This window comes from Desmodus rotundus, chromosome 3 (genome assembly GCF_022682495.2).
Source record: "Desmodus rotundus isolate HL8 chromosome 3, HLdesRot8A.1, whole genome shotgun sequence".
Taxonomy (NCBI): Eukaryota; Metazoa; Chordata; class Mammalia; order Chiroptera; family Phyllostomidae; genus Desmodus; species Desmodus rotundus.
In genome coordinates this window covers 138,891,236-138,963,324 of record NC_071389.1, presented here as the reverse complement: position 1 = coordinate 138,963,324, position 72,089 = coordinate 138,891,236, and the positions used below count along the sequence as shown (strand labels likewise).

The window sequence follows — 72,089 nt, the reverse complement described above, 5'->3', positions numbered from 1 at the left end:
ATGAAAATATCTTCTCACTCTAATGAATACATATTTTTCCCACAATATTTTTAGAAGCATTAAGAACTCAGGTCATTTTTATATGACTCTAGTCCATTCTTAGTTTTGAATGCCTGTGTTTTATTAGCTAAGCTGTTCAAGCAGAAAGATAGTTATTGAGAACTCTCCTAGTCAATAAAATTTCATTAGATCATCTCTATGCATATGTTGAACTTTAATTATTGTGGTTTCATGATGATGTGTAAATACATTAAAATGAGTAAGTTATTCTGGTCTTAATCAATGGGAGTAACAAGAAATTTATATTCATGAGCAAATAATACTCTTAATGAAATATCCACATGCCTAACTTGGATTTAATGCTGATACAAATGTTTTAACTTAATAACATGCTACAAATATATGTACATGAATGTTTCCTATGCTTGCTGCTTCTTCATTCAAACCATATTTGAGTTAAATGAATTTCCTCTGCCTGAAATAAATTGTGTTGCATTGAAATCATTTAATTAATAGACATGTAGCCAGAGTTTTGGGGCCTAAAATAGCAATTTCCATTTCATAGGTACACATAAAATCTATTCTGACAGATACTGTGGCTGGACAATTAACACATGTAACATACATTCCAACATGCTAGAAGAGGTTGTAAAGGCAAAAACTGATTCCTTAGATTCTCTTAAGTGTTAAGGGTGTATTGAGGATCTGCCAACCAGAGGCAACCATGTGGGAACTGGTTTCAGAATGGAGTTAAGTATGCAAGGAAGAGCATGAGGCATCATTTCGGTGTGGATCAAGCTGGATCTGATTGAGGCTGCAGCAGTGTGACTCTGGAGCCAGGACCTCAAACAAGATTCTTGATGTAACAGATGGTGTTTGCTCATGGCAGGAGTGGAAGTACAATTCTGCAGGGCTTTGGGGGTTGTCCATGAAAGCTCAGCCTAGGGGCTGTTTCTTTAGCTACCCATCCCCAATGATCCTGTAAGCCACTTTAAATCTTGCAATACATCCCATTCTGCTTCTGCTAGCTAAAGTTAATTCTGTTTGCTCAACAGTGACCAAGACTTCCATTTAAGACATTGTTCGAGGACTCCCATTCAAGATGGCAGCATAGGTAAACATGGTTCACCTCCTCTCACAAGCACATGAAAGTTGCAAATAAAATTTAGAACAAGCATCACTCAGAACCATCAGAAAATTGAGTTGAAAGGAAGTCTGACAACTACAGAATTAAAGAAACCACAACCATCCATACTGGTAGGAGAGGCAGAGATGCAGAACAGGCTGGTACCACATCCATGTGTAGTAGATAAAAATTCAGGAGGGCTATCTCGGGAGCAAGGAGTCCCAGCCCCACACCAGGCCCACCAGCCCACGGTTCTGGTGCCAGGAATGTAAGTCCCCATAACTTCTGACTGCAAAACCCAGCAGGGATTGAATCAGTGGAAGAAACTTCTGGGGTCCCAGCAGTTCCCCTTAAAGAACCCCCACATGGACTTACTCAGACTCACTCCCTCTGAGCTCCAGCACTTGGGTAGCAGCTGGAAAGACAACAGTAAAGTATCTGGCATCAAGGCGGGAGCTGGAGGACAGTTTTCTCTCAGACAGAAAGGTGGGCAGAGGTCATTGTCCCTTTTCTGAGCCCTCCCCACACACAGCCACAGAGCCAGCAGACAAGTGTCATATCTGAGACTCCATCAACCTGGCTAACACTATTTGCCCTGCCCTAGAGATCCCCTGAGACTCCATTGCACCCAACTTATGGGCCCACCCAAACTATTAACCATGACTTTTCCATATGATTGGCTGGTTGTGGCTCATGCTTCACAACTTCCTAAATCCTATCAAACAAGCAAAGGCCTGCCTCAGTGAGCCCCCAGCCACCACACCTCTTGCTAAGTGGCCCCAGGACCAGTACTAGCAGCAGTGAGCTTAGATACACAGCTTGACTTCACCTAGGAATCTCCAAGCCAAGAACAAGTAACAGCCATCTCAGATTGCTTTCTACTTCAGTCAGGGTGGCCCCAGGCAGAACATAGATGGGGGTTGACCTTGGCCTGCACCACCTGGGAAACCCTGGAGGCTGCACTCACAGTGGACAGCTACATACCACAGCAGAATACCACCAACCATGTCCCTGCACAGCTGATTCTCCACAGAGGGCGGAGCTTGGTGGTCAGTGGTCACAGCCAGTCTTTGCAGTTGACTGGCCTGGGTAAATCCTCCTATTGACCTGATGACAGCAATCAGGGCTCAACTACAAGAATAGGGTGTACTCAGCCCACATAAAGGGCACACCTCAAATACCCAGATTAGCTGATAAGGGAGGCTGTACCACTGGACTCTCTAGGACACCTACTACATTAGGAAACACTATCAAGACATGGAGTCTAAGTAGCTCTACCTCACACATAGAAACAAACACAAGGAGACTGCCAAAACGAGGAGACAAAGACACATGGCCCAAACGAGAGAACAGATCAAAATTCCAGAAAAAGAGCTAAACAAAATGGAGATAAGTGATCTATCAGATGCAGAGCTCAAAACATTTGTTGTAAGAATGCTCAAAAAACTCAGTGAAGACCTCAATAGCATAGAAAATCTCCAGTCAGAAACAAAGGATGCACTAATTGAAATAAAACAACAGTAGAGTGGATGAAACCAAGATATATATCAATGATTTTGAATATAAGGAAGCAAAAAGAGTCAGAGCAACAAGAAAAAACAGAATGCAAAAAAATGAGTATAGTATATGCAGCCTCTGGAACAACTTCAACAGGTCCAACATGTGCATCATAGTGGTGCCAGAAGGCAAAGAGAAAGAGCAAGAAACTGGAAATCTATCTGAAAAAATAGTGAAAGACATGCAAGTCCAGGAAGCAGAGAATCCCAAACAAGATAGATACAAAGAGGCCCACTCCAAGACAATCATAATTAAAATGTCTAAGGTGAAAGATAGAGAAAGAATATTAAATGCAGCAAGAGAAAAGAAGTTAGTTACCTGCAGGGGAGTTCCCATAAGTCTGTGCTGATTTCTCAAAAGAAAGTTTGCAGGGTAGAAGGGGCTGGCAAGAAATATTCAAAGTCATGGAAAGCAGAGACCTACAGCCAAGATGGCTCTACCCAAACAAGCTACCATTTAGAATCAAAAGACAGATAAAGAGCTTCCCAGACAAGAAAAAACTAAAGGAGTTCATCATCACCAAACCATTATTATATGAAATGTTAAAGGGACTTATTTAAGAAAAATAAGATCAAAACTATGAACAATAAAATGGCAAAAATACATATCTATCAACAATTGAATATAAAAAACAAACTAAGCAAACAAGAATAACAGAGAAAGAATCATGGATACAGAGAGTGTTTTGATGGTTGCCAGATGGGAAGAGGTGTGAAGGAATGGGTGAAGAGATGAGGGGATTAAGAAGTACAAATAGGTAGTTACAGAATAGCCGTGGGGATTTAAGTACAGTATAGGAAATGGAGTAGCCAAAGAGCTTATGTGCATGACCCATGGACATGAACAATGGTGGGGGTATCGCCTGAGGGAGGGGGGCACTGTGTGGATCGGGGAAGGGGGAGGGAAATTAGGACAACTGTAATATAATAAACAATAACATATTTTTTTAATCTAAAAAAAAAGCTCCTGGCTGGTGTAGCTCAGTGGATTGAGCACTGGCCTGTGAAACAAAAGGTCACCAGTTCGATACCCAGTCTAGGACACATGCCTGGATTGCAGGCCAGGTCCCCGGTAGGAGGAGTGTGAGAGGCAACCACACACTGATATTTCTCTCCCTCTCTTTTTCCCTCCCTTTCTCTCTCTACAAATAAATAAATAAAATCTTTAAAAAGAAAAAGAGATAGAAACTACATTTTTTTAAAATCTTTAAAAAGACATTGTTCATCAGATATGATATTGTACTATCCTTGAAAATTACTTTTTTAACCCATATCACAATTATAGTACATGTAGCTGGCTTCATTGAGTGGCCTGATATCAAAATAGTTTAATTACCACATAAACCTAGAAAATGTACTATCAGAAGTCAAGTCAACATAGAGATGGGATTGTTTCTTGGTTTTTAGGTGTGATTAGTTTACTGGTAGGTTTGCTGAGCCTACTCATCTATGATTCTAGCTCTCAGGCATCCTGAAGGTGCCACATACTTTGAATTTATGCAATGCCTTTATAGTTGTAAAAGTGTTTCCACATGCACTGCCTCAGATAAAATTCACAACAACCGAAAAGCAGAAAGGCAAAGAATGGTCACATCCACATTAAAAATGAAAAAACTAAACCTTCAAGGAACTCAAGTAATTTGCTTAAGGTGTTCTAGATAAAAGATACAGGCAGAACAAGGATCCAGCGCATCTGTCTGCCAGTCCAGTGCTCTTTCCTGCATACCTTCCCAAAACATGCACAGACTTCAGTCCCATTGTACATACTGTCACAGGGACCATAGCTACTGATTAATAGCCATTCCCGTTTCTCCTTCGGAAAGAGCCCCAGTTTGACTGGACACAAAAATTCACCTAATTATGAGACTACATTTCCCATTCTCCCTTAACCTAGGTAGAGCTGTGTGACCAAGTCTGGTCAATAAAACATTAGCAAAAGTGTAAATGGCTTACTTACAGAAATGACTGCTAAAAAGAAGCTAACTCAATTGGGAAAAGAACTTTTTTAGCCTTCTTTTTGGGGAAAAAGACACCTTAATTTTGTAAATGTGTCCAGCGTTCTTTCCTGGGCCCTCTTTGAATGGTACTCACTCTCTCTGCGTCATCTCGTGCATACCCCCGGTTTTAGTTTAGTGCTTGTCACTTTATACACAGGCAGTTCTTGGTCTTGCACCTCTCACCAGGCAATTAATTCCTCTGAACTCTGAACAAGCCTTTCCAATCATTTCCCTGGCACTTACCCTTGGATGCCTTCAGGCACCTCAAATCCAGTGTATCCTAAATTGAACATCTTTCTTCTCAAATTTGTCCTGCTACTTGAATCCAGGTGTGATGGCAAGGATTTGATCAGCCATATTGAATCATAAGACTAAATGTCACTTTCTAAGGATGGAGTAGCAGAAAGTTAGAGGGAATCTGGGTCAATGACTTTACAGAGATGTGCTGCTCCTGGACTATTAGCTTTGGACTGTTTTTCTTTTTAGCAAAAAATAGATAAATATCTATCTTGTTTAAGCTACTGTGATTTGGGGTTTCCAATTATATGCAGCAGATCTTAATCCTAACTGATACACATAATTTTCCCCAGTTATTTCTATTTTAAGGTAATGTTCTTTTAAATAAAAGCTTTCACCAATGAGTAATAAGAGAAAGGAGTGATTATCTTGAAATAATAGTTGTCCCAAGTTACAGAGTCAACCTCTGGAGACACTGTTAGATCCATATTAAATTTTCAAGTATGAAAGCTAGATTCCCCTGTGTGTATCTTTAAGAATAAGGACTTGAATTGAGTTGATGTGTTTTACATACTATGCATGCCCCTCAAGCTGGGCGTAGGAGTACGTATGTAACCTTGCATACATGGCTAGTCACTTAGCACGGTGCATAGAAACATCACAGTGTACTTGGGTCACACCTAATACACTGTGGATAGAGCACCCTTGGCCATTGGCACCTAGCATCCACTCTCGGATCTGTTAGCAGAGGATCAGGGATCCTTGCTGAAAGCTGGAAAAGTAAATGAAGCTGTCTTCCTCTTCCATAAGATTCTCTGGACATCTCACAGAAGGTTTGGCTTGGAGGCTACATTTGACCACAGTACCCTCAGTTCACACACCTTTGTACCAACTCTCTAGGGGTTCTTAACCTATTTTGTGCCATGTACCCCGACTAGGATTGCAAGCCAATTATATTTAAATACGGCCAGCACCATATATTTTGAATTTGATATTGTGATATATGTGCTTCTTTATGAAAGCATTAAATTTCAAGATGTTGCAGTATGTCTAATTATTACCATGACTTTAAAGCAGAGAGGAGGCTAAATGATCTTTTGTGTTATCAGTAACAACTGTAATATAAAAGAAAAATCTCTATAATTTCCATTAGAGTCAGAATCATGGCATTATCAATAAATAATATGATTGTGGTTTGTGGCCAACATTTATAGAGGGAGAAAATAACTAAATTACAGCTACAGATTAGTAAAAATAAATATGTGGATTTTTTTTTTCCCATCAGATTAATGGACCCCTTAATTCCAAACACAGGTGCCTAGGGAGCCTATGATTCCCAGGTTAAGAACACTACTTTAAATCATGAGAGAATTCTTGCAATTTCTGCATTCTGCAGCAGAGACCATGTAAGAGTTCTGGTTTGTGATGTGATTAATGCATGATGGGGTTGGTTCGGGATTTTAGCACCTTTCACAGTTCAAGAAACTTATAAAAGCTGTAATGCATGGATGTCCAATTCTAGTGCCTGTCATCCAGAAAGGCCTAGGTTGTAAAATGGTAACTCCACTGCGAATGACAAATGACATTGGATTGCAGTTATAGGCCAATGCATGGATTAAAGGAAAAGTGAATTAGCAGCTAGTCCCAGAAGATCTCTGTAGTGGAGGGTGGAGACCCAGGAAAGACGCTTTGCATCTGCCCTGGACAGATTATGTTAGAGAGCTGCCCATAGAAGACCTCAGTCTCAAAGTCCTTATTTGGGATGTCCTTTGAACACTAAAATCAAATATGGAACTAAAAAAATAATAATAAAAATCAAATTCCTTTGAAAATTCCCCGTAAACGTTAAGCTCTAAGCTCCCTCCCAAATCCAATGCAGTAAAAGAAATTTCTACAACTAAGTGGTGCCTGTGAGAACAATTTAGGGGAATTGTCTTTGTCTGCTATAAAGAGATGTAACACAAGTAAATATGATGAAGTGCTCATCGCAAAGAATATGTTTTGAAATATTATCAAAACCATAGGAGATTTTAAAAGACGGCCTCAGTATTACCCATCAAAGCAGACTATAACCCAGCCTTGGAATAGTTTTTGAAGCTTATATTCAAATCAGTTCAGTCAAATTAAGAAAAATCAAGAGAAAATATTTCTGATTTAGAAGATAGTTTCAAGTGGCAAAAATTTGAGGGTAAAATTAACTTTTAACGAGAAGAAAAGAACCCTCATGTACTGTTAATGGGAATGCAGATTGGTACAACCACTGTGGAAAGCAGCATGGAGTTACCTCAGAAAATTAAAAATGGAACTGCCTTATGAGCCAGCAATTCCACTTCTGGGAATTTACCTGAAGAAATCCAAAACATTAATTCGAAAGAATATATGTACCCCTGTATTTCTTGCAGCATTGTTTACAGTCACTAAGATCTGGAAGCAGCCCAGTGTCCATGAGGAGATGAGTAGATAAAAACCTGTGGTACAGCCTTGGCTGGTGTGACTCAGTGGACCAGCCCGAGAGTCAAAAAGTCATCGGTTTAATTCCCAATCAGGGCACAGACCTGGGTTGCAGGCCAGGTCCCGGGTTAGGGGCGTGCGAGAGGCAACTGACCTATGTTTCTCTCACACACCCCCTCTCTTCCCTCTCTTACCCTCTCTCTAAAAGTAAATAAATAAAATCTTTTTTAAAAAAACTGTGGTACATTTACAAAATGGAATATTACTCAATCATAAGAAAGAAGGAAATCTTACCTTTTGCAACAGCATGGATGGAACTGGAAAGTCTTATGTTAAGTATTATGTTAAGGGAAATAAGCGAGTCAGAGAAAGACAAATACCAAATGATTTCACTTATATGTGGAATCTAGTAAACAAAATAGAAATAGACTCATAGCTGTCAGAGGGGAGGTGGTAGGGGGGCTGGGTGAAAAAGGTTAAGGGATTAAGAAAAAAAAAGTCATAGACAGACAACAGTATTGTCATTACCAGAGGGAAATGGAGGTGAGGAGGTAGGAGAGGGCAAAGGGGGATAAGTGGTGTTGGGAGGAGACACGCCTTGGTGTGGTGAACACTCAATACAATACAGATGATGTGTAATAGAGTTGTGCACCTTAAACTGATATAATTTTATTTACCAACATAAATTCCAATAGATTCAATTTTAAAAAGCTACATTCTGCTGAGAAAATGTGTCACAAATTTCATTAATAGATGCAGAAATCATACAGAAAATTTATAAATGCGTCCTGGCAATTCTAAACTCATGCATGCACCACACAAAACCAGACTTAGAGTCAGAGAAATCTGTTGTAGACGTTTGCTCTGACACGTATTTTGTTGTGTGAGCCCGGGGAAGTTACTGAGCTTCTCTGATCCTCAGTCTTCTCGTCCACAAGAATAATTGCACCTGTCTTTTAGACTTCTGGTGAGAATTGAGTAAATAAATAACTGCAAGTCATCTAGAACAGTGCCTGGTATATCTAAGCACTATATACTTTTATAATCAAAAAATTCTTGTGAGAATTAAATGTGACATTACCTACAAAGTTCTTGGCATAGTGGCTAGCATATACATAACACTCAATAAATGGTAGTAGAAATGTTGTTAGTATTGGGATTTAATAATATTGGAACTAGTGTTGATATTAGAATTAATATAGTATTCCTGTTAGTATGGGCATTGGTATTGGTTTGTTATTCCAGGATAACAATACCATGTTATCCTGGATTGCATCCCACAACAAGGAGCTCCTCCTCAAGATGCTGTTGCTCTGAGGAGCTCCTTTCCTGCTTCGCCTCAAAAAAGACAAGGGCTGGGACCCACCATCTTTCCTTAAGCATATCTTAGAAATGGACTTCAAATCAGCAATTACAAATCTGTGTACAGGCATGGCCACAGACCTAGTCCCACCATCTTTGGGTTCAGACAATAGGACCATGCAGTCCTAATAATACAGTTCTTTCTCAGTAATATCAATACCTTACTGGAAAGGAACAAAATATACCTGAGACAGTAATATAGCCACCATCCTGGTTCTGAAAAGGCCAGCTATTTCTGTGCTTAAGTTGGATTCATTAGGAAAAAATTCAATAGCCCAATGATTTAGTAATATGTTACTTATGGAAAATATTTCCCATAAAACCCCATTACCCAGAATATCTAGAAATAATATCTTGAAGTTAGCTACATTCCCTGGGAACAGAAATTGCCCTGGAAACCATCCATAAATCACCAATCAACTATAACAAGGTCATGAGGGGTGTCCTAGTTTCCATGCCCACCTCAGGAATTCTGAGCTATCTCCTGCTGACCAAAAGAAATGTACCCATTTAAATAATGATCTCAGTCACCATTAATTATGTGCCTACTTAGAAACCTGAACAGGCACTTCTCCAAGGAGGACACACATACAGAGGGCCCAGAGACAGATGAAAGGATAATCAGCATCACTAGCCATCAGAGAGATGCAAATTAAAACTACAGTGAGATACCACTTCACACCAGTCAGAATGGCCATCATAACCAAATCAACAAGTGCTGGAGAGGTTGTAGAGAAAAGGGAACCTTCGTGCACTGCTGGTGGGAATGCAGACTGGTGCAACCACTGTAGAAAATAGTATGGAATTTCCTCAAAAACCTAAAAATGGAAATGCCTTTTGACCTGGCAATTCCACTTCTGGGATTATACCCTAAGAATCCTGAAACACCAATTCAAAAGAACATATGCACCCCAATGTTCATAGCAGCACAATTTACAATAGCCAAGTGCTGGAAGCAACCTAAGTGCCCATCAGTAAATGAGTGGATCCAAAAACTATGGTACATTTACACAATGGAATACTACACAGAAGAAAGAAAAAAGGAGCTCCTACCCTTTGCGACAGCATGGATGGAACTAGAGAGCATTATGCTAAGTGAAATAAGTGAGGCAGTGAAAGACAAATACCATATGATCTCACCTGTAAATGGAACCTAATCAACAAAACAAACAAGCAAGCAAAATAGAACCAGAGACATGGAAATAAAGAACAAACTGACAGTAACCAGAGGGGAGGAGGAAGGGGGGTAATGGGAGAAAGAAGGGGAAGGGTCATCAAGGAACACGTATAGAAGACCCATGGACAAAGACAACGATGGTGGGGAGGGGGAGGATTGAATGTGGGAAGTTGGGGTGGGTAGTGCAGGGGGAGAGTAAAGGGGGGGGGAAATTGGGACACCTATAATTGAAGAACAGTAAAAGAAAGGAAGGAAGGGAGTGAGGGAGGAAGGGAGGAAGAAAGGAAGGAGAAAGAAAGAAAATAAAAATTAAGTGTCTACTATATGCCAGGTATCATTCATAAAATACCCCTATTTCTCATAACAATACTGTGAAAAGGCATTATCGTCTCCAATTAATGAGTATAGTAACAAGTCCCAAATCTTAAATAATTTTCCCAAGGTCACTGGGTTACTAGGTGGAAGACCTGAGGTCTTCTCAACTCTAATACCCACTCCATCCTCCACTTAAAGTTGGACAAGGTCGATAGGAAGAGCCCTCACTATTCAGGAGCAAATCTCTCTTCCAACTCCAGGGTCAGTTGAGCAAGAACAGCAACAATGAGCTAGCACATTAGAGCTGACAGCATTGCTGGTGGTGGCAGGAAAACAGGGATTGGAGCAAGAACAATAGAAATGGTGACTTGAGTGACAAAAGCAACAGCAAGGTGGCCAGGACTGGAACAGTAGCTGTGGGAAAACTACAGCTGTCAGCAGGCCTAGGTAATGCAGCTCAGAGAAGGCTCAGAGTACAAAGCTGTAGTGAATGCCAACCCCGGCCCTCCTGGTGCCCCAGTTAAATACACACACACTGACCTGAATAAAGAATGAGCGTAAGTGCCAATTAGGCCCAAGTAGCAAGGTGCTGAGGAAATGTCACTAGGTGACAGAGCCAGCTGTACAGCACCCACGCAGAGGCAGAGCATATCCTCATACTTTTGAAGAAACATACTCACCCACTGCCCAAAGGTCACCCTGGGCCTGTCCCTGCAAAGATCTTTGTACAAATCATCCCCGAGTGAGCAATTCGTTCCTTCTCACCCCTCACTCCTCCAGGAATGGTGTATGTCAGGGACTTATTCAGATTTAAATACCAGTAGGAAGAGATGTGAGGGAAAGAGAGGTTCCAGGAAGATGTTGTAGTGCACATGACATTTGTCTTTAGAATCTCACCTTCTTCTCCGCGCATTTGAGCCTTTCTCTGGGAATACTTTCTCTTTATCCCTGCTATTTGGCTGACCAAAGTTCCCCTCCAGGGCCCCCAATAAAGGTTTCTTGTCCCCTAAAACTCCCACCACTCAAAACTGTACCTGTCTATATATCTCTTCCCTCACTTTCCCACCTCCCTCAGAAGTCCCTTTGCCTCCATTTAGCACAGTATTAGAAAAGCAATCTGATTAAACTCACCTATTCCAGGTGTAAATGAAAGGTATCCTACTTCAGGGAACCCTCTAGATAGATGTCTGACAGAAACCAAGTGAGCACTGTGGAGAAAATACCTTCAAGCCGAGAGCCTTTCCTGCAAGCACATCTTTGAGACTCCAGATAGGTCTCATCCTCTCCCGTTGGGAGTGAGAGAAGGAATTGGAAATCCTAGAGTTTCTCCAAGGACTGCAGGGGCAATTATGGAGCCAAATCTTCTCAGCTGGCTGAGGTGGGAGCATTCCATGACCCAGGTGTTCTTTGAGGCCCTCAGTGCAATGACTACCAAGTGTTAGGAACCAGAGCACAGTGATAATAGAAAGCAGGTGATAGTTTTGCTAAAAGCAGTGATTGCATCACTGTGCTCTGGATGTTGACTTCAGCATTGTCTACTAAGGGTTGGATTCTGATAGCTAAAACTTCCAGATCCAAACTAGAAGCTGATGCAGAAAAAGAAGGGAAATACTGGTTGGTTCTTCCATCAATAGGAAAGGAAGTGAGCTTTTGTCCCTCCTCCCAAGGAAAGAGGACTTCGGGGGAAAATCTTGTCACGCCTCCTTCCAAAACCACTTCTCAGACTCCGACCCCTTTCCAGAAAAACACAGCTTCCAAAGCCCTTGAGTAACAGATTCAAGACCCTTTAAAGAGGCCCTCAGGGCAGTTTCCTGCTCTTCTTCATTTTATTTTTCCCTTTTGTGGCTTGGTTGTACAAAATAATTACAATGACCCTTAATATGTGCTACTTACTATTTATGCCTTGTTATCATGATGCACAACAATAATTATGTCTATCGTTAAATACATGTCTAACTTCATTATAGGTGTGATTTCATTGGAATTCTAAACTCAGTTCACACTCATTTCATAATTTATTGCTCAAGTGGTGTAATCATTCACTCACAAATTTAAAAATATTAGGGGAACCATTAATTAACAGGCCAGGTTCTAGTCCCAACTCTAATCATAATTAGCTGTGTGATTTTGGTCAATTCCCTTTGTCTCTTTGGGCCTCAATTTCTTCAAACTTAAAATGAAGTTATTGAACTAAAAAGCTCTCTAATTCACCATCCATCTCTAAAATTCTGCAATGTTGTGATTATACTAACATTGAACATTCTTTAACATTATTAAGGAGACTTACACAACCTCAAAAATTATTCTAAAAACTACCTATGTAATGATAGCCTGCCATTCACTGGGCCTCGTATCTGTCCTAGGTGCTATTTCAGGCATTTCACAAACATGGTCTCATTTAATCTTCTTAACAAATATACTATTGCTCTGATTTTAGAGATAAGAAAATAAGCTCAGGCTCTCAAGGTCAGCAGAGCTGGGATTCGAATAACTGAACTCTGACTCCAAAGCCTGTGTTCTTCAAGTCACATTGTGATGCCTCCAAAATAATTTTGCATGATGTAAATAGGGTAAGAGATTGGTTCAAATCTGTCCCATATTGGAAATACACCTTGAGATTTGTGCGTGTTTGTATGTGTGTATTTTTCCTTGTCCCCCTTCTTCTTTCTCTTCCTCATTCTTATTCAGCTAAAATTTCCTATAAATTAACTCTTTTTAAAAAGAGTATGTATGTATGTATTTATTTATTTTTAGAGAGAGGGGAAGAGAGGAAGAAAGAGGAGGAGAGAACATTGATCGGCTGCCTCTCACACCCCCAACTGGGGACTTGGCCCACAACTCAGGTATATGCCCTGACCAGAAATTGAACCTGCGACCTTCCAGTTTGTAGGCCAGCGCTCAATCCACTAAGCCACACTAGCTAGGGCTAAATTAACCTTATTTAATTATCTGTCTCTTTCTCATAAAATAAAAACTTGAGCATCGACAAATATTCCTTTTACTGGAATTGATTGGTTGTTGAATGTATGATATATTTAAATTTATTGATTTATCCTAAAAGTCAACAATTATACAGAAAATGTCCCACGATAATTTATATGCAGAGAAAGAAGTCAGTGCAGTGTGATGCATAAGGTTTGGAATTAGAAAGATGAAGCTTAAATACCAGCTCTGCTGGTGAAAAGTTCTATGAGTTGGGATGGGTTACTAAACTTCACTGGTTATGAGTTTACTCACCTATTAAAAAGATGCAATAATGCCTAGCTCATAAGGTAATAATAAGGACTGAAGGTGTCACTGAACGCAGGTCCAGCTGCCTGCTGCTACAAAAGCCAATACTCGAGAGGCAGGTGCTGATGTAAAGGAAAGTGGTTTATTTGAAGGTGCCAGCCGTCTAGAAGATGGGGGGCTCACATCTCAAAAGCCCATCTCTACCATCTCAGTGCAGGCAGAGGTTTTTATAAGGAAGCAGAGGGGAACAGAACAAAGAGATCAAGGGAGAGGGTTGACAAGTTCTCTACGTGTAGATGAGCCCAGTCCATTCTGATAAGCAAGTGATGGTCCGGTGTGCATCATTGTAGAGAGCAAGACCAATAAAGTGGCATTGGTCTGGTCAAGACAGCATAAAGTATATAAAACAAAGTGGAGTCACTCATGTCAACCAAGATGGCTCCCAGGCAGCCATGACACTTTTGTTCAAGAAGGAAACTACCTACGTCAAGGTAGACACATCTGGCAAGGAGACACACCTAAGATATCTGCACACGCAATATCATGTGTGGCAGCGTCCATATTTTAATATATCTTCAGGGCCTAGACTCAAAGTAAGGTGCCTGAAATAGAAGAGGAACTTGATAAAGGTATATTTCTTTCACCCCCATAAATGTTTAGAGAGATTTACAACAAGAAACTGGTCAATACATTATTTGATAAAATGAATTTAATTTCTAGCCTTAAAAGTCCTAGATTTTGTAGAGAATAGTGTATTGGAATGTTGGAAAATATAGAATGACCTACTTTAAGCAAAGAAGCTTTAAATAAGGTCTGTTTTAAATAGCACACCCTAGAGTACTCACCACAAAAATTGCCAACCATTTATCAAGTGAGCTAGCAGTGTGTGTGTGTAAGAGACAGGGAGATTGAGAGAGAGAGAAAGGGTGTCTCACCTACTGATTCGTTCTTCTGACATTTGGTAAATAGACTTTTGTTATTGCTTTTGTCTTTGATACCAAATAATTTAGTCTGAACTTGATCCTTGAGCTTGAACACAGTATGAATCAAGGTTAGCCACATTTTAGGAAATAATATTTAGGCATCTAAGACCCTTATTAAATTTCTAATTTTGTAACTTGATTTTTATCAAGTGATACAATCCCACAAAAGAAAGAAAAGAAGGGAGGGAGAGAAGGGGGGAGGGAGGGAGGGAGGAGGGGGACAGAGAAAAAAGAAGAAGAAAACAAAAGAGCTTAAAACTAAGGCAAAAGAGTATAGCCACAAACACCCAGGTTCCAATAGGAGAATATTTCAAAAATAAATTAAACAGATAAATGCATAAAGATGTTCATCAAATACTTTAAAGATAAAAATAAATGAAATACTTTACTGAGACAAAAACACACAGTTCATATATTTATCATATATATATTAAAATTCAGGTATATATTCTTCAGATCTGATGATGAGAGAACAAGTCTAGTCCTGCAAATGAGAACAGGAAGTGGTTTCATTGGCAATAAAGTGCATCACTTAGTAGGAACTCGGAAGATTCCGAGTCTGCAGGCTTGTGGATGTGAACAATTAGACAAGCAATGTAATGTGACATCATATGTAGAAAGTCAGAGGTGTCCCTTCTAGTTAGAAATCACCAGTTCTGGGCTCTGTTTCAGCCCTGCTACTTAGGTTCCAATGTGGTTTATAGTAAATTATTTTAAAAATTTTAATGCATCAGAAATGATTACATAACCACAATTAAGCTATATAGTCCATTTGAAACTCAATTTAGAAAAGCAGTTTAACTGAAATAGTGCCATGATTTTCCATTTCATTTGACTAAGGTTGTTTTCAAAGTACTTAAGGTAAGTTGAGGCTGAATATTTATCTTTCAGATATGGTGGCTTGCTCCCTATTTGAGATGAATAAGAAGAGATGTAGATAGAGAATTCTTGCAAATGGGTTCTTCTCTTGGGGTTATTCTTCATATTCTAGGAAAAAACTGTGAGAAAATATGAAGACCACTGGACAGAGTTGGGGGTGTTAATCAAGAACAAAATTACTGGTCCTGGTCGGGTAGCTCAGTTGGTTAGAGCGTCATCCAGATGCACCAAGGTTGCAGTTTCATACTGGGTCAGGGCACCAAGGAGCAACGAATGAATGCATCAATAAGTGGAACAAGGAACTGATGTTTCTCACTCTCTTCTTCTCTCTCTCTAAAATCAATAATTTTTTTTAATTTAAAAGAACAAAATTAAAGCTCTAGGAAATTGCCTACATCCTCAATTTTGTTTCCTTTTTTAAATTTATTTTTAGATTTTTTTTTAAAGATTGTATTTATTTTTAGGGAGGAGGAAGGGAGGGAAAAAGAGGGGGAGAGAAACATTGATGTGCAAGAGATACATTGATTGATTGCCTCCCACCCACAACCCAGGTACTGCCCTGACTGAGAATCAAACCAGCAACCTTTTGGTTCCCAGGCTGGCACTCAGTCCACTAAGCCACACGAGCCAGGGCTCAATTTTGTTTTCTTGACTGAAGTTAGATATTAAAAAACAAAAATACTCTGATTACTGTAGAATTCAACAGCAGGAAGGAAAAAGCAACCAAACTGATCACAATTTTTTTTTCATTTAAATCAGTTTGTCGATTGGATTAGAATCCTACTGCTAAAAGGACTGTAGAAGATTAGTTTATTTTTAGACAGTTGCTATAAATTTCTCCTGTGCTTCTTTCAGATTGGAGTCAAAAGAAGAGTAAATGCTTTTTAAAGTAACAAAAGGTTAAAGCTTCTTTCACACTGGCAGCTTTGTTCTAACGAACAGAGAGTTTGATTTGAAGACACCAGGTGTGTTTTCTTCCTTGTTGTAAGAGTTCCCAAGCCTCTGGCTTCTCTCAGGGGAAGCGTTACCTTTCCCAGTGTTAATAATGTGTTGTGGCCGAGCTCTTTACAATTTTAAAACATATACCGCAACCCCACGTGAAGTAATTTCAACTCACTATTTACCAACTCACTATTTTTTCTTTCATGAATAATGCATAAGAGAATAAAATAAATGGTATCAGCTTCTTATTTCTCCACCACCAAAAACAAAAATGAAAATGAAAAAACCTTATAACAGCCCTTGCGGAACACCTTTCAACCAGAATAAGTCAAATGACTGGGATGAGTCACCAGTGGTCTATCCTCCAACATTTCAATTCTTCCATTTCTCTTAAGACCCATCTCTTTGCCTTGTGTTGTTAGTGTTCGACTTGTCTGTATTCTCCTTTGTTAAGACTTACATTCCTTGAGAGGACTGTCTATGCTTTCTCCAGCTTTGATTACCCCCCAGGGCTAACCTCAGTGTTCTGCGGACAGTGTACACTCAGTACATTTTGCTATCATCTTTCTTTTTACAAAAGGGATTATCCTACTTAATAGATAAGAACACTGACAAATAACAAGACTTGCCCAAGGTCACACAGTTAGTAAAGGAGAAACTGGCAATTTGCAAGATTGCTTCACCGTTTTAGTCATTCTATTAAATAGGCCAATAGCCCTGGCTGGGATAGCTCGGTGGATTGAGCACCAGCCTGGGAAAAAAAGGGTTGCCCATTCAATTCCCAGTCAGGGCACATGCCTGTGTTGTGGGCCAGGTCCCCAGTAGGGGGTACGTGAGAGGCAACCACACACTGATGTTTCTCTCCCTTTCTCTCTCCCTTCCCTTCTCTCTAAAAATAAATAAAAATAAAGTCTTAAAAATCCCCATCATTAGTTTACTTTATCAGTGAGGTTCCCAGATTGGGCTGCACTGGCATGACTTCGGGCCATTCATTGTAAAGCCACAAACCTCTGAGGTCAGAAAAGCTTTACTTCCAGTTTCCTCAGATTTGCCTCAAAACACGCTGTTGTCAATTGTCACAAGGTGGATGTGGCTGGGGTTCTATCCCAAGTTGGAATAGTGTTCTATCCAGTGTTCTATCCAGTATTTGGTGAGAGACTTCCCAAAAAGACCAGGTAATGCAGGAAGTGGCTAGTGACTCACTGTTAGTAGCCTTCATTCTGAGTCATTCCCCACCAAACTCCTCAGGACGGTGCTAAGAAAAAGACTGAGCCAGAACATCATGACCCCAGGGAATTTTTAAATAAACCACTTTGACTTTTCTCTCATTCCCACCCTGTTCTCTGTGCTGCCTCCCTGGCCCTGCCTCCCCTCAGGTTGCCAGACCTGCTCACTACCATCCTTGTCTTCCTCTTACTCCAACTGTCTCTGCTGAATTCTTTAGGATCAGGTATTAAACTCCAAAGAGAGAAGCTCTTACTCTTGGTCAAGGCAATCACTTCCTAGCCAAGAAACATGTTTTCGTGTAACTATAGCCTTTTAAAAGTTAATGCCTGTTTTCATTCTCTAATCCAAGGGTGACAAGTAGGTTTCATCTCCTGTGTTAATTGCAACGGACTGGTGGTGGGGCCCAGGACACTGAGCTGATAGGGATGCTAAGGCCATACCTGGGCTCACTGGTGAAGACAGTTTAATAGATAGTTGGTGGTCTGGGAATGGGCTTGTCTGCCATGTAGTCATCATCTCTGACCTCACAGGAAGTGCTTTCAGTGGTAGGAATCTACAGAGAGGCAGGAGGAGAGGAACTATCATAGCTGTCCAGTATGACTGGTGTACGTAAGTAGATCAGACTCTGTGGCATTCTGCAAATTATTTGACTCAAGAAACTTCAGGCTCCACCACATTCAGGGTCAGTTTAAGCCAGAAATGCTATCCAGCAGACATAGTGTTCTTACAAGGTTTTAACTCACTTATGTTATCTAAAGTACTGGGGGGGAGGGGGTGTTTGTTTATTTTTGTTTCAAATATTTTTACTGTCTCATTTGAAAGTAAAGTTTGGAACTCTATCTCTTGGTCCCAGTTATAAATTGGCTAATTCTCACTGTCATTTTTTTCTCGGTTGAGTCCCCGCTGGACATACTATTTTTAATTTCCCTTTCTAAAATCAATGTTATCTGATGTCATTGCCCAGCTACCACGTACGACTGAGGTGAAAATACTGCAAGAGTTGAAATCAAGCAAACTCAATTTACTATGTTTTCACAGAAACATAAAATACTTGAGAAACGAATGAATTTTTCTTCTCTGCCTTACAGATCTGATGTGCTTCCAAACAAGCATAGTGGGCAAGTTTTCACAAAAAAGACTCATAACTTGCATGTTTCTTCTGTCTAATTTGCAGAGGTGCTAGAGTCACCTCTGACAAAGGCAGAGCCATAGCTACCACTGCCGAAGTTCTTGCAGCCACCTGTAAAACTTCGGTGCTCGTCATTAAAAAGGAGGCTGCTTTCAAAGTCTGTCCCTTTGGAGATTGCCGAAATGACCATTGCCAGTGGATCCAAACCATAGCCAGCAGCTGAGAGCCCCTTGCGCCAGTATCAGAGCTACCATGTAGTCACCGGGTCACCTGCAATGCCACCAGTGTGGCCTCTAGAGGAGCCAAAGCCAGCCTTAGAAACCCCTGGAAAGTGGAAAAATGGGTCTTCAGTGCTAGCCTTTTGCTGTCATCCAAAAAAGACTCTAAGCCCTGTGAGGGGGGAGACCACATCTTTCTTGCTCATCTTTGCATCCTTAATATCTAGCAGAGCATATGGTAAAAATCTGGTACTCAAGATATCACTGCTGTCCTGGCTGGGTAGCTCAGTGGGTTAAAGTGTCATCCTGATACAGCAAGGTTGCGGGTTTGATCCCTGGTCAGGGCACATACAAGAATCAACCAATGAGTACATAAATAAGTGAAACAACAAATCTCTCTCTCCCCCCTCTCTCTAAAAATCAATCAATAAATTTTTTTAAAAATTTTTAAAGAAATTACTGTTGAATTTTTAGATGATGGATGGATGGGCAGGTAGACAAATAAATGGATGAATAATGTTCCCTCCAAGTGCTTTATGTTAACATGTAGGCATGAAATGAATAAGAAACCCACAGATGGCTGCAGTCAGGGAAAACATTAGATAGTTTGACACAGAAAGTAACTATCAAGCACGTGGTTTTTTTGATTGATTGATTGATTGATTGCTTTTAAAGGAGAAAGCTTTTCGATGTAGCACTCAACTTGAAAGTTGTTTTCTTCCTGTGAAGTTAGGGCAGTATAACACATTGAAGAGAGAAAAAGAAATTCCTGGGCATCAGCAGGCAGCTAGAGAAATCAGCACAGAAGAATTTTCTCTAGAGAGTGATTTCTTGTACACCAGTAATGCATGAATCCGTACAATAGCAAATAGGCGTGGAAATAGCTAGAGTTATATAAGTACAGTTCATAAAAGCTCCTACTCAGAACCTCGGTGCAGAGTACTCTCATACTCCATTGTCTATACGTAATTTATCAACCCTGAAAATAGGAAGTCTCTACTCTGGGGTGGATCACTGGGGAATATAGGGCAGGACTGGGTGTAAAACATTGTGAATCAAAAGAGGTTCAGCAAATAGTGTTGGACTGAGAGAGATTTACTCTTAATTATTTTTAGCTGTAGTTTTATACTGGTAACTCAGTTGAAATGCATATAGGACAGAAACAGCTGATTGATGTATAATTTGCATACCATAGAATTTACCTGTTAACAAGTATACCTTTTAATTTCATAGTAAATTCATTGAACTGTACATCCATCACTACAATCTAGTTTTGGGACATTTCTATCACTCCCAAGATGTCGCGTTATTCCCATTTGCAGTCAATCCCCATTCCCATGTCTAGCCCAGGCAATTACTGTTCTGCTTTTCTGTTTCTGTAGATTTGTATTTTCAGAAATTTAATATAAATAGGATCATGCCAGCTATAGTCTTTTGTGTCTGTCTTCCTTCACATTGCATGATGTTTTTGAGGTTCACTTATATTGGGCATATATCAATAATTTGTTTCTTTTTATTTCTGAATAGTATTCCCTTGCATAATACCCATTTTGTTTAACCCATCAATGGCATACGGACTGTGTCCATTTTTTTAGCTATTATAAATAACAAGTCTAAGAGCATTTTTATACAAGTCTTTTTGTGAACATTTATTGTTTTATTTCTCTTGGGTCTATACCTAAGAAAGGAATTTCTGGGTTATATGCTAAATTTATGTTTTACTTTTTAAGGCTTTGCCAAACTATTTGCAAAAGTGGGTGCACCATTTTACACTCTCACCAGTAGTGTGTGTGCATTCCAGTTTTTCCACGTCTCCGACACTTGACAAAGTCAGTCTTTTGGAGCACAGTAACTCTAATGAGTTTATAGTGATATCTCCCTGTGATTTTTAATTTGCATTTCCCAAACCAAGGATGGTTGAGCATCTTTTCATGTGTTTACTAGCCATTCACATGGCTTTTTGGTAAGCTGTCTTTAGATCTTTTGTCCATTTTTAAATTAGGCAGTTTGTCATCTTAATGAATTGTAACTGTTCTTTTTTTCTGGACACAAGTCCTTCATCAGATATATGATTTATAAATATTTTCTCCTAGTCTGTGGCTTGTCTGTTCATTCTCTTAAAAGCACATTTTGAAGAGTAAAAGTTTTTAATTGTGATAAAGCCCAATTTATCAATTATTTTTCTTTTAGGAACTGTGCTTCTGGTATTGTATCAATACTTTTTCCTTTTTTTGGCTTGGTTTTTATTTTCTTTATATTTTACTTTTGCTTTTTTCTTTATATTTTATATCCATATATTTTTTAAGTTGTTGTATCTATATTTGTCTAAATTAAACTTAATAGATATTTCATAACAAAGTGTTTATGTGATTATGCTCATCTTTCATAAAATTACATGTTAAAAGAGCCCCACTGGGAATTTTTAAAGTGAGGTGAACTCATTTGACAATTTCAATACATATTATGATGCCTCAAAGGCCAAGTAATAATAGTGCTTTTTCAAGGACTTACTGTGTGCCAGGTACTGTTTTAAGTTCTTTATGGTATTAACCCATTCAGTCCTAATGCTCTCATGTAGTAAGTACTAGTATTATCACAACCCTGAGGTGAGCAAATAGACACACTGAATATTTCAGTAAGTTGCCCAGAAACTGGCAGAGCTGGGATTTAAGCTCAGGCAATCCAGCTCCTGACCCTGCACTCACTGCCTCTAAGCAACTTCCCCTACAGAATATGACTCCCCAAATAAGATCCAGTTCTGTGGGGGTATGTGGTGGGTGTCTAACATAGTATCACCCCAGCCCCTCTTCTCTGAAAACTGCCTGATCTGTCCGTGGGGAGGGTTCCTGTTTCAACTGTGTGAACTTCCCACTGCACCCATCCCTTCCTCTCCCCACACACAGCCATTGCTGATTCAGCCAACTGTGAACAATAACCCAAGCTGAGCATATCATATTGTCACTCTCACTTGAGGCTTAAGAAATACTGGAATTGGGAGCCAAGTTAAGTCACTGGATTGCTAGAGGCTGGGACATCTACCAACTGCCACTGCAGTCCCAGGACTTTCCTTGGCTTCTCCTTTGCTAAGGCCTAGTTGTTCTGTAATCCCATGGTTCCCTGAGATACCTCTGTATTCTTCTAATATGACCTCAGGTTGGTGTCTGTTATTTTTGGAGTGTATAACATTCCAAACCATCACTACTAGGGGCAGCCATGGCAAGGCTCACTCTGCCTGCCCAGGGTCGGCAGGCTGCCCCATCACAACATGGGTTCCAGAGCCCTCCACAGACCTGCAGGCCTTACCTCACTGAGCGCTGGTGCCACTTGCTTGTCATCTAAGTCTTCACTGAGATACTCTTTCTAGGCTTTCTGAGAGACAGCTTATCTGATAAACTAAACTGTGCTAATGAGAGAGAGAGCTAGAAGAGACGTCAGTCCCCCCTTCTTACTCCCAGGTAGCCTGTGTATACTGTGACAAGGGATTTCTGAAGACAATGACACAATTGTTTTCTAAACCAAGTGGTTTTAATAGTGGCTATTTTAGCTCAGAAAAGAGAGTGTTTCTGGGCAATAAGGGCTTTCTTGTGCTCCTCCACTCTCTTCCTCTGAGCAGCAACTTCTTTCCTTTTAGCCAAAGGTGAGCTGGTGAGCAAAGAGCCATCGCTAAATTCCACTAGTGACAGCCATAGTTCCAGAGAGTGACTTCAGAACCTGCAGCAGCTCCAAAAGTGACACTAACAAGTGACAAGAAGTTCTGTTTCGGGCATGTGATTTGAGAGTATAGGCATTGAAGCCCAATCAATCTATATTCAAATTCCAGCCCACTGCACACACAGGCAACTTCTGGGCCTATTTCCTCATCTTTAAAATACAGTTGACTGGAACATAATCAACAAAAGAAAAAAGCAAACAAAATATAACCAGGGACATTGAAATTAAGAACAATCTAACAATAGCCAGAGGGGAGGGGGGAGGGGACACGGGGGGAAGAAAGGTTTTCAGGAACTACTATAAAGGACACATGGACAAAACCAAGGAGGAGGGTGGAAGCAGGGGAGGGAGGTGGGTTTGGCTGGGGTTGGGGGGAGTGGGGGGGGCGAAAATGCAGACAACTGTAATTGAACAACAATAAGGTAATAAAAATAAATTTTAAAAAATTTAAAAAGCAATAAAATACAGTTGAAGAGTTGAGGATTCATTTGTAAAAAGCCTGGTACACTGTCTCCAGTATATTATTCAGGTTTACCCTTTCCAAAAAGCAGCAACTCCACAGCTCCTTCTATTGTTTCTCTCTCTCACACACACACAAGCACAACTCACAAAAGAACCATAATTCTTAGTGTAAAATTGAGACATTTCACAAGCAGGTTTGTGTAATTATTCAAGTCAGCCAATACATACTCAGTGCCACCTTCCTAAAAGACCCTAATCTAGGCTAAAGGAAATTTCCCTGTAGTTGCAACTTGGTGAGTATCTGTTGTATTATTCAGCAAATGTTACCAAACAACTGAAAAGCTATCTAAAGTTTCAGAATATTCAAAAATCAGTATTATTTTACCTGCTACTTATTTGCCAACAGTTGCAAGAAAGTGGCTAAAAATTTCATTTTCCAAACATAAAAGGATATTTTTTAAGTTTTTTCAATACCTTCCTCCCACTCTCACTCTCTGTCTCTCTGTCTCTCTCTCTCTGTCTGTCTCTCTCTCTCTCTCTATCTATCTATCTATCTATATATATATATATATATATATACACCAAACTTCACAAACTCACCAGAACTTAATGCCATTCACCAGTATTTCTAGATCAGCTACCTTTGTAGCTGATGTGAATACTGAAATCATCTAAAACCACAAAATAAAAAGATATAAATCTGGAGTGAATGCCTAAAATCCCACAGAAAAATCTACCAATTTAACTTTTAAAAGTGTGTCCAGGTATAAATAAATGATAATAAAAGCATAGTGGCTAACATTTCAGTGCTGACTATGTACAAGGCAATGTGCAAAGGATTTTAAATGGATTTTTAAAATTAATTATCATAAGTCTATAAGGTACATACTATTTATATTCCAACTTTTTTAGGTGAATAAACTCAAATTTAGGATGTGGAAGTAATGTGGGTTCTCACAGCTAATAAGTTATGGAGTCAGAGTTTGAACTTGTGCTTTCTGACCCAGAACCCAAGTTCTTAACAAAGACATTATTTCATATTTTTATTGTATTTTTTCCATTAACATTTACTCCCCTTATACTTCCCTCCCCACCTCAATCACCACACTGTTGACCATTGTAGTAAAATATGCAAAACCTAAAATGTACCAATTTAACCATCTTTAAGTGTAAAGTTTTGTGGCATTAAGTACATTTACATTGCTCTATAACCATTCCCATCATCTACCTCTAGAACATTTTCACCTTCCCAAAAACAAATCTCTGTCCCCATTAAACACTAAATCCCCTATTACCCCCCATCCTTCACAACCACCATTCTCCTGTCTGCATGAATTTGACTGTTCTAGGTACCTCATATAAGTGAAATGATATAATATTTTTCCTTTCTGTGGCTGCCTTATTTCACTTAGCATAATGACTTCAAGATTCATCCATGTTGTAGCATATACCAGAATTTCCTTCCTTTCTAAGGTTAATAGTCCATTGTATGTATATACCACATTTTGTTTATTCATTTATTCATAGATAAACACTTTGGCTGCTTCCACCTTTTGGCCTTGTGAATAATGGGGCTATGAGTATGAATGTAAAGAATCCCTGCTTTCAATTCTTTTGGACACATACCCATTAACCAAGACATTTTCAATACATTCCTTCTCTTTGCTATTGGCCAGTTATTCTTTGTGTTTTGTTTGCTTTTTATAAATATCTCCACGTGCCCTGGATGGTAGGACTCAGTGGTAGGGCTCAGTGGATTGAGCACTGGCCTACAAACCAAAGGATAGCCAGTTCGATTCCCAGTCAGGGCACATGACTGAGTTATGGGCCAGATCCCGGGGCAGGGGGCGGGGGGGGGGGGCGGATTAAAGGCAACCACACATTGCTGTTTCTCTCCCTCACTTTCTCCCTCCCTTACCCTCTGTCTAAAAATAAATAAATAAAATATTTTTTAAAAATGTCTCCATGTATGAAGCAATTACAAATGTATAATATCTAGGGAGATTCTAGTGTCCTCTTAAGCCAGTAGCATGGAGAACAGCAGGAGGAGGCTGGGCTGGCTCATAGCTGGGATAAATGTAGGCACCTGCAGGCCCCTGGTGAAGCAGACAGAATTTTTCAGGCCAAATATATTTTAAGTATAATTTCTCCCCCTTGGCTAACATGGCATTTTAACATGCTTTTTTAGGCATTAAGGACATGACAAGTCACTGAAAAATTTAGATAGAGACAGTTTGAAGGGGAAAGGGATCCTCGTAAAAAAAATAGTTGTGGTTCTGAGGTCTACTGAAAAGCAGGAAGGAAATGTATAAGCACATTAGTGGTGTCAAAGGCATCTTTAAAAAGGCAAAAAGATGTAACTTAAAAAGAAAAAAATAGAATCAGCTACAGCAGGGCACTAAGAGATAAATGCCCTTAGGAGGCTGCTTCTGCCACTGTTAAACTTTTATCAAACTTTTACCAATTTTAATCAGAATCACACCAAGTATTCTTTTCTCAAATATATCTACTTTAAGCCAAAATAACCTACTCCCCCTGACATACACCCGGGTAGGACTCTTTTCTTTCTTTTTTATCTGAGTCAAGCATACACCAGAAATGTCCTTTGGTAGTTTTTCCCCTATTTAAACAATCCTTCATTACTTCATCACTATTACTACAGCTGCATGTCGGGAGAGACAGACCAGGTGCCCTTGGAAAAGAGGCACCCGGGCTTCTGTCCTGGCCCTGCCTCAGACTGACATTATAGCCTCATATTTTGTACTTAGACTCCCTGAATCTGTTTCCCACTTTGAAAACTGGGATAAAACTACCCAACTCTAAGAATTTTTTAAAATATCATAAATGATAAGACCCTAGGACATAGTATATCCTTAATAGCTGCTCTTGCCCTGACCGAGTGGCTCAGTTGGTTGGAGCGTTGCCCCATACACCAAAAGGCTGCAGGTTTGATCCCAGGTCAGGGTGCATACCTAGATCGCGGGTTCAAACTCTGGTTGTGTGCACACGGGAGGAAACTGATCGATGTTTGTCTCTCACATCAATGTTCTCTCTCTCTCTCTCCCCCTTTCTCTCTCCCTAAAATCAATAAACACATCCTCAGGTGAGGGTTGAAAAAATAATAACTTCTCTTCTTATCTGAATTTTGGGATGAATTAATAGTTCTCAATCCATCTTCCATATTTTCTTCACATAATGTAAATATCTGAAAGAGAGGTCCTTACTTTCCTAGCCTTGTATTTATACAGACAAGCAACGCAAAAGCTATAGGATTTTTGCCACAGAATGCTTATGAAGGCATTGACCAAAAGTGATGTCATTTATACAGAGGCTGAAAGATAAGGAAAGGCACACTGCCAAAGAAAATATACAAATAATCATTCACTCAGCAAAAGGAGGAACTGTCAGAAACTGAAAAAGATTTAAGAGATATAATAGTTAAATATGATTTTGGACTTATTTGAACAATGAACTGAACAAACCAACAATTAAAAGCCATCTTTGATACAGAAATTTAAAATATGAACTGGGTATTATATTTTGTTAAGTAATCATTTTAAATTTTCTTAGGTATGATAATAGCATTGTGGTTAAACTTTTTAAAATGTTCTCATCTGTGGGAGATGTATACTGAAATAGTTATAGGATTTTCCTTAAACTACTCCAGCTGGGGGCAGGGGAGTAGAGGGAAGGAAAGACAGATGAAACAAGAGAAGCAAAAGTTAGGAGACATATTGCAATTGAATTATGGGTACATGGGCGGCTCATTAAATTCTTCTATGTACATTTAAAATTTTCCACTATAAAAAGTTCTTTCAAAAAAAAAATTAAGATCAGTATTTAAAGAATGGGTGGGAGGGGAGACAAAAGTACAGGTACATAAACAAACCAGACAAAGGAAATGAAGAAGTGGTCATAGTTTAGTGAATTTGGAAGTAGAATCAATAGAATTTGGTAAAGAATTTGATATGTAGAATAAGGTAAAGGGAAGTGTTAGATTTCTGTTTTAAAGAGCTGGTACTGTTCATTGAGATGAAAGTTCCTGGAGGAAGAGAAGTTTTGGGGGAGGTTAAACAAGGAAGAGGCAATTGGCTCTAAACATCTGGAGCTCAGCAGAAAAGTCTAAACTGCAGATAGAGATCTGTGACCCATTGGCATTTAAATGGCACATAAAGCCATGGGGAAAACTAGAATTGCCCAGAAGAAACTGTACTACAAGGAAAGGGCCCCGGACCAAGCCCTGAGGCACTCCGATCCTTAAGGGTCGGCAGGAAGAAGAGAAAGCCCCGAGGAGAGTAGAAATAAACAGCCAGAGAGAAAAGAAGAAAACCATAAGAATAAGGTGCTGTGAAAACTGAGGGAACAGTTTTATAAATACTGATTAGTAGTAGTTGAAATAATACTTTCTAGTATCAATGGATTAAGGTAGGCTTTTTTTTAGCGTCCCTAAAAATCAAGCCATGTTTTAAGCTACCCATGCTATAAACTTTATAGCATAGTTTCCATTGCATATTTTCAAGTTACAAGCTTTAGAACACAACCAAACTTTAGTTGAAGACTGCCACAAGCAAAGCAAAAGGAAAGTTTAACAAACATTCGTTGAATGTTTACTGTGTTTGCACAAAGTTTTATTGAGCCAGAGGATGTAACAAGAACCAATATTTATCAAAAACCTTTTACATGATGATAGCTAACATTTATAGAGTGCTTACTTTGTGGTGGGCACTCTTCTATCCCAATATTTGCATCGTTAACTCTTTTAATCCTCACAATAATGCCATAATGTAGGTTCTATTATTGTACTCATTTTACAAATGAGGAAACGGAGGGGCCAGAAGTAAATTCCCTAAAATGAATGGACCCTGTATTTGAACACTTGCAATCTGATTCCTGTGCCAATCCACTTACTAGCTACTCTGATTACTTCCATTTTTATACTTGGTCTCTTATTTAAAAAAAAAATTAAAGCCCTACACTATAGATATTGTTATGTTCATTCATTTTAAATATCACTAAAAAGAAACTTGGAAAGGTTAAAAAAAGAAAACTGCCAGAGGTCACAAATCCACTATAATCAGCTTGGAGAATATAACCAATATTAGCAAGACCCCCTAAACTACATGTTATTTCTAATATTCAAGGCAGTAAGATAGGTACAAAGAAGTGTAAGATATAGTTTTTGTTCTCAAGGATCTCAGGATGGAGGGAAGGCAAAAACAGTTTAAGTAAGACAAGTCCGGCAAGTGCCAAATGAGTAGTACAAACAATTATTATTAGGGAAATTTTGAGAAGCAAGAAACCACTGGGTCTTGAACAATTACTAAGATTTAAATAAATACAAAAGAGACAGGAGAGATTTTATGGCTACCAGATAAAATTTATAAAGGAGTAACAGGGCAGCATGGTACCAAAAGAAGGCAGACAGATTAAAGTACACATTTCAAGTTTGCCCACTTTTATTGATTTTTATATATATATATATATTTATTTATTTATTTATTTATTTATTTATTTATTTACAGCCTTTGTTACTTAGCCTTTCTAAGTTTTGGTGTTCTCCTTAAAACCTACCTCTTGAAATCTGGTCATTATTTATGTTTGAGGTATATGATTCACACAGGACTTGGCACAGGTAACTGGAACTAGAAGCTAAATACGATCATAATGATACAGTCTCAGGGGATGCCAAACCTGGAGTAACTTTGGCCAAATTATAGTGCCTGTTGATTAAGGGACAGGCCAGATTCTGAAAAGTATGTTTACGGGGTTTTTGAAGATTCTTCTTGATTTAAATTTCCTTCGACAATTTCATGACAAGGGGTGTTTTCATCAGGTTGGTTCTTCCAGTGGTTTTCTGCTTTAACATTCATTTACGTGATGGCACTGGGAACGTCATTTTCATTTGTATGGTTTTTCTCAGCTGCAGCTTAAGAAAGGAGAAAATTTTAAGTGTAATCTGTTCCTTACATCACAGACATTAGCAATAACAAAACTATAGAACTGCAAGATTTATTTAATGCAGTGTAGGCAGGTTGGGTGGTCAAGCCTGCAACTGCTAAAACAGAATTTGATATATATTTTGAGACAAGTTAGCAGTTATTACACTGAGTAGAAAACATACCACATTGCCTCATTTTTCTTATATGTAAGTACTTGGTTTCCCCAAGACAGAAATCTTAAAGGAATACAAACTACCCTAGGAGAGTAAGAGTTCTGAGTTGTTTTCCTATAATAGCAATGGTCTAATATGCTCTTACCTGGTCTTTCGAATGATTTAGAGCTAGAATTTATAAAATAACTACATAGAGTTTGAACACAGTCTCTGACCAAGAAAAAAGAATGAATCTAACTGGGGATTTAAGCCATGGCTTTTCCTTTTTTTGCATCAACAAGCAGCCTTCTTATCCTTCTCAACTTTCCAATTCCAACGCTGCATGGTGCTGCAAATGAATAGAACTATATTTATGTACTATATATGATTTATTTACACATATACATATATATCACAATGATAAATCCAGATAATGTATATACACACATACATATATGCATACACACATATGCACACACACAACAGAGAGAAAACCAGTAGGAAGGTGGCTTGAAAGGATCAATTTTCAATATTGTTTTGTGAATGAAATAATATATTTAAGGTTAAAGACTATCGATGCTACTAATAACCATGCTCAGTTGGAAGCTAAACACCATGATTTTTGTTAATGCTAATTACCAACTGTTAATTAGAAAAATTGTAAATTTGGGGTTTTTAAATCTAATTTTGGATTTGCAGTAAGACCTTTACCTACCTGGACTTTTGAAATGAAACTAACGAGGTATAGATGTTATTTGAAGTAAAACTCTTAAGGAGGCAAATAACAGTAAAACTCAGAAACACTGTATCAGATTAAATATTGTATCAGATATGGGTGAACACACTATTAATTCACTTCCCCTAAAAGGGAAAAAATAATGTTGAGCTTATTCTAGTCCCAGGGGCTAATACATAGCTATTTTCTATATTTTATGTTAAAACAGTTCTGTACGGCAGAGGTCATTATCCCCATGTTATAGATGAGAAAACTAAGTCTCAACATGGTTAAGGAATTTGATCAAGAGCACACAGCTAGTAAGTGGTGGAGCTGAACACTGACTCTAGTACTCTCCACTATTTTGCAGTACTTCAGGAATAGAAAATTCAACAAGCATGTCTTGAACGCCTGTTATGTGAAAAGCACCATGCCAAACATAAGAAATATACATTTTAACCTTAGAGGTTTCATCTTCTAGTAGAGGCAGGCCTAGCAACATAATTTGAGGGATCCAGTGCAAAATGAAAAAGCAGGCCTCTTTTCAAAAATCATTAAAAATTTCAAGACAGTGACATCAAATTAACTGATCACGGGCCCTTTTTAAGCACAGGGCCTTGTCACAAGCCCATGAAGTAGCCCTGAGTATAGGAGGGCAAACAAAGGCATTGGCCAAAGCCAGCCCACTGCCTGATTTTGTTCAGCCATAAGCTAAGAATATTTTTCACATTTCTAAATAGTTAACAAAAAGAAAAAGAATATTTGTGACATATGAAAAGTATACAATATTCAAATTTTAGTGTCTATAAATAAAGTTTTATTAGAATAACAGCTATACTCATTTTTTAAAATGTATCCTACGGCTGTTTTTGCACAAGAAAAGCAGAGTTGAATATTTGCAACAAAGACCATCTGGCTAGCCCACAAAGTCTTAAATACTTACTATCTGGTTCTTCACAGAAAAAGTTTACAAATCTCTGTTCTAGCAGGAAGGCAGAAAACAAGTAACAAAAGAAAGTAGCACTGAAGTGGTATGGGGATTCAAAAGAGAAGAAACTACAGTAGATTGGAAATATCAGAAAAGATGCTCCTTCTTACAGCAAGTAAGGTGGCTTTGCATAATGAGCAGGGGTGAGAAGAGGCATTAGCGGCAGAGGAATCACCTCTGCATACCAGGGAGCGGGAAAGCACTTCATTTGGGCAAGATGAAAAGTCCACTCTGATTGTGAGATAGTTTTGAGTGAAAGGGAAAAGTAAGACACAAGAATTTTAACTTTATTTTGGTAGGCTCTTTGAGGAAGAGTGTGTCTTGTTCAGTAAGTTTTAAGATAATTCATCTGGCAACAGTGTGTAGAATTGAGCATAGCAGGAACAGACCAGAGACTGCAAAGTAAGGTAGGAAGGTGTGGCTTAAGTCTAGTTGGTGAGAAGTAGTGCCAACCTAAACGACTGTGGTCTTCGTAGAAATGAATTACTATCCAACAGAAAGGCCAACTGACTGGTGGTTTGAAAAAAGGCAGCGAACAGCATCAAGCTTGAAGACTAGGTATTTTAAAAAATGGTGATACAAAAGGAAGGAGAGGAAACTGGTTTCTTCACAAAGACGATGAGTTCAGTTTGCCCACATGACCAGTTCAGGTTGCAAATAGAACATTCTGGTGAAGATTTCAAGAAGATAGGAACAAGGGGCTCCACCCCAAAAGTGATTAAATGCTAAGTAATGCAGATTCTGGCATTCTCTACAAAAATAATTTAATACAAGTGTAATGATTTCCAGTACAACAGAAGGAAACAAATGTATTTTAAATTAAACTATTCTACACATTTTCTCAAATTCTAAATAATCTTACTTCCAATCTTCTAAAACTGACTTTCTGAAAGGAAAAGAAAAACAAAAAAAACCTGTTGTCGAAAGGTCATGGAGTTCAAAAAGAAAAGAAACAAAAAAAACAGTGTGCCCAGGTAACATTTGTTTCCATGAACTAAGAGTTTCAAGCTTTCAGACTTCTCAAAGTTTCATGCAAAATTAAAAAGTCAGTAAGGTGGAATTTATTTGCAATTCATTCATTCAGAATGTATAATAACTCCTACCAGCTGCTCTGGAATTTGCCTTTGAAAGTTCCACTAAAAAACAGTTTTCTAAGGAAACAGAAATTATTGAAATATGTAACATGTTCAATTAACCTAAATTGTAGAACACCTAGAAAGAGCTTACATACAGAAATTTTGGGATAATTATAATTCATTCTTATCTATTCCTTTAACTTAGGTTAGTTTTCATTACTAGTATTCTCAAGAGGAGTGAAATCAATCATACTTTTCATTAATCTTCCAAATTCACCAAAGTTCATAAAAAATTATTTCAAGAATAACACGAGGCCCAGTTAAACTATGAACCAATCAAGTTTGTCTTCAATGACACCCCAACCCCTACTTCTCCCTGCACTTTGCTCTTTGCATCTCTTTGCCCATCAAAACCTCATTTCATAAAAAAGCCAATGTCTTATATATGAGTAGTTGTACTTTTAGGCTTTTCTCTAATAAAGTTTATGTTCCCTTGCTAAGTTCCCACCCTTTTTGGAACAAGGCATTTTTGAAACAGAAAGCGCTTTCTGTTGCCCAGTAGTCACATCATAAATCTTCCTATGGGTAATCCTTTCAAAGTGCCCGAGTAATGCATTTAAATATGCAATTTATTTTATTCATGTAAACAGTGATTTAGGTACAGAGTAGAAAGTTGTTTGGGATCATCGATTTCTTAACTGAGTTTAGCCAAGTAATTTGGAAAGAGTTCACCCAGGTTAAGACACCAGTGGATAAAATACTTGTCAATTCAGAGGAAAAACATTTCAAGAATGAAAAAGACTACCGTGGCCTAGACTCCTTCACTGATCTTTAGGTTTGGAAACTGTGCGCTCTAGTTTCTTCTCCAGCCACTCTCCCCAGAATAAAGGAATACGCGAACACCAACTGGTGGCGTTGGTGAATGAACTACAGTTTGCATTAACGACACCTTTTGAGTTCTGGAGGGCTGCTAAGCCCTTAGCACTCCGGTGAACACCTGGCGTCCAGAAGCCGGGATGCAAACACTCCTCAACCCGGAGGACAGAAGCAAGGTAAAGGGGGTGGTAAGGGCGGTAGAGAAACGTCGAGGAGGAAACGCCGCGAGGGGCGCCGCGCGTGTCCCGCCCGCGCTGGGGCCACGCGGAAGGCCCCGCCCCCCGGCCCCCTCGTTCCGCCCCTGGACCCCGCCCCTTCCCTGTTCGCGTACCCGCGCGCCCCGCCTGCGGACGGAAGCGAGAGCGAGGCTGAACGCCTGACGTCAAGGCGACACCGCCAAACCTCGCCCAGAGTCAGGCGTGTAAACCAGCCGGAGCGGCGGCAGCCCAGGACCGCCGTGGCGCCGGGAGCAGCTACCTAGAGGGAGCGCGAGGCGCAGGGCGACGCTGGCTACGGGGACCCGGTGACAGCGTGAGAGGTTCGCAGAGTGCGTTCGTGGCCGGCGAAGGGAGCGGCGGCGGCGGCGGCAGCTGCACGGGGCGGGGGCCCAGGCGCCGGCTGAGGGGAGCGGGTGGGGTGCGGCGCGGGCCGGGCGGGGCGCGCGCAGCGGTCAGGGGCCCCGGCAGCGGCGACGACGGCAGTGTCGCGGGGCGCGGCAGGTGGTGCAAGGGCTCGGCGCCCAGCCGGCGATCGCGCTGCCTCTCGCCGGCGGGGGCGAGCTGCTGCCGCTGCTGCTGCCGCCGCCGCCGCGGGGGAACAGCGCGCTTTGCGGAAGGGGTCAAATGTCTGAAATATGGCGGAGGAAGTGAGAGCCCGAGGACCCCCCCCCCCACCCTGTGCTCCCTCTCCCTCTTCCCTGCGGCCGCCGCAGCCTCTCTTCTTGCTCGTCATCCCCCCGGCTTCCTGGAGGACTCGTCCCCGCCCCGGAGCCCCCTCGCTGTCCGCCTCGGTTCCCTCCCGGTTGTGGGTGGAAGTTAGAACGGAAATCAAAAAGTTGTCTTTTACGAAGACCCGGCTTCCCCCAGCCTTGATCCGGGGCGAGGAACGTTTGGGGCAAACCACTCCCCGGCGCCCTGAAGGCTCGAGCCTGACAGGGAAAAAGTTTTCCTGAATCCGGGCTGGTTTGCTCCATTTGTTGCGGGAAGTGGCAGGAGGACGGCAGCGGAGGGAGCCCCACCTAGTCTGGCAGCAACCACCGCGGAGAGAAAAACTGTTAAAGGGGCCTTTCCCTTCGTCAGCAAGAGGAAATCTCTCTCAGTGAGAGAGAAAATCCAGGAAGTTTGTCTTCTTTTTCGCCATCTCGATGTGTCTAATGCTAAAATTGACTGTCAGCGCCTTGAATTTTATTTAAAACTACCCCCAGTTAGTCGGGCCATCCGGATTTTTCTTCTGAAAAAAACTGATGGCTTTCGGAGAAAAGGTCATCATTGCTAGTTTAAGCAGATTTGCATTCCCTTTGCTTGTCTCCCTCCCATCCTTTTTATGAGTTTGGAAAAACGTCTTTGCCCTGCTCCTGTTTCTTAGGAACATAAGCAGTTCTATTTTACGGTAACGGGAAATCAGATTTTTAACGGGGTGGAAAGTTTACATGAATGTTGATTTTAATATTTTTAAATTAATTCAAATTGGATTTTTGTTTCGCTACTGGCATGTAATATATACATATCGAGTTTTATACCTGGAAGCTTTTCGTAAATTTATTTTTAATCCTTTTTTTTGGTAATTAAAATGCTCTTCGGACTTGCTCAACAGAACTTTTATCTTAGCCAGAAGTAACTTATAAAAAGGGAAGCCGTTCATTTAACTTCAGGCTCATATTACTCCCAAAAGCTGACTCTTGATTAGTATTTGAGTCATAATGGAGTCATGGGACTTTTTAAGGCCCGGAAAGGACTATTGAGATCATCCAGTCCCACCCTCTCATTTTGTGGAGGAGGAAACTGAGACCTAGGAACGATAACTACGGTAGTTAGCGGTCCTGCTGACTTTTAGGACAGAAGTCTATCTATAATACGGAAGCTAGAGGAAGAAATAATATTTTTATATAGAGGATAGTATTCCCATCATACTCAAGAAAAGGTGTGGAAGAACCATTGGGTAGTTTCATTTCCAGATTTTAAGAGAGGACATTGCTATTGAGGAAATTAAATAACTTTAAGGACACAGAGTTCTGAATGATGGTATTATTTGAACCCATCTGCACTTTCAGGTTCTGAACTGCACAGGGTCTTCACCTGCATTTTCTTGTTTGGCATTCATAATGAATTTTGAGGCTGCCTTATCTGAGGAATCCCCAAAGTAAATCTTTGAAATACATGTAGCCACTTCGGTTTTAACGTACCAGGTATCAGGATATAACTGAAGAGCCCAATAATAAGTTGGCATAATTTTAAAATATGGTATGGGGCATGAAAAGGAATGCTGTTCTTGTCTTTTGCTCCCCTCCCCCCCATGAAAGTCATCTCTTTTCCTGTCTATGACACATATTGCTTCCTGTCTTCTGTTATCTTTATACGTATTTTTGTTATGTATTCCACTAACTTGTAAACTCCAAGGACAGGAAGTGTTCTTTGTGTGCCCCAAAGCAGTGGCATGGTACCTTGCATATAAACAGTACCAGCTTGTTAAGTGTAAGCACCATGAGGGTAGGGACTTGATTCCTTTCATTCTCCACTATATTCGTGGTTTTAGAACCTTGCCTGTGCACATAGTAAGTGTTTAGCATTTACATTTAGAGGTTAACTGTAATGAATATTTAAAAAGAGGCTATTTGAAAGAGAAATTTGTATTCCTTCAAAAAGAAACATTTCCACTATTGGCTTTGGAATCTTTAACATTACAAATTGGCTTCCATTTTATCTTCAAAACAATCCTTTACTATAGAATTTCAGTGTTTTCTCTTAGTTATATAAAGGGAAGGTGAGCCCCTCATGGTAAGGAGCTATCTTGTAAAGAGGGCCTAGCCAGGTATAATAAAGAATTGATCATAAAAATCCTTTATCCGTGTACATAGGGATCTAGTCAAATGTGTCTTCCAATATAATTCAAGATTGGTAGGCCTGTGCAGAGACTGATAACATGGCAAGTAATTATATATGTTTTTAATATACAGTCTTAAGATTTGGATGAGAAACTGCTCGTGTTCCGTTTCCTTTGTTTTTAGTTGTAGGTACTTGATGGATATCTCTAAAGGGAGTCAAATTAATCAGTGGAATTCAATCTGATACAGAGAGAATTTGGCTGCTTCTACAAAGGTTTCATTTCTTTTTTTCCCCAAAAGTGTAGTTTAAATAGGCAGTTTTATTCTGGAATATCAAGGTGTTACTGACATGCATGTATCATTTTCCTAAAGACTTAATGTTTTCCTGTGTGTGTTGGTAAGAGGGTGGGTATTGATCTCTAGTGTCTAGATTTATCTGGCACCAGGAATAGTTTAGTATTTATGAACTAAGTATTCAAAAGCTGTTTTTTCTGTTATGACAATGATGTCACATGTTCAGTCTTAAAAAACTTAATATTGATTGATCTTTCTTAAACTTTATAAGACTGTGCAAGGTTGTGACTAAAACTATGCTTTGATTATTCCCCCTCCTATCAGTTTTGAGAACTCTGTATGGTGTTAGAGATTAGGCTTCAGTTTTACTGTTTACTTTTTCAAATTGAATTTCTTTTAGAAATTAAGAAACAGGCATTTTGGCTGATGCAATTATTCATTGCATTGTAACATTGGACAAGTTTTACAGTAAATGAGTACTGTCCCATGGCTTACCCTTACGCTGAAAACCTAATGTTTTCCAGTGTCTTAGGTATTTTGCAATAGAATTGAAAGGTACTAATTACCTTATGAGGACTTACGTCTTTTTAATTTATTAGTTCTTTGGAAATCTCTTGAACCCCATGGAAGTAGTAGCTACAAAGAATGAATTTATGCAATTGTGGTAAAGACTGGCTTGATATATATGTACAGGGCGAGGCATACATAGATTTATAGTTGTGAGTATGGGAAACACAATTTATTCTTGTATTCTTGTACTATATTTCCGTTCAAACAACTGTAAGCCTACTTTTGCCCCACCCTGTGTAATCTGTTGTACTTCATTTGAACCTAGTTTGAGCACTGGATTATAAAAACTAATCCCTTTAGTCATACATTTCTATTTTAAAGAAGAAAGGTTACAAGGAATTTTTTTTTGTGCTACCTTTAAAAAAATTGAAATCACTTCTTTAAATGTACCACTAACAAAAAATACATCCTCACTCTGGTGTGCTTATTACTGATGTTAGTCAAATTAAGGGTACACAGCAACTGATTATTATTTCAGTAGCAATTTAAAAAGAATTTTTGCTTTGCATCAGTAGAGGATCAAAAAAATTTTAACTCTGTTTCCAGGGAACCTTAAAACTTATAAAAGAAAGAAGTGAAAATTCAGGGGAATGAATGTGTACCAGGTTTTAAAATACTACTATTCTTAAAATGCATTGTATATGAGGTACTTGAGTACTAAAAATATATTATTTTTTATGGTAATCGAAAAATACAACAAAGAAAGAAAGATACTCACCTTTAAATTAAGAATCTTAGTCTCTGAACAGAGAGAGTAATTATCTAATGTTCTGATTTTGAATTTTACAATGAGCTGGTTCCTTAAGGTTACTCTTTTTAGTTACTTTATTTTATGATTTTGTAGTTATATACATACACATTGTATCAGCAAGACCTTTTAAATTTAAACTGGATTCTGATCTCATGAAATAACTTGCTAAGTAATCTTTTCAAGTGGTTGGGGATTGAAAGTTTTTTAATGCTGTACTACTAGACCGAATAAAGAAGTTGAAGCAAGAGAGCATCTATTTAAAGCAGTTATAAATAATTTTGATCACTTTAAAGTGACTTAGAATCATCACTTTTACTACATCACAGAGCTGTTAGTGAGATTTCAGTAGTTGGTTTGAAAATTTATTTTAGTGAATATATTCTTTTAGCATTTTGTTAAGTAATTTTATTTTGAAAATATACAGTGAACTGATTGCTTCATTGGTATTCCATTGGTATATTACCTCTATCTGTTGCTTTCTTTGTCTTGTGGGAAGGGAAAAAAGATGAAACAAAATCTGTTTTGTCCATTTAATAGCAATTTTTGGCAAAAGCTTCTGGAAAGGAAATGGAAAATGTTACACAAAATAAAATTCTAATTATATCTTCTAAAATTTATCCTTCTCATTAAAATATATTTTTCAAACCACTTTATTTAAAAAAAAAAGTTGGGTGACTTTGTAAAAGTTCTTAGTTAATGGGATTGAGTATAAATAAAAACTATTTAATATAACTTCTTTTCATTGATTTTTAGGTGTCAGAGAGGTATGCACATTGCATCCAACTGTTATCTTGTGTTTTAAGATTGCAGTGAGAGTATTACTATCAAAATGTTTAGAATATGAAAAAGTACAAAGCAGAAAATTAATGTCACTTGTAATCCTATCAGTAGAGTGAATTTTTAGGCACAATTTGTACTTCCCTTTCTGAATCTTTCCTACTTCCTTCCTCAGTGGGAAAGGTGGACATATATTGTACTATGTAGAGTTGTTGAGGATTAAATGGAGTATTATTCATAAAATGTTTATGAAAGACTATACTAAAGTAGTATTACCTTATTTTGCTGTGTATAACAAACTCTCATGTATAATGGACACACACCCACATTTTTGGCCCACACTTTCAGGGGAAACATCTTTCATTTTAAATAAAAAATCTTTTTTAAAGATTTTTTTTAATCTTTCAAAAAATCTTTAAAAAACAGTTTTTTAAAATCAGATCTCCACCCTTGCACACATAATTTTAATATACTGTGACAAAATGGGAAGAATGCTTAAAACATTCTTTGCTGCCATGGTTGTCTCTAGGAAAAGTATTTGTGTGATTATTTGAATTGCGAGTTGGACCAGCCACTTTTTCATAAACACCATTTTTACTTGAAAGAATCCCTGATGAACTATGGTTGTTCAGAACTGGGTGTTAGGCTGACATTATTCTCAAAGTGAGCCTGTTGCTTTAAGGAAAAGATTATTTATAGTCAGCAATAAAGTTCTAGTTATCAAGTGAAAATTAGAATTTTGGAAAACTTGTATCAGCCATTGTGCTCTCAACAGCTTCCCGGTATTTAAAATATTTTCCTGATGAGATTGGTGTTAATGAACATTTTTTTTTAAATAACATGTAATGAAATGGGTCAGTACTTAAAGATCTGCATAACTGTGAACCAGTATTTTCTAAGTGACTAAATGCATGATGTTACAAAATCATGCATGGGTAAGAAATTTTTCCAAAGTTCTAGTTAGACCAATGGATTTTAATGTTAAATAGAACATAAAGTTCATGGATAAAGGTTTTTTATTTTGATATATTGCAACCAGTTATCGAGTTTTGGTGTAGTAAGTAGTAAAGGAAAATAACCATACTTATCTGAAAAGTTTATTAAAATATTCCCACTGGCTATCTGGATATTCACTTTTTTTTATTACTCATTTTCCATGATTGTTCCATGATGTGCTCTGAGTGTTTAATATCACTTTTGACTTTTTGGCGGGGGTAAGGGGAAGAGAAAAAGATAAATGTGAGGCAGTGTTTTCTTGTGCTTTAGCTTGAAATCTCATTAATATTGAAACATTTTAGGTTTGTTTTTGTTTTGTTTTTTGCAGTCTTTTGGGCGTCTATTCAACTTTTAATCACAGTAATGAATTGGGTAATTGTTATTTTTTAAGCCCGTTTTTTGTTTTAGTTCTTGTTGTATACACCTGATTACTCATAGACTGCATGTGTGTCCAAGTTTTGGCATAACTTTAAAAGAGCAGATTTTATAATAATAGTTGACTTTCACAATTTTAGGATACGTGGTAACTTTCCTATAATGAAGCTGAGGATTTTTTCCCATTTCAAGTTTAATAGTCTCCTTGACCTGAAAATTTGGTGTGTTAGCTGCCTTCAGTAGATACTTTTCCAAAACAAATGATAATGGATAATGTTCTTAACCTTCTGGGAGAAAGCTGTTTATTTTTCATGTTTGTTTTAAAACAGTTGTAAACAACTTTTTTATAAACCTTATGGCATAAGACAGTTCCAAGTTTTAAAGGATTTTTAGGCTAACCTGCATTTGATTAAGTAGTAAGTTTCAGATTATGAAAGAAGAAAGTAATTGAGTAATTATACTATACTCAATTTCTTGGAAATTTAGTGCCATTTATCTCCCTAGAAATTATAAAATTGGTGTGTTCTGTGAAGAAAGAGGGTATTGAATCTGAGCATCACTATTTGAAAGAACAGAGTTGACTTCAGAGGAAGAGAAAGGGGTGTGGAGTGGTGTAAAGAGGGATAAGTGTAAAACTGCTAATTTTAGGGTCTCTTCAGGGATTAAACATAGAACGCCTGCCTACTGGGGCTTAATCCCACAGTAAGGGAGGGAATGTAATAAGCAGCTTTGGTTCTTCCTGTATTAAATAATTAACTGTTCAGCTATTCTGTCCGTTCTGAATTAGAGAGCATACTGAGGTCATAATTTATGTCCAGGACATCCAAATTAGTCACCAAGTTACCCTGGCTATTGCTTATGTAGTTTTAGTTGCTAGTTTTTAAAAAATTGTATGAAATTTTATCTGTTTTTAAGTTTTTTTATACTTCATCATCCTTCAAAGAGAAGACAGAATTTGCAAGCTTTTAAATTATGTAAATATTTCAATGCATCTGCTATTATTTTGTGGAGTTTATTAAACTACTTTTAAAAAAAGACAGAAGAGCATTTATAACATTTTTCCATTGTTTACATGAAAGTGATGATAGGTGCTAAATAGGCAAGGTGGAAGAGGTGGGAGGGCAGCAAGCACAGCAGAAAAGAAAGTGAGGATGGTGAATAAGAGGATCTCATTCTAATGAGCAGAGCTCCTGTTACCTGCTAGGTAGGTTTGAACAGGAATGATGAACTCCACTTTGAAAAGCGCTTGTGATGCTTTTGTGATATCGATCTTGTCCACTAGAGGGTCCTATGGAGAGGATAAATTGGTATTACTTATCAGTTAGAAATTTTGTTCATGTTTTGTCACCAAGCAGTGTGAGTTGAGAGTATGTTTGCTCTTTTTACTGCCCAACAGATCCTTATTCACTTTCCACTGCACAAATTGGACACATTTCATTTTATTTGTAAGTTCTAGCTGATTCCTTTGAGCATGAGGGGTAAATCTGGAAAGTCATGTGCTAATTTTGATTAGTTGCTGGACCTTTGATTATACCCTATTGTCTTCAATGTAGCTTGGTTAGTTGTGGTAGCATTGACCTGGATGCTCTAAGCTGCAGTTCTCTCTGTGGCATTGGCCATGAAACCTTGAACAGCTCCTTTCTTTAAGTAGAAAAGGTTTGACCTTTTTGAGCTCTTAAAATCCTGTTTCTGTGATACTGCCCTTGTTGAAACACAATCATCTGGACTCCTACGGGAGCTTCTTGATTTGTTTCCATTTTTGTCTTCCTTCTACCTCAGTCTCCACCCAGAAGACAGTCATCTTTTAAAAATGTACATCAGATCATGTAACACCCTCCAGTCCCAATTCTTCCCCCAGTGACTTAAAATAAAAACCAGATTTAATTCTTACTTATTACATCACAAGTTTACCTCTCCTTTCACTAAGCTCTAGCTATATTGGACTTTTTATTTTTAATTAAGTGTAGTTGACACACAGTACTGGACTTGTCATTTCTTACTGATCTTGACCCAACAAGTTCTTTATCACCTTCTGATTTTTGGTGCTTACAACTATTGATAGTTTCCATCATGATCTTTCCTCAGCTGTCTGCAGTTCTGCCTCAGTCTCAACGTTGGATCTTAGCTCAGATGTCAGTCATATCTACAAGAGTTTTTCCTGACCTTATATAAGGAGCATTCGCTCTTCATTACCTTCATAGTTCTTATCACAGTCAATAATTATATTTATCAATTTATCCTCTCTTCCTTTCTAAATCATTTGTTTCAAGAAGACAGGAATATCATGTCACTTTCCCACCACAATCTCAAATGGTTAGCCCAGTAACTGGCACATAGTAAATGCTCAAAAATTATTTTAATTGAAAGAATACATGAAGTGTTCGATGGTTTGTCCTTATCAGTTCCCATCATAGACTACCTTTACATAATTTTAAAGTGTTGTACCTATTTCCAACTATAATTCCTCATTTAGGGCATCTGTCTCTTGAGGACTTATTCATCTGACTGCATGTTATTGAGAGCTAATTGTTACTGTGTTAGGATTAAATTAAATAATTATGCACAAAAGGTTCTTGGCAAGGACATGAAAAGTTAGTCAATGTGAAATGTAAGTAGCAGTTCAAAATAATATATACCCAAATGAGTACTGTTGGTGAGTGCTTATAGAGTTAGAAGAAGACATTAAAAATGAGGTGGGATCTTGCATGGTATTGAAGGGGTATGTAAGTTTTAGGTTAACAGGGAATCTCAGAGGTAGGCAGGAATGTAGAAATTGGGAAGCACAAAGTGTGAATGTTCAAGGAAATGTTTTTCTGTATTACATGCCTGTGAAATGGATTATACTCAAGGTCCATAATCCCTCACCTATAACCATTGGTGCCAGGTATTTTGGAATTCAGGATTTTTTGGAAACATGTTTTTAATTTTAGTAAGATTAATCGAACTCTATTTCTAAGGTGAAACATGAATAGTCACACTAAATAGGTAAGTAAAAACTACAGATAGCCGCATATCAGTTCTTAGGTGAAGTTTTTCTGTGTAAAAAAATTTATCAGGTCAGGTTTTGCCACCAAATTAGCTGAGGAACATTCAGGATTCAAAGATTTTAGTACTTCAGAATTTCTTTGAGGTCTGAAATCATTACTTTGTGTCTTTGCAGGGAGAATATCAGGGCCTGAAAAATGATACTTTAAAGTAACATTACATTTAGCTTAGAAACAGTCTCTACCAAGGAATTCTTTTTGATACTGACTCAGGGTAAAATTAGAATGCACTGCTGAGGGTGATGAGTTTTCAAGGGTATGGGAGAATCACCTAATTCCTTATAGTCTAGTTAAATGTTTGAAAATCACTAGTGAAGATTCATATATATATACACACACACAAGATACCATGCATTTTTCTCCCAATTGATATGGTTTCTAAGAATTATACAATACATTTAATTGTGATGTACAAGTACAGTAGAAGATTAGAATAGGAATGTTACAAGACCAACATAATCTCTATTTAAAAATCCATGATGGAATCACTTGGTATTGACAGGAAAGAAAGAAGTATCTGAAGATGCTACTCTGAAACCGAGAATGATTACAAGTGCCTGCTCCCATTTTGTTTTCCCTACATGTTCTGCTTACCCTAGCATCCTAATTAACACTCAGAACATCGGTTCCCTTTGCCTTTTTCTGTTTATTGGGTGTATACTAATGTCCAGGAATGCAAATGTGTCTGTGTTGCAGGGGTTTTTGGAGACTTTTTATATAGCCCATTAAATTTCAAAGACAGGCATGTTTCAAAGCTACCTAAAAAACAGTTCTTACTGACCTAACAATTAATCAAATAAGTGGAATAATGTATGAGAAAGCCAAATAAAGGTAAGCATCGTTTATGACTTCTAAAGTGAGGCATGATTTTTTTATTTTTCTAAGTGGTCTCTATTTTCCTGACACTAAGCACATCTTTGAATAAACTGAAGAGGGTACAGTATAAAAGGAAGAACTGTTAAATTAATTAAAACAACTTCATAAAATAATTAGCTGCATAAGCCAGTATGGGCATTAAGCAGCTAGCATAAACTGCTGCTTAAATTGAGATACTAAAAGTATTTGAGAAAATTGTGGGAAGTACCTGAGCTTCCACTGTTTTTTGTTAGTTGGTTAATTTTTCTCCTCTGAACTTTTGGCAGGTTTATTAGGGGATTTTCCATTAGGAATGTCCTGGTCTTGAAATTTTATTTAGAATGTAATGTAATGTAATCATGCAAATGATGAACCCACAATCTAAAATCATAGCATTTTTATTATGCTTTCAAGTGTATTTGGGGGGTGTCGTGTTAAGCTCTGTCATTTAATCCTGGTTAGATTAACAGTATAATAAAATAAAACATTTTTTGTAGTCATCTGTTTCTTTTCCCATGGAAGACACTAATTTCATTTATTTCTGAATTCAGCCTTATGTTGCAACAGACTGTATGTTTTAAAAAATGTTCTATCATCCTTGTGGAGGGAGGTATATTGTAAAATCGGAGAATTTATATTAAAAGAAATATTTGTGGCATTCTTTCATTCATGAAAACTGGCATGGTTTGTTCTGGAGTTCTTAACCCTTAACTTGAATTCTAATTAATCTGTTAGTACTAAAATGCTTTACCTCTGATTTCTTTACCTCTGTCCCAACAGCTCATAAACTATACTTAGTTTAGTATTTGCTTAAAATACAGGAAAACAAATATTTCCCCTAGCTAATGGGGATATCTTTGTGGTTGATGTGGTTATCTTATTCTGCTATCTGTTCAGCAAACATTGTTGAGTGTGTTTGGTGTTTGTGTTGAATTCTGGAATCAAATTCAGGAGACTTGGAAAAGATGTGGCTTCAGCTAGGAACATAGAAAACCATCTAGTCTTCTTAACCCCAATAATGGTCATCCTTTTGGAGTGGTGGGGTCTCTTTTTTTATTTTTATTTTTTTTCCCTTCTGTGATTATGGAAGCTAACACATTAAGAGCAGATTATTTAAATTACTGAAGAATCTGATTTCTGGAGACTTGAGGGACAAGAGAATCTCCTGGTTAAATTAAAGGACACCTAATTTGGAGACAATAAGATGGTCTCTGGTTGAACCTGACCTTTTTTTGCTAAAGATATAGGTCTTAGGGTATTTAGTAGGAAGGAAGATACCATCAGACTCTCCAGAGCTGCTTTTAAAAACTTAAATACACACATACACACACGCACCCGCATGCCCCCCACCCCATGAGAAATGTTACTAATGACCACTGCTCTCATCATTTAAGTAGGCTTCTGGGTCTTCAGATTTAAATTTGATATGATTTTGAGACATCTCCTGCCACCATTCCCAGCAGTGACTTTGCTTTGCCACCTCTTCAAGTACCCCATGCATGGTTCCTTCCTGTCATGCCAGGGTGTAACCCATACGGGCCAGACTACATCTACCAGAAACATAACATCTGGCTAAAAATGTCTCATTGTATAGTCTTCACATTTATCTGTAGAGACTCAGACTTAAATGAGTCTTGGTGGAACACCTTACTGGGAAAATGAAAATGTGAAGTACTAGCACTCTCAGTCTCCCTGCAGCTAGAGTTGCAAGTACTTGACATAGGTCTGGCAAACAAATACTCTGCAGGGAAACTTTGCAGAGCCCCAGTGGTATGAATGCTTTAATGTTAGACTGCTTGTTATATTAACTACTTCCAGGGTCAAAGTGGGTAGATTTAATAGATCAGATTCAGAGCTTCATATACAAAAACATATTTACCCAAGATGTCCTTCTGTCCATTTTATCTGTAAAGTTGGCAAGTTTCTGAATATTTGTATGTTGGGGGCTTACCTTCAGAGTTACAACCCTGTTTCTCCTTCCCCCAGATCACAGTAGACATTGATAATTGAGAACTGTATTTTTTCCCTTTGAGTCCAGAGTTGGTCTCAGAGTTGTTCTTAACTTTGTAGTCTAGGTAACTTAATGTTTTGAATTTGTGTTTGAGCTAAAACCTATTTGCCACCAGCGAATTAATGGGCAAGATCTCCTTATCTCTTCCAAGCTGTAGCCTATAGGGCAGGACAGGTATCAGCAAACTCTTCAGGTAAACAGTGAGACAATAAATATTTCAGGCTTTGTGGGCCTCTCTGTCACAACCACTAAACTCTGCTATTTAAAGGTTTTATTTTTATTTTTAGAGAAAGGGGGAGGGAGAGAAACATGAACAGGTTGCCTCTCCCCTCTCCTACGTGCCCCAACAAGGGAACCTAACCGCAACCCAGTCATGTGCACTGACCAATAATTGGACTGGCAACTATTTTTACTTTGCAGGACAAAGCCCAATGAACACCACCAGCAGGGCTAAATTCTGCCATTGTGTTGGGTTGGCCAAAAAGTCTGTATGGTTTTTTACCATAAAATAAAAGGTACATTTTTCATTTTTAATAACAACATTGTTTGGGATATTTTGAGTATGTCGGCTATCTCCTTCATGGCATAATGTTGATTATTCTCAATTAATGTCTCGATTTGATCGCTATGAACTTCAACTGCTCTACCCAACCATGGAGCATCATCCAGCGAGAAATTTCCAGCACAAAAATTCACAGGCCACTTTTGACACGTTCAGTCAGTCACAGCACCTTATGCATAAACTGTACAAATCCTTTTTTTTTATTTCAGTTGCATTTTTACCTTTCTTGAAATAATAAAAGCATAATATGCTGAAAATGTGTATTTTCTTCTATCTTTAGTATTAAAATAGCGACACAAAAATTCACCAATTTTAATAAGGTTTTTTTTTAATGCACGCTGATATGACAACTGTCAGAATACAATCTAACAAAATTGTTTTGAATGAAGTTAAAAGCTAAATGTTACTACAGCCAGTTTACAGGAAAAAAACAAAAACAAAAGAGTCCTGGCTGGTGTGGCTCAGTGGATTAGCAGCCAGCCTGTGAACCAAAGGGTCGCCAGTTCCATTCCCATTCTAGAGTACACACCTGGGTTGTGGGCCAGGTCCCCAGTAGGGGGCGCACAAGAGACAACCATGCATTGATATTTTCTCTCCCTCTTTCTTCCCCTCTGTCTAAAAATAAATAAATAAAATCTTTTTAAAAATACAAAAGAATTTTTTGGCCAACCCAATATTATGAGTAACCATAGGCAGTATGCAGTTGAATGGCTGTGTTTGAACAAAACTTTATTTACAAAAATATAGGCAGCAGATGGGATTTGGCCTGAAAGGCTAGAGTTTGCCAGCCCCTGCCCTAGGCAAGAAACTGGTTTTGATTCAACAAACAATTGCCTTTTGTATTCCAGACACTGTGTTAAGTGTTGGTTATGCAGCAGTTGCATACATACATCTCTGAGCATGAGGTATTTAAGCCTTAACTGAGTATTTTGTAATGCACATGGTAGATCCAAAGGAGTTTGGGGGGAAATGTGGCCATATATCGGCCTCATTTGTGAGATCTTAGGCAAATACCCTAAGTGCTGTGTTCTATAGTTAGTGATATTAACTAAAAGTAATCTCAGTTATGTTTTAGATACCAGGTGCTGTGGTATCAGTTAACATCCTGTTGTGAAAAATAGGGAACCTAACTTTCATTTTGTAAAGTCCCTTTAGTTTTCTCAATATTAGCATGTTGCTCTTCAAAATGTCCAGTACTGTTTCTTAACCAAATGAGTCAAGGCTGTAAACCAATACTCAGAGATCTCTGTTAATTTATCTCTTGCTATTTTTATTTTCCTGTTCTTTTGTATACTGAGATGCAGTCAGACCTTGCTTTCTACTGTAGTCTAATCTTATTTCTACATTTTGCTACCTTCTGTGCCTTTGCTGTCACTTCTCTTTTCTCTGTTATGTTCTTTCCAGTTCAAATGCTATAACTTTTATTCATTTGCCACCTTCTTCATAAACCTGTTCCTGATTTCTCCTGAATTTCCAGAGTATTTTTGTGGCTGATGATATTTTCCATATTTTTATGTCTCATCTTTTCTACAAAAGCTTCTTGACAGCAAGTATGTTTTGTTCAATTTTTTAACCTTCTGGTGACTTATCTTAATGCATATTCAAATACTAAGTAGATGAAAGGTACACATTTCTAATTAAGTAAGTGTTCCTTGATGAACATCCTTGGACTTTTATCCAAATGAGAAAGCACATGTCAGTATACACCATACATTGTAAAGGCTATACAAATAGTGTCTGTTTCCAAAAACACTCAGACTTGTTTCACAATGCTAACTGCTGCACACAATTTAGTTTTGTTTTGGGGTTTTTTTTTTTTAGTTTTTAATTTCCATATTTTATTTCAAAAAAGAATTTCATTCTGTTGTGAAAGAAGATAAGCTATGTGGTACCCAAAATGATTGCTAGATGGTTTTTATGCCTTCACGGTTCCACATCTTTAAGATTATGAAACATGAGAGGAAGCAAATTTCTATCAAGATGTATCCACCCAAGATGACAAACTATTTCAGTTTGCTCAGGATGAAGGATTACCTGGGACACAAGACTTTTCAGCACTAAAACCAGGACAGTTATTCACCCTGATTTCACTTAATAATGTAGCCATTTCCTTTGCATATCACTGTGCTAGCACAATTTCATGAAGTGTAATAAATGCCTGGTATCTAGGTGATTGATTTGGTAGGGGAGGATTATTGGGGGCACTTGGGCTTTTACTAAGTTTTTTAATATTATTTTAGATATTCTTTAATGTTCAAATGAAACTACAAAAGTGTTTGATTAATGCATCTATTTAAGGATATATTTGTGTATGACATACCATAGTGGTCTTATCAGAAGGTGGTGCTACTCAAATTTTTAATTGAGAATTTCATAATCTGTCAGGTGATTAATACTTTATTTAAATTTACTTTATTAGCCATAGCAAAGTCTGAAGTGGCCTGATATTTTCCTTAGTTCCCTTTAAAGTGGTTTAAGTTTTGGTCAAGAAATATCAATAATCTGTACCTTGCCATTCCTTTGCTGGAATTAGCATTTGTATGTGTTAATGTTATATAAATCGGGCAAACTCCATGGCTGAGATGTCTGGAATAGCAAGTATATGAGGTCTGTCCGGAAAAAGTCCAGTCATTGTTCATATAATGAGAATGGTGACATCAGTGTAGCCTGGCAGCCAAGGAGAGTGGACTGGAATGTGCTTGCAGGAACAATGACAACTTCATTGTACTAGTCAGTGGGGACAGTAGATGCCATTGAGTGAGCCATGTATACTGTGTGGCCGTCCTATTCAAAATGACTGAGTGAGTAGAGCAATGAGTCTGCATCATATTTTGTGTTAAGCTTGAACATTCCACTGCGGAAACTATTGGGATGATTCAGAAGGCTTTCAGGGACAATGCAGTGACTGCAGTGCAAATGAAAGTGTAGCAGAAACGCTTCAGAGATGGTCAAGAATTTGTTGAAAGTGGTCCATGTTCTGGAAGACCTGCAGCAAGCAGAATACCTGAGAATGTTAAATTCAGCCCCCCTATAACCTAGATTTGGCACCCTGCAACTTCTGGCTTTTCCCAAAACTAAAATCACCTTTCAAAGGGAAGAGATTTCAGACCATCAGTGAGATTCAGGAAGATACTATGGAGCACCTGATGGATATTCCAACAGCGGATTCTGCGGAGTGCTTTGAACAGTGGAAGAGACGCTGGGAGAGCTGTGTGAGGTCCCAAGGTGCCTACCTTGAAAGGGACTGAGGCGTCATTGTCCTATGTACAATGTTTCTTCTATCTTCTTTAATAAATGTCTCTTTTTTTCATATTACGTGGCTGGTGGCTTTCTGGACAGACTTCATGTAACCTAAAGTGCCTACAAAAAATCCTTGCAAATTTTATCAGCAGTTAGGCCATGATGGGACATAAACTACTCTGGAACATGCACTGTGCCTGATGGTATTGTTGGAAAAGAGCCATTAAAGTTTTGATACTTTGTACCAAAAAGGACATTAAAAACTTGGCTCCTTCCTTGCCCCTCTCCCTCTTTATAGTTTCTCCCATTTTGTAATGATTAAGTTTCAACATGCCTCATAGGGCTATGTGGAATAATAATACTATCCTTAATTTGATTGATCTGTTAACTAAAATAGGCTCTTCAGGGGTGGTTTGTTTGATTGTTAATTTTGTTGCTTTTCTGGTTTTAAGAATGTGAATAGTCCTTTTGATGGTATTTGGGCTTTATGGTTCTTTTTGCCAGTTTGTGAAACTTGATACCTAATGTCCCGGACCACATTGTTACAGAAAAATTACTTGTGCCTTTCAAGTACATGTGTCCAACATTATATCCCTGTGTGGAAATGTAAAGATAAGATTTGGGTGATGAAAAGACTTGAGAAGACAAAATGGAAAATTCGAACTTGAAAAAGAATAATGTCCTTTTCGTAAAAGGAGGAAATCTACTTCAAGGCACTGTGTAGGCAAGTGATTTTTATGTGTTTTGGTTTATTGTGCAACACAAGCTAGTCAGAGAGTGTTTTACTCTGAGAAACTCATTAAGCCTAGAAAGGTTTTTGGTTTTGTATAATATTAATTATCTCTGTTCATGTTTTTATTTCTCAAACAGGCAAGAGTTCATCAAAGTTCATTTGATGAAGCCTTACAACTAAAACAATAAAACCTTACAATTGAGATTTTTAATCATCTAAATATTTCAAATTGATAAGCCAGAAATACTGAGTGAAGCAAAATATACATGATACGTTCATAATCTCACTAAACAAATCAGTGTTCTTTATATGCCTGAAGCCTTTTTGACGCAGGCAGTGAGCATCTTCCTTCTAATCTCTTTAGGAATAAAAGATGCTACTGCCATGCCCATATCATTTATCCAAAAGATAAAAGATATGTACTAAACCAAGTCTCTTCCTCTCAGGCGACTTATCTGGTATAATGGCCTCACTATCCATCTGTTTGATCATGGTGCATCTTATTGTTCTCTTCACACCCATCTAGTCAGTCACCATGTTCTCTTGATTATGACTTACAATTTCTCAAACATACCATCTGGTTATCCCTTCTGTCACTGCCTGACTCAGGTCATCAGCTCTCATCTGTGGTAAACTTTTACTGAATTTCCAAAATTCAGAAATCTAATACTTAGCTTCTGTGAACTTACTAAAACAGATAGGTTGATATTATTTCCAAACTTGAAAACTCTTTATCTCTCAGTTTCTTGTAGAATACAGGTCAGACTTCTATTTTTTTAATTATATTTTATTGATTATGCTATTACAGTTGTCCCAATTTTTCCCCTTTTGCCCCCTCCCACCCATAATCCCCACTCCCTCAGGCAGTCCCCATACCATTGTTCATGTCCATGGACCATGTGCTTAAGTTCTTTGGCTCTCCCACTTGCCATACTGTACTTTACATCCCCGTAGCTATTCCGTAATTATCAATTTGTACTTCATAATCCCTTCACCTCTTCACCCATTCCCCCACAACCCCTCCCATTTCACATCCATCAAAACTCTTGCTCTGTCCGTGATTCTGTCTGTTTTTGTTTGCTTATTAGTTTTAGATTCAATTGTTGGTATGTGTTTATTACCATTTTACTGTTAATAGTTTTGATCTTTTTTTAAATAAGTCCCTTTAACATTTCATATAATAATGGTTTGGTAATGATGAACTCCTTTAGTTATTTCTCATCTGGGATGCTCTTTATCTGCTCCTCAATTCTAAATAATAGTTTTGCTGGGTAGAACAACCTTCGCTGTGGATTGCTGCTTTTCATAATATAGAATACGTCTTGCCAGTCCTTTCTACGCTGCAAAGTTTCTTTTGAGAAATCAGCTGAGAGTCTCATGGGAACTCCCCTGTAGGTAACTGCTTTTCTCTTGCTACATTTAAGATTCTCTATCTTTAACCATTGGCATTTTAATTATGATGTGTCTTGGAGTGGGCTTCTTTGCAACCATCTTGTTTGGGACTCTGTGCTTCCTGGACTTGCATGTCTATTTCCTCCACCAAATTAAGGAAGTTTTCTTTCACTGCTTTTTCAAATAGATTTCCAATCTTTTTTTCTTTTCTCCTTCCGGTACCCCTGTGATATGGATGTTAGACCTATTGAAGTTGTCCCAGAGGCTACTTACGCTATTTTGATTTTTTTTTTTAATTCTTTTTTCTTCTTGTTGTTCTGATTGGTTGTTTTTTGGTTCTTTATGTTCCAAGTCATTGATTTGATTCTCGGTTTCATCCACTCTACTGTTGTTTCCCTGCAAATTCTTCTTTATTTCAATTAGTGTGTCCTACATATTTGACTGAATTTTTTTTATGCTGCTGAGGTCCTATAAGTTTTTGAGCATCCTTATAACCAGTGTTTCCAACTCTCTGCCTGATAGAGTGCTTATCTCCATTTTGTTTAGCTCTTTTTCTGGAGTTTTGATCTGTTCTTTTATTTGGGCCATGTTTCTTTGTCTTGTTTGGCAGCCTCCCTGTGTTTGTTTCTGTGTATTAGAGCCGCTTTGACTCTGTGTCTTGGTAGTGTTTCCTAATGTAGTAAGTAGGTGTTCTGTAGGGTCCAGTGGTGTAGCCTCCCCTATCACCCAAGCTGGGTACTCAAGGTATGCCTTTCGTGTGGGCTGAGTACACCCCCCTCTTGTAGTTGAACCTTGATTGCTGTTGGCAGGTCAGTGGGAGAGATTTATACCCTTTGCAATAGCATGGATGGAACTGGAGAGCTTTATGCTAAGTGAAATAAGCCAGGTGGTGAAAGACAAATACATATGATCTCACCTTTAAGTGGAATCTAATCAACAAAAACAAACAGGCAAGCAAAATGTAACCAGAGACATTGAAATTAAGAACAAACAGACAGTAACCAGAGGAGGGAGATGGGAGGGGATAATGGGAGGACCAGGGTGAAGGGTTTTCAGGAACAACTATAAAGGAGACATGGACAAAACTAAGGGGGGTGGGGTAGAATCAGGGGAGGGACGTGTGGATGGCTGGGCGGGGGGGGGGGGGGGGAGGCAGAAAACTGTACTTGAACAACAATAAAAAATTTTTTAAATTTCATCCTCACTGAAAAAAAAATTGGCTTACAGTTTTAATTGTCATTGTACTCAAGTGATGACTAGCTCTGAACAATGAATAAGATTTTGTGGTGAAGGTTCACAAGGGCAAAATGGCTGAATAATGCACTGAACTAAATTACGAAATACTTTTACCCCTTTTGTTCTTTGTGGTAATTTCATTAATTTTCTATTGACAATAAACATTCATATATGTTTAAAAGGGTGGGGAGGATTTACCCGGGCCAGTGAGCTGCAAGGATTGGCTGTGACCACTTACCAACCTTTGCCCTCCGTGGAGGATCATCCATGCAGGGCAGGGGGAGATGGTGCTCCAGTGTGGTCTGTAGCTGTCCACTGGGCCTGCAGGCTCTGGGGTTTCCCAGGTGGTTCAGGCCAAGGTCAGCCACCACCCTTGTTCTTCCTGAGGCCACTGTGCCTAAGCTATAAAACAGTCCGAGTTGGCTGCTAATTGTGCTGTGGTTGGAGATTCCCAAAGTCAAGCTGTGAATCTAGGCTGGTTGCTGCTAGGGCCAGGCCTGGGGCCACTTAGCAAGAGGTATGGGGGCCGGGGGCTCAATGAGGCCAACTGTTGCTTGTTCATTGGATTTGGAAGTTGTGAAGCATGAACCAAGACCAGCTATTCATATGGAAAAGTTTCAATTAACATTTTGGGTGGGTCCATAAGTTGGGTGGGGATCTCCAGGACAGGACAAATAGTGTTAGCCAGTGTGATGGAGTCTCAGATATGGCACTGGCTTGCTGGCTCTGGCTTTGTGAGGGGAGGACTCAGAAAAGGGACAGTGACCTCTGCCCTCCTTTCTATTTGAGAAAAAACTGTCCTCCAGCTCCCAGCTTGATGATGCCAGGCATTTCATGTGGATGTGGGACCAGCCTATTCCACATCTCCACCCCTCCTACCAGTCTGGATGGACATGGTATCTTTAATTCTGTAGTTGTCACACTTCCATTCAACTCGATTTGTGATGGTTCTGAGTAATGGTTCTATATTTTAGTTGTAATTTTGATGTGGTTGTGCTAGGAGGCTAGCTGTGTTTACCTATGCCACTGTCTTGACTGGAAATCCTCCTTTTCTTTTTCTTTCTTTCCTTTTTTTTTCCCTTCACCTAAAGACATTTTTTTCACTACTTTTAGGGAGAGAGAAACATCAGTGCAAGAGAAAAGCATCAATTGGTTGCCTCCATTTGCCCAGACTGGGCATCTCTGCTGGCACAGGGAGTGGTCTGCATTAGTACTGGGGGTTGCTGGTGCTGGCTCCCACACCAGGGATCAAATCCGCAACCTTTCGGTTACAGGACGAACTTTAACCAACTGAGCCACATCTGTCAGGGCCAGGTCAAACTCTTGAGCAAAGGAGATCCCTCCTTCCTTTTCTACCTGCCCCTGTGCATTCATGATGTGATTAATTCTCTCGAGCTAATGCTTTTGCCCAGAAAATCTTCATCTCCTAGAGAGCTTTTCTTTTCCCTTAAAATATCCACTGGTCTGGTTTAAATATCGACTTTGGCAAGAAGCATTGCTTGGAATAACCTTACAGACAGAGAGCTCTCTTCTTTGCACCAAAATGAGTTTTTTCTGTAGACCCTGCTTGATTGTGAGCTAACATAAACACTATGAACATTTAATGTTTTCCCTTCATACCTGTCTCCTGTATCCCCCTTTTCCTGTGTGAGAAATAACGAGGGCCCTTATAAGGTAATGGAGTGGAGATAATGAAATTGATTCCAGAGACACCAAGGTAGAATGAACTAGACTTGGTGACGGAGTGAAGAAGAGAGACAAATTGATTTACAACTCCCACAGGTATATAGTTCAGTATAGTGTCGTATAATATAGTATGCTTTTGGAGTCTTTTGGGTGCTTCAGATTTTAGGCACTGTAAATAGCTAAATAGATGAGGTTTTTTTCTTTCTTTTTTAGTGCCAGTTGTAATTCTGCTGGAATTATAATCTACAGGGCAAGTTTTAAGAACTTTTTTTTTTATGCCAAGATTTATATAGTTTGTTTTCAGTTGGGATTTGTGGCATCTGTCAGTAATTTGTGTGAACTAAAATAGCAATTTAGCTATAAAGGGTGACTTGTTAGTGGTCTTTTAAAAATCTAAATTTATTTTAAAAACAGACTGCTTATATGTTACTGGCTGCTGTTAAATATTTTGTGTAGGGTAAGTTTTTTCATTTGAATCTTAAAAACTTTAAGCAGCAGATACTATTATTCCTGTTTTCAGATGAGATAATGAGGCACAGAGAGTAAATTAACATGACCAAGGTCACTTAGACAATCTGTGTTAGAACTGATATTCTAACCTGGGAAATCAGATCTAAAGCTTGTGCTTGTAACTGTTTTATTTTTATTACTTTTTAAATTTAAGATAAAGTACATGCATACATGCGTATCAGATTCTAAGGCAGCAAATAATAAAGTTGTAATGTCCATACTCAGGCTACCTAAATTATATTTAAATGATACAGCAGATCTTTGAGTTAGTATATATGCCTGTAGAATTAACAGCTATATCTGACATGCGGAAAAAACCCACGGGTTAATTTTTAGGTCATGTCCAAAAATATCTTAGGAGCAGGGTAGAGGTCTACACAAATCCAACCTGTTTGGAGGGATCTGCTAGGAACTAATAAGGTGATCTTGAACCCACATTATTTCTTCTTGCCTGCTTTTAAAAGATTGTTGGAATCTTTATTTACTTATTTGGGGGTTGGGGGGTCACTTAACTAACTTGCTAATCTATTGACTTGGCTGAGAAATCTATTAAGAAAATGCTTCTGCATTTGTCATATTGCTGATAAATTGTTACACTCTAGCTAATACATTCTTTCAGAGATGTGATCAGGTACTGAACTGAAAAGTAACAACAGTTATAACTGGTGATAAAACTGAAAAACATGATCTTCAGTTGCATGTCACAGTGTATTTTGGAATAATCTTTATTTACTGGCAACATTAATCCATGAACAGGGCAAGGGAAAAATTCTTTCCTACTTGAGATATTATAACTGATCAAAATAGAGAAGAAATGCTATAAACAATGTGATAATCTACAAATTCTATGTTGACTAGATTTAGAAATTTAGTACACAGAAGTCTCAGCAGACTGTAAGATTGAAACGTTTCCCATTTGTCTTCATTATGAGACAGACAACTCAAAGTAAATATGGTAAGCAATATTCATTTTAACAGCTTTCTGTTTGTTGTGTAGTTCCCTGTTAAAAGTTTTATTTTTAAAAGAGGCTATGAAAGATAGTATTTAGATCTCATTTCTTCCTCCAATAATAATTTTTAAATCTGCTCAGAAGTTTTGAATTTTATCGTTGACGTCCAACAGATTAACCAGGTTCTTCTGACATTGAATTAATTTTATTTGGGACTGAGAAGAGAACACAGTAATTCTCTTTAGCTTCTAAAATACTACTTTGGAAGTTGGAGTCAGAAAGGAGAAACCAGGTATCATCTCTTCCTGAAAGTGTTTAGTGGGAGAAGTAATGTCACTTGACTTTGGAAACCAGTAGTAAAATGTTTTTACTTACCTCTTTATTTACAATTTAAGATCAAAGAATTTCAAACTGGTTGGTGGGGAGTGTTGTAGTTAAACAACTCGAGAATAGGAGAATTGCTTGGGTACTGGTGTTTTAGGAAAGTTTTAATTTACAGCTCTTTGGAGACCCCTTGACATAGTATCTCAGTGGAAAGGAATTGTACTTTTTAAATGTTGCGTATCACTTTCAAGGATTTGAGTCTTGTCATAACCTACTTTTTACATGTATTAATGAGATTAATTTAAAAAGAAATCAGATTACGATGTTGAGAGGAAGTGTCTCTGGAACCCAGAAATTGTTGGTTTTAACACTGTTCCTGCTGTAGAGCATTTTCTTTTCTACTGGGATTACAGTTCCTACAGGGCAAGTATAAGAACTTTTTTTTTAATGCCAATATTTATTTCATTTTCAGTTGAGATTTGGGACATCTGCCAATAATTGATGTGAATTTAAATGACAATTTACCTATGAAAGGTAACTTGTTAGTGGTCTTTTAAATTTTTAAATAATTATTTCATTTGCTGGAAATGAATTATTAGTCTTTAATTAGTCATTCTTTTATTCAACAAACATTTCTAGACCAAATGGGGAGCACCAAAATAAATAAATAAGTGCCACTCTGCCTGTAGTAGATGATGATGATGCTTACCACGCATAGGCTTTTAAAGACAACATAATGGCTTGGCCAAAAAGTCCATTTAGTTTTTTCCGTAGAATAAAAGACACAATTTTCACTTTCAACCAATAACTTCATTGATTTGGGTATTTTGAGTATGTCAGCTATCTCCCATGTGGTATAACATTGGTGGTTCTCAATGTCTTGATTTGATCAATTTCAACTACCCAACCATGGAGCATCCATTGTCCAGCACTAAACTTCCTAAACTACTTTTCACATGTTCAGTCAGTAACAACACCTTCACCATACACTGCACAAGTCCTTTTTTGCATTTCAATTGTGTTTTTACCGTTCTTGGAATTATGAAACATAATATGCCAGAAATGTTACTCATTTTCTTCCATCTTCAATATTAAAATGGCTACACAAAAATTCACCAGTTTTGATAAGTTTTTTTTGATGCGTGCTGATATGACAGCTGTCACAATACAATAAACAAAATTTTGTCCAATGAAGTTAAAGACAGCTAAGCACTACTAGAGCCATGTTATGGAAACACCAAACAAACTTTTTGGCCAGCCCAATATTTGTTGCATGTCCTAGGATAACAAAATAAATTTAGCCATGAAAGCTCAAGGAACAGATTGGAACTCCCATCATTGTTGAAACTGACTCATCTGATAGCAAGTTGAAAACACAAACAGAAGTAGGTCACAAGCAGCCCATTCAGTACACTTGTTTGTCTAAGGGCATCATTTGGAATGATGCCAGCGAAGGTCTTAAGTCAGCTGTCAAAGAATAAGAGAGACCATTCATATCTGAAACAAAAAACAAAGCTCAAGTTATTGATTACTTAAGGAACAGCTATCCTAGTCAGACACTGCCTCCCCTGAGCACAGCAGACTGCTAGTCTTACATGGTTTTAGGGAATTGGAGTTCAAAGATGGACAAACTTTGAAAGGCAGGAGTGGATTTATATCAACTGTAGAAGCACTGCCACTCAAGCAAGATAATTGTTGATTGGTTGTCATTTTGATGAGTGTTCGTTGAAGTGAGGTTTATTATAAGTTGTAAATAAAGAAAAATAGCAAATAAGTCATTAAAAAAATAAAAAGTGACATAGCCCAAGAAATGAGTCTTGTTTGTGTTAAAGTAGTTGGTTTGCTCTTTGGGATGTTTAGGAAATTCTTGTCCTTGTCCTCAATGTTACCACACTGCATTGTAGTTGGGTTCAGAAATACAATTTGGAGGCATTTTTCATTAGAATCCTAAGTTTTTTAAAAATATTCCTCAAATAGATAATTACAGATCTATGTGGTTGGGTAATGTCTGCATGGCACTGATAATAGAAATGTTACCTAAGTAATTATATTTTTAAGTGTTTTTTTACATGAAAAGAAATAAACCTGACTTTGGTTACATTTTTACAAGGAGTAATTTTATTGTCCCAAATTCATGTGCTTTCTTTTAAAAAAAAAATTTACTGTTACTCAATTACAGTTGTCTGCATTTTCTCCCCATCCCTTCACCCCTATGTGCTTTCTTAAAGCTGAAAGTTGATTCAACTTTTATTTCATATCTTCTTACCTAAAATTATAATCTGGTAAGAAACATGAAAGTCTGTGGGAATGATAGGTTCAAGTTTAGAAATACAATAAAGAAACTAGTAAATGGGAAAGTTAGCAGCTAACTTTTTGTGGGTCTAGGGGGGGTACCTATTCAGGAACAGAAAAATATAGTAGATAGTCCTTCATGTAGTTACAGGCAGAAGTGAAGGAGAAAGTTTTGTAAGGAAGCCCATGACAGACCTGGCATCCTAAGGAGAAATAAAGGAATGTCACAGAGAGAGAGGTAAAACAAAGGATATTATTTCTAAGAGTATGAACTGGAAGGAAAGAACATATAAAGAGATTTAACACAGATATACAAAATGAGTCCCTTTGTTGAATGACTTTCAGAAGTACAGGGTTGTTGATGATTGACTAGTTTGCTGAAGCAAATGGGTATTGTTGGATTAAGTGTGTTTAAACCAGTTCTGGTAGTGTTACTTGTTGTTATGACTAAAGAACTGTCATTTCTTGATTAAGAATGTTAAAACCTGTTCTGGTGGCTACTTGTGTACCTTAGCCACTGACCGATAATTTTTTTTTCTAGCAATGTGGGAGCTTTGTGTTCTCATGATATCCCCCACTCTGGAAACTTTTAGAATCTTCTTTCTCTGTCCTTAGTATACTGATATATTAGAATGATAAGCCTTGGTATGGTTGGCTTCTTTTTGGTTTCGTTATTGATTTCAGTATTTCATCATATTGAACACTGAACACTCAGTAGAATTTTCAAGTCTGGGCATTTATATTCTTCACTTCTGCCACTGATTCCTGACCATTTTCACACTCTTTGTACCTCTCCCATGTTAGTAATGGATATTTGGTCTGCTTTCTCTGCCAAATGATTTACCATTCATGTGTCTCAGGGGTCAGCAGGGTTTTTTCTGTAAATGCCAGGGTAAATATTTTAGGCTTTGCAGACCACATGGTCTGTGCTGTAACTTCTTAACTCTGTCATCACAGCAAGATAGCAACCACAGAAGATACCAAATTAATTGGCTGTATTTCAGTAAAACTTTATGTACAAAAACAGGTGGTGGGTTAGATTTGTTTACGGACTTCCCTCCTATCCTCTTCATCTTTCTAGAATATTAGCTCAGTGAAGCCAGGATTTTCCCCCGCATTGGGTATATTCCTTTACTTAGTAGGCATTCAACTATTTGTGACTCGAGGTTACAAATGATGCAGGAAAGGGGAGTAAGCATGTCTGTTGTTGCCATCTTGTAGACAACAGCATACCCCTTCATGCTTTTCTTCAGCCTCCCCCCATTTTTTTCTTATTAAATATTTTATTCTAATTGAATTTAAGATGCGCTAAAAGTCACGTCTGTAAATCTGCAGTTTCTTTCTACATATAGTGTGTTACAAAAGAGCCCTGTCAGTAGCATTCTTTAGTAAGTCTGTTTATAGAATGCTCCGTGTTGTTGGGTTGGCCAAAAAGTCTGTTTAGTCTTTTCTGTAAAATGAGAGATATATTTTTCATTTTCATGAATAACTGTATTGATTTGGATATATTGAGTATATCGGCTATCTACTGCTATTGACTTCTAGTGGGTAGAGGCCAGGGGTGCTGCTAAACATCTTCTAATGCGTAAGACAGCCCCACAGCAAAGAATTATTTGGCCAAAATGTCCTTACTACCAAGAAACTTCGCAAACAACTTTTGACACGTTAAATCAGTCACAGCACCTTGTCCATACACTACACAAATCTTTTTTTGTTTCAGTTGCGTTTTTACCTTTCTTGAAATAATAAAGCATAATATGCCGAAAATGTTGCATATCTTTTCCATCTTCAATATTAAAATGGCTACGCAAAAATTCACTAGCTTTGATAAGTTTTTTCTAAATGCCCGCTGACATGACAGCTATTAACAATACAATCTAACAAAATTGTTTCGAATGAACTTAAAGATAACCAAGCGCTACTAGAGCCATCATATGGGGAAAAAAACAAACTTTTTGGCCAACCCAAAAGTATAGTAATCATTTTGAAGTAAATCTACTTGTTTGAATGCCTTGTATAAGAACCACATGAATACAAAGATACTAAGGAATACTAAGAATTCCTTTTTTTCTTTAATAGGTACTAGCTTTTGACAAGTTTGCAACATGCGTGAGTATAAGCTAGTCGTTCTTGGTTCAGGAGGTGTTGGAAAATCTGCACTGGTAAGTCATTTTCACTGTACCTAAACTATTCATTCCCAGACATGTTCTTCCTTTGAGTTCAGTTTTGATTGTTTTTATTTATTTGTTAAGGTGAAATCTCATAGTGATTTTAGAAGCAATATAATATTTTTCTTGTAATTTTAGTCAGCTTTTAGTTGTATCTGGGTAAATCCATACTCTCTTCGGAACACTGGTTTCAGGCCAACATGAGATATGCCAGAATACAGTTTGAGCTAAGCACAGAGGGGGTAAGAACATATAAAAACGTGTTTGTCTGCATTTCAGAGCCAGATAGGAATTAATCTTGGTCTTTCTCATTGAGGGTTGGCTTATATATTTTTTATGTCAGAAAATATTAAATAAAGCTTATTTAAAAACCTCTTTAAAATAATGTACTTGGCTATGTTTTCTCAAGGAATAGTATAGCAAGAAAAAAAGACAGAGCTTAATGGTGGTTGGAAAAGGGAAGAACTTAAGGAAAATAACTTAATGAATAATTCAGAGTTTAGCAAAGCCACACAATAAGATAGACTGACCCTCTCATTCAACTATTTAGAGTGACCACTTACCTCAGAACTTGATATGCTGGGATCAAACTGAGAAGTGTATACAATAGAGCATGAGCTGCTTTTTCATTTGCAGTTATATCCAGAGTAGTGGGGAGGTATCTTGAGTGTACACATATGTGTGTACACAAAACCATTAGCTATTTTCTAATTAAAATTCAAAATTTAAGCCCCTAAGACAAAGTGGAAACATTTTAGAAATTAAATATACAGGGGAAAATATACCTGCAAAAGTAGGTTTACAGGTGTTCCTATGGGGAAAAATACAGTAAATAATAATATAAGAATAAACTCTGTGTTTCACATACTCACAACTGTAAACCTACTTTTACCCCACCTTGTATTACCTCTAAATTTAGAATTATGTAATAAAAAGCATGGTGATTACTTTTTTTAAAAGGGCTTTTTAAGGTAATCCCACCAAATGCATGCATTCAAATGTAGTGGTTGTGTTTTTTATCAATGGCATAACTACCTATTTGAAATCAGTAGTTTAAAATGTACAGATTTGGCCCTGGCTGGTGTGGCTCAGTGGATTGAGTGCAGGACTGCGAAGTAAAGAGTCGCCAGTCCGATTCCCAGTCAGGGCACAGGCCTGGGTTGTGGGCCAGGTCCCCAGGAGGGGGCACGTGAGAAGCAACCACATATTGATGTTTCTCTTCCTCTCTCTCCCTTCCCTCTCTAAAAATAAATAAATAAAATGTTTTTTAGAAATTTTTAATGTACAGATTTGGGTTTGTTCTTTTCTTTAGAAATTTAATGGTATGTTAATTTTTTTCAGACTGTACAGTTTGTTCAAGGAATTTTTGTTGAAAAATATGATCCTACGATAGAAGATTCTTATAGAAAGGTATATGTTACTTTAAAAGGCCTTTTGCTTTTGATTTTACTATAAATATAAGTCATTGTTTTTAGCTTTATAATTTTTGAATGTTGTTTACAAAGTAGGCTAAAGAAGCAGAGTTAATTATTTATAGAATTAGTAGGGAAAGTTCACACTTGGTTATTTCTTGGCATTGCATGTTTACCAGTTTATGAGAAACTTGCTCTCACTGTCCATCTCTCTTATTCTTTCTCTCTGAAAATTTTAAGTTTATCCTGACCCCAACATTGTAATTTAGCAAGCAAATTTGAGAGCTAAGCCATCCATTCCAAGTGGTAATTCCATGTTCCACTCCACCTCCAATCCCAAGACTAAAAGTACTCTAAGACTCCCTTTTTAGGAGTCTTTTAGCATAGAAGACTCTAGGGAGACTTCTGTACTTAACCTAAAGATTTAAGTACAGAAGTCTCCCTAACCTTCCTTCTAATAACTCCTTGAGAAAGTGCCACTACTAATAATAGAAAAGTTTATTTTGATGTTTGTTAACACAGCATATGACAATAAAGCTTAATGTGCAAACATTTTTAATGTAGCCAGGAGAAAGTTATCTCTCACCTTAAGTAGTAGTCAGCATGGCCCCTGTTGATATGCAGATACTGTGTTTCATAACTTTTTTTCTTAGAAAAGTTAGGCGAAAGGGGGTAACACATAATATATTATAGCTATCCTCTACTTTCTTGCTACCAGAAATTTTGTTCCAATACAATGAAGGAGATGTGGTTATCCAGAGAATAGAAGATCTTTCTAAAGTATGGCAGAATTGAGGTAGACAGAATCACTTCTGATATTGTTGGAACTATTACTGGTTTTAATTTTTTGATCTATTTTGAAATAATTTTCTTTCTAGAATTAAGTGCTGAGTGATTCATACTGAGCTTGCATCTTGTAGGTCTGTGTGTTGGATCAGAATACATGGTTTTTTGCACCTAATACAATGTGGAGTTGGTGGGCCTTGGTTATCTAGTTATTTTCTTCTGTTAAAGTGTTACTTGAGATTAGAGTTGCTATAATCTGTGTCTCTGTTTTAAATATTGTCCTAGCTCTTGTGTATATTAAGATAGTGTTGTTTACATTTAAAAAATGGTGTATTTTGATTTTTTCCCCCCAGCAAGTTGAAGTAGATGCACAACAGTGTATGCTTGAAATCTTGGATACTGCGGGAACGGTATGTAAGATAAAGTACCAAAGTGTATGTGCACAATTTGTGCAGTGTTGACCTTGTAAATGGTAGTGCTCTATAGACAAATATTGACCTTATTTAAAAGTGCTACTTGGATTAAATCTTAAAGCTATTTTTCTTGTTCTCAAATTCTACATTTTTGTGTGTGTCCTTTGTAATTATAGGGATCAGTTATTTAAAAAATAAGGAAGTTGTTTGGATGAAAATTTTCAGTCTCACTAGTACTTTTACAAGAAGTTGAAATTTATTACCCTATTTTAAATAATGTGGAAAATACTTGGTAATATTTATTTATTTACATAATACATATTTATTCCTCAGTGACTGTGAAGTATTTTGAATGATATATGTCCTCCTTCAAAGTAATTATGGACCAGCTAGATTTGTTGGTATCTGAAGGTGAAGGGAAGATTTATTCTGAATATGTGATGTTCATTTAACTAATGTTTGAGTGCCTGCTATGTGCCATGGACTGTGTTTTTACACTCAAAGACTCACAGTCTAATGAAGTATGGGGAAATGGCAAGATAAGGTACGCGTGCTGTTGGGGCCCATAGAACCTAGAGCATTGTGAGCTAGCTGTAAGTAACTTAGGGGTTTAACTTGAGTGTCCTACACATTATGAAATATTTAAAAACTGCCTTTAAGTAGCTTTTAGAGGCAGGATATTCTCTTCCACTTGAGTATATTTATTGCACATAAATCTGCTTTGGTGTATCATTTTCAAATTAAAAACTTATTTTTTGAGATACTACCTTTTTTGAGATAGCATCTTGCCACGGACTATAATTTTAAGATATGTTGCATAATACCACGATATTCTTCATTGAGCTCTAATTACAGACTTTGAAAATGTCATTATCTGTTACATTGTTCTTTAATGATTCTTTCTATTGTAGGAACAATTTACAGCAATGAGAGATTTGTACATGAAAAATGGACAAGGCTTTGCATTAGTTTATTCCATCACAGCACAGTCCACATTTAATGATTTACAAGATCTGAGAGAACAGATTCTTCGAGTTAAAGACACTGATGATGTAAGCTGACTTTCCTATTAAAGTTGTATTTTGGGGCTTGTTTTCAAAAACTTTTTCTTTGAAAGGCCAAAATATGTCTTTAATCCTCATACCTACTTCAAATACATATAGTGTGTGAAGTAAGAAACACTCTTCTCTTCCCTTAATCTTTGTAAAATAAAATGTATACCCTTCCATTTTTAAATCATGTGCTTGATGGGGAGGAAGGAGTGATGTGTGTCATAAATGTTACTAATAAAACGAACGATGTTCTGGTCACATTGCTGGTAGATTTAAGAGCAGTGTTTAATGAGAGCAGCATTTTTAATGAGAATCAGTATGATATATGAACACATCTAAAGCCACTGTGACAGCAAAGGGGCATAATAATTGTTAAAGGAAACCAACAAATATGTTAGACTTCAATGTTAATTTACTTGCCCTTTCAAAGTGCATCATAATGGAGTTTAATCCCTATAGGAAACTTCAAAAGGATTACTTTAATTCCTCATCTTACTATATATAGCAGTGGTTCTCAAAATTGATCTTGCATCAGAATCACCAGTTAAAACTGGTTAAAACAGATTGCCAGGCCCCAGTCCCAGAATTTCTGATTCAGTAGGTCTGGGCTTGAGCTCAAGAATTTGCATTTCTAACAGGTTTCCAGATGGTATTGATGCTGCTGGTCTGGCCCCTTACTTTGAAGAACCACTGTACTATCTGTAGATTAATTATAGCAAATATTGTGAGACTCCTAGGAAATGATGTTGTTCCCCAGACTTCTGAAACAAGAACTTTGGGGCACCCTACATATTTACATCAACCTCAATGAGCATTTCTTAATTGATAAATCTGTTTTGTACTGTCTCTAGCAACAACTGTAGTTTCCCTCTGTGAGTTGCATTAAACAACTATTTATTAATATCATACTCTATATCTGTTCCTAAAAAGCCAAAATTCTTGATTTTGGATGTTTTCCAAAAACTTCTTTAGTAGAAAGTCAGTCTCTAAATGATTGATGGGAGTTTTGCAGAGTAAGTACTATTTTTCCATAGTGTCCTTTTAAAATTACAATGTCGCATGTATCCAGACACACGATAAACATGGTCTAGATCTTTAGTAAATTAAGATGATTTTACCTTCTGGCATTTAAATACAGACTACTTGAGAAACTAAGTATACTTTAGGGACTTTCCAGATTTCGCCTTTTTGATACATACTGGCTTTTTACAGCAACGCCCTTTTGTGCTGCTTTTTTGAAAAGGCCTTGTATTTTGTTTACTGTAACCAGTTCTAAGTCCATTGTGATATAATTTTAAGGGTTATTTCCCCTTGTATAAATAGACCATAGCTTGTTTTCTAAAAATTTCACATGAAAGGTTCTTAAATTAACATTGTTAAGATTTTTTGCATTTAAATTTTATTGCACTCTAATAATTTAGTATTTTTCTCTGAGATAATATAAAATATAATCCTTAGAGTTGATTCTTAGAATTCTTTCAGTTTGAATTTATATCATGTATTTATTTACTTATTTGTTTTTACCCTCACAAACATGTTTTTAGGTTCCAATGATTCTGGTTGGTAATAAGTGTGACTTGGAAGATGAAAGAGTTGTAGGAAAGGAACAAGGTCAAAATCTAGCAAGACAGTGGAACAACTGTGCATTCTTAGAATCCTCTGCAAAATCAAAAATAAATGTTAATGAGGTATGGTGAAATCTACTTTAAAAACTCTTACTAGGAATTCAGCATTCAGAAAAACTGTGTGTGTCTATTAACCCATCTTCAGGTTAATGTGTACTCAGGGTGCTTTGTTCATCCTTGTAGGCAGAAATCTTATGTTAAATATATGCATGTTGATGAGCAACAGTGATATTTTAGCTTCTTTATTAAAGTAGAATTACCCATGAAAAGGAAGAGGGCTGGACTCAAAATTATAGGTGTGGGGAAGACAAAATTAAGTCTTCAGGTATACGAAGGATGTTGTGTGAAAGAGCAAATTCAGAAAGGCATGCATGGTTCTTGCCTTGAAGGAGCTTACAGTTACATAGAAAGATTTGAAGAGTAAGGATTGTTTTCATTGTACAATGATAAATGTTCTAACTGAGTTAAGATTAAGATCTCTGTGGCTCCTTCAACTTAGTACTCATTTTAAGGAGAACAATTTTAGCCCTCCCAAAAAATAAACAGAAGAGACTTGGCAGTTATAAGAAAACCTGGTTTTACTTTCATTTAACTGAATACAATATTTGCTTTCTGGGGTTCATTTATATCCATGGAAAGTTCACTTTTTTTGTTTTACTTTTTTGTGTGTTTTTAGTTTTTTCCTTCTCTAAATTAAAAAATAATGTATTTGCAGATCTTTTATGACCTAGTGCGGCAAATCAACAGAAAAACTCCAGTGCCTGGGAAGGCCCGCAAAAAGTCCTCATGTCAGCTGCTTTAATATACTAAATACATTGTAGCTCTGAGCCAGGTATGTTAATTTTTTCCCTTTTTTTTTTTTTTTTAAATCTTTTCCTCTAACTTTTAACCTCAACTTGATTTGGGCATTATTGTTAAGAAAGCAGGTACAGAATTTTTTGTTGTTCTAAGAAAGAAATGGTTACTTCCCTTTTAAGAGAGCCAAGAGTTAGTATAATATCCTAGTGATTGAAATAATTCATTTCTATGTCATCACCAGAAGTATTCCACATAAGTGAATATGCTAGTTCACTTAATATATACTTATGCCCCAGTGGGATACTGGTTGATGCTCACAGTGTAGTGATGAACAAAACTGATTTCTGTGCCTCTTCATCGCCTTAGTAAGCTAATTAAGGTCTAGTGCAAGAGTTAGACAAACAATTGTAAAATATGATAAATGCTATTACAGAATAAATCCAGCATAGTACTGATAATAAGAATTCCTGACACATTTATTATATGCCAGTCACTCTTAAGTACTGTCTGATATTAATTGAATTCTCACAATAATCCTATGAGGCAGGAACTATTATTATTATTCCCATACTACAAATGAGTGAACTGAGACACAAAAAGATTGTTACTTTTTCAAGCCCCGAAGTTAGTAAATCAGAGCCAGAATTTGAATCCAGTGATCTTGAGTACATGACTCAAAATTTGAGCTCCCAAGTCCATGCTTAGTTATTATGAATAGTGTAGGAGTGCATGTAAATGTGACACCACGCCAGGTATGTTACATGTGAACTGTGGGTTCAGGAAAAGTCTGTCAGAGTAAGAGACATATGAGCTGAGATATTAAGGTTAAGTAGAAATTGTGTAGGGGATGAAGAGCTCCAGGCAGAGAGAACCACAAATACAACCCACAGGAGAGACAGCAAAGGAACACTAAGCATTTAGTGTAACATTTTGATACAGTTTTTGAAAATAATTGTATTAAATGAGTTAACATTTATAAAGCAATTACATCAGTGCCTGGAACATGATAAATCCTCAAGCATTAGCTAGCTACTGCTATTTGCCAGCAACAGTGGTTTCCTGCTCGGTGTTCATTAAACCATATTGCACTGTACTCTTACCTTGGGGCTCTTTTGATGTTTGTGGTTCTGCTTCTTCCTATGTTAGGTAGCCCTGTACTGCCATAGCACTCTTGATCCTGTATCTTGGGTTTTTGACCCAGCTTTCTGTTTAGAGACACAAGGGGGACCCAAAAAACCCCTGGAATTTATTTATAAAAAATTGTGTATTCTTACATGTTTATACTTCAGTCACCTTCAAAGTACTCTACATTTGATGCAATCCACCTATCAAGACAATTTTCTTTCCACTGTTCAAAACAGTTTTAGAACTCGTCAATTTTGATGCATTGTAAGTGCTTCTGCCATTTTTTTGTTTCACCTCTTCCACATCGGCAAAACATTTCCCTTTGAGGACTTTTTTCATCCAGGGAAACAAGTCACTCGGTGAGATCAGTTGATTAGGGAGGGTGGGACATGGGGTGGCGTGGGTCATACAGTTTTTGGTCAAAAACTGCTGAACGCTCAACATGGTGTGGGCAGGTGTGCTCGTAAATCACCCGTCATGAAATGGGCAAACGCCCAATTAAAAGAGACTTGCAAAAATTCCCTGAAGCTGAACACAGCAGCTCACAATAATGCCAGCTGGCACACCGATACAGTGGGTTCCTAGAACACTCGCCTAGTAGGAGAAGCCTGGACTACAAGGGCTTCCTGCCCTCCTGAAGATAAGTCCTATTTTTCAGGTGCACCCCGTTGTAGGTCCTCTCTTTTCTGATATCATCTCATTCCTGACCAAATGCATGCCTGTTTTTAGCACATACATGCTTAAACTCACACATTTCCACTTGTCCTTTCTAATTTGCTACATTCCGTCTGCTAGAAAAATTTAGCAAACTCAGGCTCTAAATGAGGGCTAAAAGTTCAAGACATGTGGAAATCAGCAACCATATATATTAACAGCATTTTTGGAGCTTGCAACAAGTCTGATCCCCAGAAAAACAGCAAAAAAGGAAACATTTTTTAGCCCAGTCAGTCATGTGTGCAGAAAATCATCCAAAGTAAATAAATATTTGACAGTGGGTTCTTAATTTATCTCTTTTATGTACATTGCTCACAATTTTTTAAAGTTTAATTTCATGATTTTAGTGTAATACCAACTTTTTCTGACTTGAATCTAAAAGTTGATGGAATCTGTTTAAATGTGGAATTTGAAAGTATATAACTGAACTGTAAAAGCCCATCATGAAATAAATTCTGTTTTGTGTACTTCTCTGGACCAGCTTTTTAACCACTCATTGGAAGAGTGAGGAAGGATGGTTTCGATTTTTCTTATACTAGAAACCCTAGTGAGATGTAATTCTAGGATTGTAAACACTCTGATAGCATCACCCATTTTATTAAATATAATAAAGCTGACCTGACTTAAAATTTTGATGTGGTTTTTTCCCCCTTGCTTTTAATCTTTGGAAGGTAATACACAGAAATTTGCACTAAGGGATACTCTCTCTTTTATCTAAAACTTTCATTTGACTGACTTTCAAGAGGGCAGCAGAATAGATGAAATCATTCCAAAAAGATGAAAACATCTGCCCTTGCTTTACTTTGCTATGAGTTGTGGTACGTTCTATTCATTTGTAACACTTGAACACTGTTATCTTAATGTGTTCCTTTGGCTCTTGTGTGTGCAGTTTTCTACCCGTGTTTTCAATTTATTTTTTTCTTTTGACAGGTCTGAAGAACTGTTGCCCAATTCAACAGTGCCAGCATTCCAACTTTGTTAAACCTACCGACATCTTAAATGGACTTTCTGTGGTGGTACCCTTTAAGAGACAGATGAAAGCTACTACATCAGTTTGCACATTCTAATCACTTTCCAGTATCACAAGAGAGATTTTTACTTATATAATAGTCCTAGAGTATGCAGCTGGTAAAACCAGAGGCTACAATCCAGTATTACTGCTAAGAGACATTTTCACCCACCAATGTTGTACATGTATGAAAATGGTGTACTGTATACTTTAACACGCCCCGTACTTTGTATTGGAGAGTACAATAATGTAAATCCTAAAAGCACCACTATTTTAGCATAATAAAAGAAAGTCCAAAGAGCTCCTATATAGACTACTCCAGATAACTTTGCTTCTTTGATACTTGTAGCTTATTGTAATTTTTTTTAAGAAAATCAAGGTCATTATCATTGTATTGTACAAATAAGCGCTTTGATTAACACAGCTATATAGTTTTTTTAATTTTTAAAAAACCTGTGGAGACAGTGATCTTGTCTTTAAAATACGATAGTCCTTTCAGTATAATGTCTTAGATTAAAGACGTTGCCTTTAATATCTGTTGGGAAGGAGATGTCCGGATTTTTCAAATCTCTTATTATATGTTTCCTTTTTTGTTTACATAGGGAACAGTGTTTATAGTTGTATGTACAGTGGGGGTCTACAACAAGAAGTGTATATTTTCAAACAATTTTTTAATGATTTAACAATTTTTGTAAATCATTTTCAGGCTTCTGCAGCTGTAGATTCTCACTGTGAATCCCTTGCTTGCTCATGCATAAGTGTATTTGCAATACCAAATATACAGGTTTAGTATTTTTGCCTGTTAGTGATTGTTTCACATGTGTAACGTTTTGGTTGAGATGTTAAATGGTGGACGAGTACTGTGGATGTGAATGTGGGAAGTAATTTTAATCATGTGTAATTGGTCACAAGGCCTAAGTTGCAGTAATTATTGCTGTTTTATTTAACAATGCCTTGTTGCTTTGTATGCATTAACGTTTGGGTGTAAAGATTGTGTGTCTATCCAACATGGAGCCACAGTATTTAAATTGACCAACCTAATGTTACAACTACTTAGAGGTGGCCAAATGTAAACTAAAAGCCTTAATTAAAGTGGTGCAATTTTGTATAACTTAGCATCAGTAGTTCAATAAATTTGGATTGCCATGCAAGGGCTTGCATTATAATTACTTGCCACTTGAATGTGTTTTGTGTAATGTTTAACAGTGCTGGTAAATAAATATAGATTTAACTTCTTTTTAAATGTGATAGGTGCATTTTACATAATGTGGTTTCATAATTTAACATTTGGGCAAGCCAGGCTCATTAAGTTCAGAAATGATGAGTGAAAGATGTCAGGTTTTTTTCCTAGTATTGTTTGAATGGCCATGTAACCGCCTTTTGAATTTTCCCTTGGAAAAGAATTTTGTAAATCAAGCAATATTACTTATGAACATATGCCTTCTGCATCATGTTCAATACCTCTCTGAGGTGTAGGGGGAAGAATTGAAAATACTTTGGACAGATGTTACAGCTATGGATTTTTTTTTTTTAATATAGGATGAAGTTATACCTAGAATATTATGGTTATAAAATTTTTTGAATGAAGTGGACTCAGGTACTACTTTCTTTTTAGGTAACATCTGTCTTTGTCTTTTGTGTGCTATAATTCAGTTTGGGGGGGGGGGGTTGATACTTGTAAACAAATCTTAACTCAAACTTTCTCAAAGTATTTGTCAGTCACTGGAGCATATCATCAACTAAATAGGGATACCATCTAATTTAGGGGTGTCTGCTAATCCCCTAAATACATGCTATCTGAATGGGATATTTAAAGGTTTCATGTATCTATTTAAAAAATGTTTGTTGTCGCAATAGCCCCCTTAACTAAGAGACTTACTTTTGCAGAACTGAACCCAGAAGACATGGGACTGTGGAGCACTAAAGTTACTTCAGTTTACTACACCTTGTTGCATGCATTTGACCCTCTGAGAGTGCTCTCATTAATTCAAATGTTTGTTGCCCACTAACTATGTATCAGGCTGAGTTCTGGGCTCTTAAAAACAGACAAATATTCAACAGATAAAATAAGTATTTCCATGTCAAGCATAGCTCTACGTCTGAGGATAAAGCATTGACTGAGATCAACTTAGGACCCTCCCCTCCTAGAATTTATACTCTATTGTAGGGTTTCTCAGCCTCAGCACTGTACATGTTTTGTGCTGCCCAGTGCATTATAGGATTTTTGCAGCATCCCTGGTCTCCACCCACTAGAGGCCAGTAATGCTATCCCCAACCTCAAGTTGTGACAACCAAATTATCTCCAGACATTGCCAAGTGTCCTCCAGTTCGATTTAGGGTGGGTTGTTGGGGAGAGCAGATATTGAAGGGCAAAATCACACTGTTTAAGAACCACTCACTGATCAGGTGGGAAATACATTAATTACAGGTGAGTGTTAGGGGTGCAGAATGGACAGTTCAGTATAGTGAATGAGATGTAAGCTCTGGGACCAGATTTCTAGGGTCTCTAATCCCAGCTTTGCCACTTCCTAGCTTGTGACCCTGGTTAGATGCCTCAAGTTCCTTATCTGTGGAATGGGAATGATAATTGGCACCTACTT

The 72,089-nt window shown here is 37.7% G+C and overlaps 1 protein-coding gene across 1 annotated transcript; it reads left to right on the top strand.

The window, feature by feature from the left end:
- The first annotated feature begins 33,120 nt into the window (after positions 1–33,120).
- RAP1B (RAP1B, member of RAS oncogene family) lies at positions 33,121–70,655 on the top strand. The gene is made up of 8 exons (XM_024576209.4): positions 33,121–33,287; positions 60,467–60,549; positions 61,897–61,965; positions 63,107–63,163; positions 64,078–64,218; positions 65,763–65,906; positions 66,559–66,675; positions 69,411–70,655. Exons 2-7 carry the CDS (start codon positions 60,493–60,495, stop codon positions 66,643–66,645), a joined length of 555 nt encoding a protein of 184 aa, XP_024431977.1. The 5' UTR covers positions 33,121–33,287; positions 60,467–60,492; the 3' UTR covers positions 66,646–66,675; positions 69,411–70,655.
- The last annotated feature ends 1,434 nt before the right edge of the window (positions 70,656–72,089 follow it).

Bases quoted from the DNA above. Each gene is read 5' to 3' on its own strand.
- RAP1B (XM_024576209.4), top strand. From the start codon at position 60,493: ATGCGTGAGTATAAGCTAGTCGTTCTTGGTTCAGGAGGTGTTGGAAAA. The intron at 63,164-64,077 runs GTATGTAAGATA...TTTCTATTGTAG, and splicing joins TCTTGGATACTGCGGGAACG to GAACAATTTACAGCAATGAG. The intron at 65,907-66,558 runs GTATGGTGAAAT...ATGTATTTGCAG, and splicing joins CAAAAATAAATGTTAATGAG to ATCTTTTATGACCTAGTGCG.